Source organism: Pocillopora verrucosa, chromosome 4, assembly GCF_036669915.1.
Source record: "Pocillopora verrucosa isolate sample1 chromosome 4, ASM3666991v2, whole genome shotgun sequence".
NCBI classification, from domain to species: domain Eukaryota; kingdom Metazoa; phylum Cnidaria; class Anthozoa; order Scleractinia; family Pocilloporidae; genus Pocillopora; species Pocillopora verrucosa.
Window position 1 is genome coordinate 11,577,918 of NC_089315.1, and position 63,579 is coordinate 11,641,496.

The 63,579-nt window shown below is 39.6% G+C and overlaps 5 protein-coding genes and 1 pseudogene across 6 annotated transcripts in view; 2 read left to right on the forward strand and 4 right to left on the reverse strand.

Annotated features, from left to right (window-relative positions):
- LOC131788936 (trans-L-3-hydroxyproline dehydratase) overlaps positions 1-1,624 on the reverse strand; it is a 4,330-nt gene extending 2,706 nt beyond the window's left edge. Inside the window, exon 1 of the mRNA XM_059106028.2 lies at positions 773-1,624. Coding sequence (XP_058962011.2) covers positions 773-1,549 — 777 coding nt within the window. The 5' untranslated portion in view covers positions 1,550-1,624. The remainder of the gene's footprint in view (positions 1-772) is intronic.
- A 3,026-nt stretch (positions 1,625-4,650) lies between these two features.
- Positions 4,651-14,491, forward strand: LOC131773500 (ankyrin repeat domain-containing protein 50-like). Of its 2 annotated transcripts, XM_066166060.1 has the most exons (4): positions 4,651-4,742; positions 7,636-8,061; positions 8,500-8,631; positions 9,089-14,491. In XM_066166060.1, exons 2-4 carry the CDS (start codon positions 7,653-7,655, stop codon positions 13,945-13,947), a joined length of 5,400 nt encoding a protein of 1,799 aa, XP_066022157.1. In that variant the 5' UTR covers positions 4,651-4,742; positions 7,636-7,652; the 3' UTR covers positions 13,948-14,491. The 2 variants fall into 2 exon arrangements, with proteins under 2 accessions (XP_066022157.1, XP_066022156.1); XM_066166059.1 differs by having other exon boundaries at positions 7,636-8,631.
- A 5,930-nt stretch (positions 14,492-20,421) lies between these two features.
- LOC131792747 (uncharacterized) lies at positions 20,422-29,470 on the reverse strand. The gene is made up of 3 exons (XM_066166077.1): positions 29,339-29,470; positions 26,594-27,562; positions 20,422-26,283 (listed from the first exon to the last, which is right to left on the reverse strand). Exons 2-3 carry the CDS (start codon positions 27,552-27,554, stop codon positions 21,212-21,214), a joined length of 6,033 nt encoding a protein of 2,010 aa, XP_066022174.1. The 5' UTR covers positions 27,555-27,562; positions 29,339-29,470; the 3' UTR covers positions 20,422-21,211.
- A 988-nt stretch (positions 29,471-30,458) lies between these two features.
- On the reverse strand, positions 30,459-38,777 carry LOC131773472 (uncharacterized). The gene is made up of 9 exons (XM_066165568.1): positions 38,635-38,777; positions 36,083-37,224; positions 35,287-35,586; positions 34,422-34,709; positions 33,808-34,107; positions 33,196-33,507; positions 31,937-32,224; positions 30,747-31,034; positions 30,459-30,596 (listed from the first exon to the last, which is right to left on the reverse strand). Exons 2-9 carry the CDS (start codon positions 37,197-37,199, stop codon positions 30,517-30,519), a joined length of 2,973 nt encoding a protein of 990 aa, XP_066021665.1. The 5' UTR covers positions 37,200-37,224; positions 38,635-38,777; the 3' UTR covers positions 30,459-30,516.
- A 1,539-nt stretch (positions 38,778-40,316) lies between these two features.
- On the forward strand, positions 40,317-46,588 carry LOC131773503 (octopamine receptor beta-2R-like). Its single transcript, XM_059089466.2, has 2 exons — positions 40,317-40,435; positions 43,885-46,588. The coding sequence occupies exon 2, from the start codon at positions 43,905-43,907 to the stop codon at positions 44,979-44,981; it is 1,077 nt and encodes a 358-aa protein (XP_058945449.2). The 5' UTR covers positions 40,317-40,435; positions 43,885-43,904; the 3' UTR covers positions 44,982-46,588.
- On the reverse strand, positions 46,383-59,747 carry LOC131773502 (uncharacterized; annotated as a pseudogene).
- Positions 59,748-63,579: the final 3,832 nt, after the last annotated feature.

Genomic DNA, 63,579 nt, shown 5'->3' on the forward strand with positions numbered 1-63,579 from the left:
CTACGACTTGACTGGCTGAATAAGATAATGATTTCCTCCCAAGCAATTATTTCAATAAATAAAATCACCTGCCCGCAAAATGAATACATTATGCATTTCACTAAGCGATCTGGGAGTAACTTGCCATATGTAAATGAACCCTAAAATGGTTTTCACTGACGATGAGAATCTAAATTTTAAAACCGGTGACACCTGCCCTCAGAAGAAGCCATCAGAGATGATACAGATTTCGTTTGACAGCTTAAGTACTCGAATATATCGACCAGAGCAGAAAAACGATCAGGCGATTAGGATTCTTTAAGAAAATGAAACCATGTACTGCACTACACATACATATGTGTACCAAAGATTTTCAAAGTGAAGTTCGAACACACAAAGTACAGAAATTAATTTATAATTTATACTCTGATCACAAGTGTACTTTTCTGAAACCAATCTTTTTTTGCATGATCACTCTGAGCATTTGCCGTTGCAGACAAAGTAGATCTCGCTGCTCGCATTCCTTGCATTTATCTGTTTATTTATACTAATGATGTTTCGTGCGCGGGGAAATATTAGACAGAGAGGGATCGTGGGTTACTTCCTCGAGCTGAGAAAGCGCAAACAATTGCGCAAAAATTAATAATGCCAACTGAGGATATTCTTCGATCGCAAAGTCAGATACCAAATGAAAACAAAAATAATATATTTCCAAGTTCCCTAAACGATTGCCCCCACGCTGTTTACATCGAAAGAAATCTGTAAGAACGAAAAATATAGGAAATATTCTCACCTCACTGTCCGCAAAGACACATACATTCGCTGTTGCCTCTTTTGAGTCGCTATTAAACATATCTTTGCCATCGGTAATGATAGTACCATAAAGAAAAGCTAGTTCCTCACTGTCTGGGTGGTGCAGCTTTATTTGACTTTTCCCCGCGTTGGTAATCGCATTAGCAGCTTCCACGATATCAGCGAGTCGCGACGAACGCACATCAACACCCAAACGATGCGCGGGGACTATGGCGTAGAACGCTCCCCCAAATCCAATGTCAACTTTTACTTGGCCAAACTTCTCCGTGTTTATCTCCACATCAAGTCCAAAAGCAAAAGCTGGAACAGAAACAAAACGAACACGGCCCGATTTGCCTTCTTCTATATCGACCAGGGCTTTTACCACGCCGCAAGGACACTCGATGAAGACAGGTACTTCACCCACACTCGAGCGCGATACGTCCGTACTGAGGAGGCCCGAGTCGACAGCGTAGCGACCGAGTGCTATGACAGCGTGGCCACACATGGTGCTGTATCCTTCGTTATGCATGAAAATCACCCCCAAATCGGCCATTTCGCTGTGTGGTTGGACGATCACAGCGCCATACATGTCATAATGTCCGCGAGGTTCAAACATCAAGAGCTTGCGAAGATGATCAAGGTTTTCTCGAACGTACCGTCTTTTGTCTAGAATGGTGTCTCCTTTAATCTCAGGGAAACCAGAAGCGATTATTCTCAGTGGTTCCCCTCCAGTGTGCATCTCGATAGTTGAGATCTCTAAGCCGTTTTCTTCCATCGTGACAACCAGCAACGAAAGATTCGAGTATGTTTAAAGGTGTTCAGCTGAGTTGAAAACTGTTGTGTTTGACTTCCGCTGCGCTTCCCGCGCGCATGTCCCGCGGGTTAATTGAAGAGGCGGGAACTAATTAACTTCCATGGGTTTCAGGTCATAAACTCTTCACTCTTTTAAAAGCATTAACTCGCCGAAACGTGTAAGAAATCCTCAAATTTTCTTCCTACTCCTCTCCCTTGTTGTCAAATCGCTCTTAGCTCGTTCAAATTTGCTACCTTGTCGAGATATTTCAGCTGTATTGTGTGACATTTAGATAAGTGATTAGCGTTATGTGATCTCTTTTCTTGCGATTTCAATCTAGACAATAGAATCAATTAATCAGCTTATATATCGTCGTTGTCTGGGATTTAGGGTGTGTCGCACTTCAGTGATAAAAAAGAAAATCGGTACGTGATCAAAAAAACAGTGAATAAGGAAAATAAAAAACCGTGAAGTTTTCGAAGGACAGCCTGGTGTTTTTGGCATTCGCAACAACCTTACAAAAATTTATATCGAGAAAAAGCTAAGAAGCGACCCAGTCGCGGCCTTTTCCGCTGTTGCTGTCTCTTTCTTGGTCTTTCCTTTGTCATTTGCAGATTCTGCTGCAAGAAAACGGATGTTCGTCTCCATAAACGTAGGATTACAGCAGGTAGGTTTGCAGCACGCAGGAATATTCTCGGTATTGTACGGTGGCCCAAAGAGGACATGTCACATTTTTTTTTTATCGCGCGATAAATGGGAAACTTGTTGGGTCGCACTCGATCGGCTGTCACGCACTTTGTTTCCGTGGACGCGACGACAATGGTTGCAACAGTTGGAAAGTTCTTTCGCAGTCTAGAAATTTACAAACCTATAATGTAATCAGAGAGAATAGATGAGCCACACTTGTTCTCAGACACTTAGGGCCATCTCCGAAAGTGTCTCTTAAGATTACGCAAACCAAGGTTTACTGTACTGGTTCACAGAGCTATGTGTCGTAGAAGTATTGAAAAGTACTGCTCAAGGATCTTTTCACGAAAAAAAAGAACTATTTACCTCAAGACATTCCTCCTCAACTGGCAGCCATTGTAGTCCACGGAAACAACGTGCGTGACAGCTGATTACGTGAGACCTAACAAGTGTGTCATTTATCGCGCGATAATTTCCATTTATCGCGCGATATTTTGATTTTATCGCGCGATAAAAAAAATGTGGCAAGTCCTCTATGGGCCCCCGTAGTATTGAGAACACTATCTGAATCCAATTAAAGCAGAAGTCTGAAATTAAGTCTGGATTTTACATATCAGTGAAAAGTAACGCGCTAACCAAAGAAGACACCCTTTTAATGGCCTACAGTGGTCAGTGCTGGGCTATTGATAGATCTGTGTTCAAGACATGTACCTCTCTGAACCCATAACTGGGTTCACCGGTTCTACGAATTTTTTATGGGAAAAATTTCAGAAACTCCTGATTACCAAGAAATCACTATTGAAAAACCGATACACTGAACCAGCTAAGACTATCTTGATCAGGGGCGTGTTCTCTGCAGTAATTACCAATCATCACCTTGGGTGATCTTTGGCAAGAGATTTTTAACGAGTTAGTCTATTGGACTTAGCTATTAGGAATTACATCCCTACGACATTAATATATGCCAGAACTCCCGTGGTTGCACCATGTGAAACTGAGATTTTTGTAATTCGCAAATCAGCGAGGGTTTCACTCTTTCCTGGGGTATTCCTGAGGGTAGGTCCTGAGTTTTGGGAATCATGAAGTATTAGACGACTAAGATGGCTGACTATTTTAGAGACTTTTTATTCTGGAGGTATTCCTGATACCTTTTTAATGTGTTTTTGTATTTAGAAAAATGAGCAAGTCCTGGTAATGATTCATGGGATCCGCCATGTTCATAGTTAAGTACGATTGATCAAACATTTTCTCAAAAAAAGTTTACTATCATAGATTTAGATTAAATCATGACAGTGGCTCCAACTCCTTTTGAACAAAATTTTTTTTGCATAATTCAAATTCGAGCCATGATTAACGAGAGGGGCATTGGGATTTTCGGTTTTGCGGTTTTGGCCAATTTTTTAGATCGGTTTTTCTGTTTTTGTGCTAAAAAACTTCGGTTTTCCTGGTTTTGGTGTTCCTTGTGGTTTGCAGATTTTCCGTTTTTTAGCATCTGATTTTCTGTTTTCGCGAAAAATATTAACGGGTTTTCGGATTTGATGTCCAATACGGTTTTTGGTTTTCCTATTTGACCTATTTGGGTTTCGGTTTCTCTTCGATCTGAGTGGCAATTCCGCGCCTCCAATTATCTCGAATAGCAGCCAAACGCAAACGTTATCGAGACGAATGCGTGACAGACTAATTGAAATATCGCAGGGATCCCTAGGTAGACTACGTGTAGCCGTACCCTCCCCCGCTAAGGTGGGGGGTACGGCTAAGCTTAGGAACATTGCTAGGGTTTCTTTATCAACGCCACCTCGAAGTTGGTGACCAAGTTACAGGCCTCCAAATCTCCAAACGTTCGGGTCTTAGTTCGCAAATGGAAACGTTAGATTAGGGATTTTCGATGAAACTTTCCAGAGCTATAGCTTTTTGCGACTGCAAAATTACAATCTTTAATTTAACTAGGCTCCATTACCAGCTGCTGAGTCCGCAGAGATCACGCTCGAGGTCCTCGAGAGAGCAGCTGTTAATTTAAGCAGACACTAGAAGGTATGAACGCCAAGCCCATGGCATTCATAAATCCTGTAATGAAATTAGTGTAGTTTACTATGTATGCTCCGCTTGTCACCACTGTATCAGATCGATCGGGGTTTTAATAACTGGGATGTGAAAATATATCGGTTTTGAGAGTTTTTCATGCGGTTTTCGGTTTTGATCGATTTTTTTTCGATTTTTTGGTTTTGGATGATTTTTCCTACGGTTTTGCAGTTTCTTATAGGCCCCAGTGCCTCATTAACGACCAGCGCTGTCAAAATTAATTTTGCCTGACGGAGATCTGGGCACTAGAATATTCTCTCCCTGCCGGCAACGATGGCAGTCTGGTCCGAGATATTTACATATCACTTCCGTCTTCAGCCCGAGCAACAATCCGTAGCTGCTCTACTTTGACAAGGCTGCAATTTAGGGACGAGATCAAGCTCTTACGCAGTCGTTCTTGAGACTTGAGGTATCCTCTTTATATCTGAACTTAATTGAGAGGTTTTCTTTCGCCCTTCTTCGACACGGGGTACCGAAAGCAGTGTGGTTCAACCCGTTTGTGAGTGTTTGTTGCCACTAAAGGAATATTTGCAAATTTCTGCGACCTTAGATGTTCAATTCCTGAATATTTCAGAAATTTCCCGGAATCGCAGCTTCGCATGGTATATGGAAATACCGGGTGATATAACCACGGTAACGATATCTACAAAAGCGTGCATTTAGTCCACTACGAAGCCAGTTGTAATATGATTAGAGGTTATAATAGCAAATATAGCAGAGTGGGTAATTACATTGCAAACGCATAGAGCGAATCAAAAGCTAAACCAAGGCTGAAAACTGATGGCCAGTCCATCGGACTCTCTCTCTCTATCTAGGTTTTCTCGTCGAAACCTTCGTACTGAAAATGTCAATGTTCTGGAGTATTTTGAACGCCGATTAGATGATTACGCGTATATTATTACGTCCTTCGCATTGCAATGCGATGAAAACAACACCAGTGATATAGGTTTCCCCAGCATTTGGCATTATTTGAAGTACCTCGTTGACTACTTGGCAAAGCCGACCATTTGGAATGTCAGAATACGTAATTCTAGGTCCAGTTGTTTCATTTACTACCAAGGAATACTGGTGTCGCCTTCTCAAGACTGTTTCGTAAGACACACCAGCCTCCTTAGCTACTTCTTTCCAAACACCATGAATATCATGCAGTCCTCGAATAACTTCCTCAGGGATCTGAAATCCTGGCCTGCCAGGCCTTCGTGACCATTTAAACCACTGATATTTTCATGCAAAAGGTAACGCAACTGAAGAAGTCCTCACTGGTATTCAGGAGTGCTTCGCATTGCAATGTGAGGGACCTAATAACATACGCGTGATCATCTAATTGACGTTCAGAATACTCCAGAACATTAATGTTTTCAATGCGAAGGTTTCGACGAGCGTGATGATAGAGCGAGGGCCGGATCGAACGTTGCAAAGATCTCTCAAAATCATCAATCATACTAGTGACTAAATACAGGAATGGCTCCGACCTGTAATTAGATGATAAAAATAGTAAAAGTTAATAACTTATATCTTAACTCCTTGCTCGTGAGTAATGTTAACCGCGTGTCTCGAAGCGGAACAATGAAATATTAATGTGAAAACACCGATGAGTCAAATAAGAAATGGCTACTTACATAATGAAGAGAAAGTAGAGTCTAGCTTGTTCAGCGATGTCATTCAGCGATATTTCGGCGATGAAAAAGTCATCCGCTGACAAGCTCCGCCGACAAAACTCATTTAGTCAGTTTAGGCGGACGACCAGAGACTGGAGCCATTCGTGTATTTCACTGCAGACAGGAATGGCTCCAAATCATGCGTATATTAATTTTTTTTTCGTTTCGGCTAAATAATTTATGCACTGAGATAAAAACTGAAAGAGCGATTTATTAGGTTCTTATGTTGAAGTCTACAGTGCTTGCAAATGAAGCCCTCTTTTATTACTACAGGGCCATGTAGTTTCTAAGTTTTAAAATACTGCAGCAACTGCATCTCGCGTTTGGAAAATCACGCAATGTTGCGTGACGCTGCGACCAATGTTTTTAATTTACAGTATGCTCCGCTGGAGAAATATGGCTTGGCCACAATCGAGGGAGTTTTTTTTCGTGGAAAACTGATTTTCTAGGTTATTGTTCACAAGAAGGACAAATCCATTCAGCGGGCACTTCATCTGTTTTTGCACAACACCTAAAGGAAGAAAGTCGCGAATTAATTTTGCTTGGTAATTTCTAACAACTCCACTAGACCTAAAAAAGGAAGTAGACAAAACAAACCAAAAAAACGTCTTACTAGTCAAACCAGTAGCAGTAGCTCTCGCACTGAATCATATCGAAGTACCTTGACTGTTTGCAGTGATGGTACAACCAATCTTCGAACAGTTTTCAGCTATAACAAGAAAGAGTAAAATGATTTTATAAAATTTGTCCTAAAATTAATGAAGGCTGTTCATCACATGACGCTGTATTGGAACGAGTATATCTCGTTTGCTATTGTATCACACTACCGTTTTTGACAAGGTATTTATACCACCTAAATTTAAGAAAGAATGAGTAGAACATAAACCACATTTTCTGTAAAGTACACGAGCCATCCTAACCTAATTTGCCAACTGCTTTCCAGGCATCATCTATAAAAAACCGCTTCAATTTTTCAAATTTGAAAATTTTTAGCTAAAACCGTGGCTCCCAAAATATTTCTCACCTTTCCTAACAAATTTTCAAAAGAAATTTTCAAATTTTCACAACTTTGCCTATTTCTACTCGTAGGTCCAGCCAAGCCGTTATGGTCATTGGCCCCCGCAGTAGCCGTTAACAATGGCTTACAAATATAGGCGTTTAGTGTTAACTTGTAAAAATCCCTGAAGAAGCTTACGACAGTTAGACGAAACGCGTCAGAGAATAAAGAAGTTTTAAAACTAATGTTCGCATAGCGCTGCTCACCAGTTTAGTTTTAATTTTTTTTTTCAAAAACTGTTTAAAAAATTATTAAAAAATGATTGACAAAATTATCAAACGTTTGAGTCGGAGCTATTCCTGTTAGCGGTGAAAAACAGGAATGGCTTTAGTCTCTGGTCTGGTGCGAGTTCTCTGAAGTAGTTGACCTGTCACGCAACGATTCGGCCGACAGCTTAAAAGTTTCCTCGGGCTGTGTTGAGACCTACGCAAAGGATCTTTTAGCCCTTCTTTAAAATTAGAAGGAATCAATTGCAGAACTTAAGAATATATTTATAGATATGTGATCAATGGAAAAACTATTTATGTACGGAGCAGAGAAAAGGTCTCGTCCTGTCGTGACATTTGTTAACGTTCATCTTTCCGTAGTCCCAATACGTTGGAAAATGGCATCCTCGAGCACACCAGGAACAGCAGGACAACTCGTTAAACCAGAGTATAGAAACTGGCTCGCTCTTGGTCATGCCTTAACGACGGTTCTTTGCCAGGGACTTCGTCCGTTTATTACGCGAGAGATGGAGGCTTTCTATAGGACTTTAACGGCAACAATTGCTGGACCCTGTACGTGTGTCCATGTCCCGAGAAGAAGGCCAAATGAGTTCCATGATATGACTGCATGCCCATGGGCGAACAAACTTGAAGTCTATCACCATAGAAACAAACCAAACTGGAGGCAAAGTGATCCAGGCAAATGGATGGACCCAGTTCTTGGTCCATGGGAGATTGCGAAACTCTTCCTTCCTGATCTGGGTGGACATGCTGATATCAAGAGTGCAGACGACATGGACGTCACAGGTATCTTAAACCTAATGTACTGGTGCAGTCACTTTACCATTCCTCAGGCTTTGATTAAAGATGTCCGCGACATTCGAAACGACAAATGGGTGCATGTGCCGAGGCTTGAGTTACCCGATGCAGAGAAGACTGTCGCTTTTGACTCCATTGAAAACCTGCTGAGGAGTCCTCACCTAGCCATAGATCCAGACGCACAGAACGCGCTCAGAGAAATCGAAAATCTTAAGAATGTTTCAGACTTGCACATTTTCGAGGCCCAGGTAGTAGCAGAGCTTATTAAAGTGCTAAACAAGGAGATTTCACACGTGACGCAACAGTCCCAAACCAGCCAGGAGCAGTTGCACCAAATGAAACAACTAGTTTTGCTTTTAGAAATGAGATTGGAAAGCCTGGAGAAAAAGAACGACATGTCATCACTTTTTTGTTTCGTACTAAAAGGTTTGGAAAGCTTGCTCGGTACCCTCGCTAGAAATCTCAAACGGATCAGACAAGCCTTGGTAATATGGCTACTGATGGCTACCTGTTTCAGCCTCTTTGTAAAGCTGGATGATGACACTTTTATCCGAGACGGTTAGTATTGTAAATAAGTTTTACCAAGTAATTTTATTATTGATTTAGGCTGAGCGAGCTGGTTAAAGCTGCGGCACACCTTCTCCATCCTTAGTTTAGATTTGGATGCCAAAGATTCGGGTCAATACCTTGTGATACGTGTGCTGAACGTTAGTGCCAGACAAGTAGTAAGAAAGCCTCTCGGGTCTGATGGAGGGGATGAGGTCAGGACCCCCACTCCCTTCCCCTAGAACCACCACTGCCAAGTGATATTAGGAGCCCGTTTTTGTAACAGCGTAACCAGCCGTTTTTTTTCTTACTATTAATCGTCATAAACTGTCGCATACTTCAGAAAACTTTTGACTTTTTTCTGTGAACGTCAAAATTCAACTTCTATAGTTTCACCAATTTGAAGCCATTTCGAGAACTTAGGAACTTTCCTTTCTGGAAGATAAAAAATAAAAATATATTTTCGCAGGCTGCCCATCCGAAGAGTTTAGTGTCCTATTTGAAACTAGAGAGTTTGGTTGGTTTGACTACTTGAAAAGTGCAAAAGAGGGCTTCATCGGTCGTAGTTGGCTTTATCGAGAGCTGGAATCTGTTCTCAGTCGTCCGGTCCAAGAAAATGGTATAACTGGAGTTCTGATTATCGGAGATCCAGGAACTGGAAAGTCTGCCCTTTCTGCCCAGTTAGTTTGCTCCCGTACATCAAGTCGCACCATTCATGACCATATATTGGGATATCATCTGTGTAAGCATTCTGACAAGAATACACAAAGTGCAGGCAAGTTCGTTCGTAATTTAGCTGGGATGATAGCACGGAGAATCCCCGAATATGATTTCCTTGTCTCCAACAGCTCGTACATTCTGCGTTCACTACATACTGATTGTGTGAACAATCAAGATCCAATGGGTTGTTTTGAACAAGCAGTCTTGTCACCGTTGAAAAGCCTCACGAATGTACCTAGAGAAAATTGGTATTTAGTAATTGATGCTATAGATGAATGCCTCACACAAACAGAATTTAGACAAAGTATCGTATATTTGCTCAACAACAAACTTTCTCGTTTTCCATCTTGGCTAAAGCTTGTGATGACATCTCGTAATGAATCCACCATTTCCTTTAATGTAAGAAGTATCAAGAGGTTAATCATTGACCCTGAAGACTCTAGAAACACTGAAGATATCGAACTATTTTTGACTACTCGGTTTTATCAAAACGGTCCTTTGCTCAACAGCGTTAAAGCTCGGTTTGGAGATGCAAGCCTAGAAAACACAGACAGGTTGATTTCTATTTTGTTAAGCAAAAGCCAGGGAAATTTCCTGTTTGTTAAAGAAATGATCCGTCACTGGGAAGCTTCAAGAAATATAAAAAGTGATCCGTATGCATTGCCTGAAACGTTAGAAGAGTTGTATCATAATTACTTCCAAAGATTATACCATGGAGAGGAAAATTTCAAACCTGTGAGACAGATTTTAGAATTACTCGTGGCAACTTTTCAGCCACTTACGCCGAAAGAAATCTTTGACATTCTTAGAGTTCAGGAGGCAAACCTGGAACAAGAGTATGATTTTCAAAATAGAGTGAAGGAGCTTGGACATTTTCTGAGATACGGAAAGGATGATACAGTAACACTGTATCACTTGTCTTTAACCGAGTGGCTTACAAGCGACAATGCCAGAAATGGGAAATTTTACGTAAGTAGGAAAAAAGGACACAATGCACTTTGTGATTTTTACTTTAAATGTGTTACCGAGGGAGGAAAGCGTGCGTTATTAAAGTACAGTCTCCCTTTGGCGCAACACATCGCTTATGGCGGTTGGAAGGAGGCATACGTAGAAAAATTTCTCAGATTTCCTTCTCAGGTTGTCAATTCGTCGAATCCTGAAAGTAATAGGACGGTTTTGCACCTTGCAGCCACCATAAATAACACAGACGTGCTTGAGTTTCTGTTGCGCCACTTTAGTGACATCGATTCCGCTGACAATTTTGGAAAAACACCCGCATTTTTAGCGGCTGAGCATGGACTTGTCGACAATCTTGCGTTAATGGTAAAGAAAGGAGCCAATGTTAATATAAAAACAAAATCGCTTTCGTCGCTGGATTTCGAAAGTTACCGTAACATTCCCGATTTAGTTTTGGAATCGAAATTGAAGTTGAGGGGGGCGACTATGCTTCACGCTGCAGCTCATGCAGGCCATCTGAAGGTTGTAAATTTCCTTCTAGACAACGGAGCTTTTACTTCCGTAGTAAACGAAGTTAACCTAACGGCACTTCAGATAGCCGCTGAGAAAGGACATTTAGAAGTTGTGAAGGCATTACATAAAGCAGGTGAAGTTGCCGATCAAACCGCTCTGCATCATGCAGCACAAAACAACAAGTTAGGTGTGGTAAAATACCTTTTGGATATTGGTGTCAAAGACACATGCATGAGATGTGATGGCTCTTTTTATTGGTTGAAGTCGGAAAGGCACCGGTTACAGTCTAGAACTAAACATACAACTATTTTTCCCAATGTTTTTAATGATGTCCAAGAGTTCGCTATAGTCTCGTATGGTGAGTTATGGGATGATAAACATTTAGTCTATTGCGAAACTGCGCTCCACACGGCAATTTCTTCAGGTCATAATAAAGTAGCCAAGGAGCTTATATCTAAAGACAAAAGTGCGCTGGCGTGTCAGGATTATTCAGGAAGAACACCCTTACACGAAGCTGCTCGAAGAAACAACAGGGAAATAGTGATTACTCTGCTTGAGGAAGATCAGACAGAAATAGATTCAACATGCGGCTACGAGGATAATCAATTTGAAAGTTTTTATTTTCTTATTATGAGTCACAAAGAATTGATGGAATATAAAAAAGATAAATGTTCTCGTGGATACACACCTCTTCACTTGGCCGCAAGGTATGGACACTGGGAAATTGCAACCGATCTCCTACTAAACAGGGCAATGGTTGGGGCTAAAGACGGTCTGGGAGTGACTCCACTTCATATAGCCGCTTGTCATAATCACCAAAATATGGTGGAGGTCCTTCTTAAGTTCGGTGCTAACATCAGTAGCAAAACCTTGAACGGATCGACGCCTCTTCATAGCGCTGCAGCATGCAGAGCTTTGGAGGTAACTGACCAGTTAGTTTACCATGGAGCGATCCTTGATGCAGCTGATGACAACAACCTCACAGCATTGCATTATTGTATCCTTGACGTACATTCTAACCATTTCAGAGGTCATCCCAGGCTTGCAAAGTTTTACGATGATGATAAGAACTACGTAAGGAACACAAACTTTTTCCAGTGGCTGGATGTATTTATCAATTTGATGATACTCGGTTCCAATATAAATGCAGTCGATGTACATGGTCGGTCGGTGCTGCATATAGCTGCTAAAAATGGTTTGGCCGACGCTGTCAACGTCCTCATGCAAGGAAAGTCACAGTTTGACGTTTTTGATAAGTCTGGTGAAACACCATTGGCAGCAGCTATCAAGAACGTCGCAGTGGGACCAAAGCAATGGATGTTTGCGACTGGAGATACTATAGATCAGCTTCAAGAATATCTAAGTGATCACGAAATGGTGGTATATATTCTTCTCTCATCTGGAGCGTCATTAGCGAATTGTAATCATTCTAGGGTGAGCTTGCTAAACCATGCTATTATGAAAAATCGGCCGCTCATCGTTCAGCTTCTGCTACTTAAAGGAGTAAGTGTCAACTGTAAAGATAACCAAGGAAGGACGCCTCTCCTAACTTACCTTCAAGTTGGTGGTGACTGGGTAGACGTGGTCCTTAAACGGTTCAATGCTTCAGTCGATATAAGGTGTGGAGAGCCATTCAACACCTCTGAGTTACATCTGATTTGTTATACCCCTCCGAGCACGGTGAATGATAATTTTTTCCAACAAATCTCTTGTAACGATAACTCGTGCTCTTCTAAAACAGGACCTTTATTCACAGCAATTGAGAACCACCCTTTGAAGTACAAACTAATCGATTCCTGTCTAGATGCTGAAGGGTTTACACCTTTACACAGAGCAGCGCAAGGCGCAAACACGGTTGCCGTTTTCAACCTTATAGCGCTCGGTGCAAATCAGAGTTCCCTCAGCCCAGATGGGTACGATCCTTTGATACTAGCTCTTCTCCATGCTGGAAATACCTCATGGTGGATTTCCGAAGAATATGGTCTCTTGAAATTTTATAGAGCCTCTCTTGTGGCCCTGGACCTTCTTCGTCATAAAATGAAAACAACTGGCTTCCAAATCATATGTGACTCCAGTAAAGCTGAGCTGACTCTATACCACTTAGCAGCCTCTCGAGGCCTTCTACACTTTATTAAGGAGATCTTCGAAGAAAAAGACTTTCATCAGTTAGATGTTAATTGTCCTAACAGAGATGGAATAACACCAATGTACTTAGCGAGGTTATCTAGCGAACGCGAGGAGGGTACGTTTAAATATTTCAATCCGTGGGAAGGGATTGTGGAGTTTATTGAGAGTCTGGGAGGTAAGATACAATATCCAAGTAGACATGCCGAATACAATGTCATCTATTACAGGTTGTACGACTGGATTCCGAAGGAAAAAAAGATGAATTTAAGACCCGGTGTCCGTGATTTGTTGGCCGAATTTTTGTCTTCTCTTAGTCATGGGCATGTGTCTTCTATGAGTTGTTACTCTATAACTTCACACGAATTAGAGTTTCGTTTTCGAAATCTTAGGTTTGACACTTTTTCAGAATTAATCCAGCAAATTCGGATTTCAAAACGTCGAGGTTTTCCCCTAAGGATGCCAAACTCTGTCTGCGAAAATGAACTTAATAGGGTATTTTTGTGGCTCCTCAAATATTTTGCCTCTAGCCATGCATATGGTAAGTTAAAATCTTCCGAGTTAGAATTGAGACTTTTGTATTTAATTAGAACCTGGCATGAGGAAAGGTTTGTCTTGTTACCTTGTTACAAGAAGGCTTTTTCTAAATATCGACCATATTTCATGGATAAGAGAAAAATTCAAACACTTGTTAGGCAGTATGAAGATAACATGCTTCTATACTACTTAAGTCTGGTCTGTTATGAAGTCAAACCAAGCGAATTTTTCAGGACTTTTGACTCGGTTTTCTCTAATAAATATTATAGAGGTCAGATCAGCGACTGGTACTGTCCAGACTTCATAAGAAAGCGAATGGGATGGCAAACAAGTAGCCATTGGATAAATAGTTTTTTTGAATATTGGCCAGCCGAGTTCGTCATTAAATTTGCCTTAGGGATGTACAGTCAGTATGATTATCTTAAAATTCTTGACGTTGGATTGGAACCAGGGTCTCGTGTTTCAATTCATAATTGAACTTCAAGTAATGATGACAATCTCGAATCATGATTACGGTATAAGGTGAACAATATATAGTCCCATGCAACAGTTGATTAAATGAGCCGAATTTACATACTTTCTGAATTAATATGAAGGTTTCTTCGTGAAGGTCGTATTAAAATAACGATAAGTTTAGGGGAGAATGTTTTTTCGGTAAATTTAGAACTATCATGCTCAGTAACGAGGCTCAGCACAAAGCTTGTTAACATCACCAAGATAGTGACAAAGTAAATTCGGCCTAGAAGTGCAATGTGGTGGAAGAGCTTACCTCGCCACCTGCGTCGAGTGTCATCGCTAACACAGTTTAAAACTCTGAAAAACTGCCACAACTTCCAAAGTAAATGTATCATTATTTTTCAATCGCTTCATTTTTATGATATCCGTACCCCGCATCCTTGTAGATTAGGCTTTTTACTCAGTCATAATATCCTAATATTAGTATAGGTAGCCATACAACACTGTATTAGATAGACTTATAGTGTTAGGATAAACAGAGGCTAAATAAATGAATAAACTTCTTTACATGGTAGCGTTCGTAAAAGAGGAAATTAAGTCCTCCATTGGCCTGAGCACAACTTTAATAACAACGTCATTTAACCCTCAGGTAAACACAACATAATTCCAATCATTTTTCAATCCCGAAACAACTCTTGCAAAGATTCTCCCCCACCCCAATCCCCCTCTTCTCCCATCTAAAAATGAAGTCGACCCGCCGGGGCTATGCATGGAATTGCTTTTTACCTCTGAAGATGTCCCAAACGTTTAGGCCTGCATGGATATTTATTAAAAACACTTCGTATATATTTCAATATGTGTATGTGCGATGGTGATTGTAAAATGGATGGGAAATGGGGCTGCCATTGCCTAAATCAAGCCATGAATCATACGCTGTTTAGTTTGATTTGCCCCACGCCACGATTCGTCCTTGCTTTTTGTGACCCACTTCTTTTTATCCTCTCTATTTTCAGAATACGGGCAAGTATTAAAAATTTTGATTCACAGAAATTAGGCCTAGAAATCAAACTTTATTCGCTTCTATTTCTATCCGGTTAGATCGCTCCATGGTTAGATCGCTCCAAGTCAGATCGCTCCATACCGAAGTCAGATCGCTCCACTCGAAAGTTAGTTCGCTCCATCAAATAAGTTACTTCGCTCCATACATAAGTTACTTCGCTCCATGTAGAAACCTAATACACTAACTTACTTCTGATCTTTATAGTTTATAGTTGATGATGTGTATTGCGTCTTGCGATCGAGTTGCTGATCGACGTATTCGCTAACTTGAGGCCACCAAAGCGAATTACCGATGTTGGAACAAGTGTTTCAGTGTGTAATGAACGTAGAAAACTAATAAACTAACTTACTTCTGATCATTGTAGTTTATAGTTGATGATGTGTATTGCGTCTTGCGATCGAGTTGCTGATCGACGTATTCGCTAACTTGAGGCCACCAAAGCGAATTACCGATGTTGGAACAAGTGTTTCAGTGTGTAATGAACGTAGAAAACTAATAAACTAACTTACTTCTGATCATTGTAGTTTATAGTTGATGATGTTGCTTGCGATCAAGTTGCTGAAATATAAAGTGATCGACGATTCGTTCACTTGAACCCACCAAAGCGAATTACCAATGATGAAATAAGTGTTTCAGTGTGTAATAAATGATGAAATAAGTGTTTCAGTGTGTAATAAATGATAAAGTTATGGTCTAAATGTGTTAAAAAGATCATTCGAATAAAATACTGGCCCGTGTGTATCCGCCATCTTTAATAAGGTAGGTTACACTTTACGAGTTCCTTACAAGAGGTTTATTTCTTCGCTCTTAGGTTAAGCGCGCGTGCGTTCTTAATCGATTGTTAAGTAAGAAAAACACGTCATCGATTTAGATATTTTCTTGTCCCATGTTAATCATAAGTTAACAGTATCGCCTTCGCCACAAACATACTTGTTTTTAAACTTGTGACATTCTTATCAATAACAGCTAATTAGCGCACAGCGCGAGGTAGGTGTGATTTTTTTCCTTTTGTTATACTTGTGACTTTTTCTGAACAATAAAAGTTAATTGGTGCTACGCGCAAGGAAGGTGTGATTTTTTTTACTCATTGTTCTTGCTTGTAAGTGCTAAAAATGTTAACAAACATCATTAGCATTAAACAATGAGGTGATAGAATTTCGCGGTGCACTGATCCACGGTTGTGTATAAAAGGGGTACTTTATTGATAGCATTCATTCAGCATTTAGCTGCGATTACGATCACCATTCGAAAACGAGTTTAATCCACGATGTCTTCCAAGTGTATCTCTTGTAAGAAACTTGTCCGAGCGCGTCAACAAGGACTTCAATGCGACGGCTGCAACAGGTGGCAACATCGCGTCTGTGGAACTGGAATCAGCTTAGCTGATTATCGTGAAGCCGTCCAGACTGATTCACCTATCGACTGGCGCTGCGCAGAGTGTATGTCATTCTGTTTTATTGAAGGTGAACCCATGTAGAGCGGCTCTTATAGAGCGCGACGATGGCTCATTCCAGATCGAAGCACACGCACACAACCATCCCGCAGACGTCGGCGCAGCAGTCTCAGCCACTATCTCAGCCAAAGTCAAAGCGATCGCCGCCGAGAACATCTTCCGACCAGCGTCGAGTATCGTCCAGGAGATACTTCTACAAGAGCTGACTGATGCTCCCTGCCCGAGTCTACCCAAACCTGAATACATCGCCAGGACTGCCAACCGGTTCCGCCAACGCCTGAGGCCAAAAGACCCAACAGAGTTAGCCTTCGAGTTAGAGCACGACCACCTCCCGGCTGGCTTCTTCCGCGCCGATGTTCAAGTACATGGCCGTCGCCACTTGATGTTTGCCACAGGACAGCAACTACAGTACCTCGCCCTCGCCCGAGCGAAGAACAAGAAGGACTACCGAAAGGTCTTCAAACAGCTGCTCGAGATACTTCCAACAGCAACGACAGAGGCACTTACACTTACATCCGTAAGATGATGGCACTTCCGTTCCTGCCCGAGGGAGAGATCCTGACCGAGTTTCAGCGTCTTCAACGCCAGGCAGAGTCCCCGACCTTAGCAGAGTTCGCCGAGTATGTCAACAGTACCTGGATCAGCAACGCGACATGGAGCCCTGCCGACTGGACAGTCTTCAAACAAGCAGTACGAACGAACAACGACCTCGAGGGCTGGCACGTACGTCCTGATCAAGCTGCTACACCAGGAGGCCCAGCTAACAGCTATCCAGATACGTTTGGTATCAGAGAAAAAACTACGAAGGATCCAGCGCCGCAAATACAGAGACCTGCAGGCAAAAATCTTCGATCTCTGGGAGCAATATGACAACAACGAGAGGTTCTCCAGACAGCTACTGAAAGCCTGTTCTTTGTGCACTACTACCAGGTGAGTAAAAAGGGGACAGTGCACTACTACCAGGTGAGTAAAAAGGGGCCAGTGCACTACTAACAGGTGAGTCAAAAGGGGCCAGTGAACTACTAACAGGTGAGTAAAAAGGGGCCAGTGCACTACTAAAAGGTGAGTAAAAAGGGGCCACTGCACTACTAACAGGTGAGTAAAGAGGAGTCAGTGCTCTACTAAAAGGCGAGAAAAAGGGGCCAGTGCACTACTAACAAGTGAATAAAAAGGGGCTAGTGCACTACTAACAGGAGAGTAAAAAGGGGCCAGTGCATTACTAACAGGTGAGTAAAAAGGGGCCAGTGCACTACTAACAGGTGAGTAAAAAGGGGCCAGTGCACTACTAACAGGTGAGTAAAAAGGGGCCAGTGCACTACTAACAGGAGAATTAAAAGGGGCCAGTGAACTACTAACAGATGAGTAAAAAGAAGCTAGTGCACTACTAACAGGAGAGTAAAAAGGGGCCAGTGAACTACTAGCAGATGAGTAAAAAGGGGCTAGTGAACTACTAAAAGGTGAGTAAAAAGGGGCAAGTGCACTACTAGCTGGAGAGTAAAAAAGGGCCAGTGCACTAATTCTAATCTACCCATACCGCCTTTCAGTCTTGTCCCGTACCCTTGAAGCTTTGATCCGACAACGTAAATTGAAATAGCTGTATATGTGTGTATTATTACCAAAGTAATGCTCGAGCAAAGGCCACACTGCCTCTTGGATACAGGACGATTTATAGCCGAGAAAGAAAGAGCTTCGTTAAACATGGCAAGGTAATTATTGGATCAAATTCAAGCATATGCATGTTAAATTCAGTGAATCAGTAAGTTAACAGATTTCAATGACTTTTAAAATTATTCAAAGATGCGAGAAAATATCATCACTGTACAGTCAAATTCACCAATTCACTACTAAACTTTATTTTCGAATGTTTGTTTTTCATACAGACCTACCCAGTACGTCGCCAAATACTAACAAAAGAAAACCTTACTGGATCTGGTTTGATGGCCAAGTTACAATCCACAATTTTTTTTTTTTGAAATCAAGTTTCTTAATGTATTTACTGGAGGGCATAAACTGATTAGTATTGCAAACACACCGTTAAAGGCGTAGATTATGTAAAAACTCTTACTGCACATTTCAATTAGTTTCAAAAGACGTATTAGGACACTTCCCTGAAGCATGAACTGGGCTGCTAGTTAGTCGGAGGTTTTTTAAAGGCGGTTTCGCGAGGATTAAATTTTAAAAAATTCACTGACATGTGTTTTGATCTTTCTAAGACTTTGGATGGATTTTCTTCAAACCCGCTAGAGACGTAGAACAACTTGATTTTAGCCAATTAATTTTCTCTCGGATTAAGATAAGGGACCACCAATCAAGGTAGAGGTCAAACACTACTTACCTTCCACAGGTAATTACAACTTGGTTTCAGAACTTGCGCGTATCATTTCTGTGCACTTTTGCCTTCCATCATCGATATCATTGCTAAGAATTCCCGCTTAAATCCCCACAATGATTCAATAATCCCCTTCTCGGCATTTAAATTTTGATCGAAAATTGTCACTGTTTCGTAGCTTTGATGAAAAGTATACCTGAAAAGTGAATTTGAAGCTCTTGATGGAATGATACTTACTCGCTATTTGCCATTCATCTGAATATTTCATTTCAGTAATATTTTCGTTCATGAGGTCATGAAAACCTTTCTCCATTCATGAGATTAAGGATGATGCTGACAATCAATGTATTACATTTGCCTACATACAAATTCGGGTCAAAATTTTGCTAACCTGGTTCATTTGTTTTAAAAATTGATCAATCACTTCTCTTCCGTGGTATTCATTACTTTTGAATGGCTAACATCGTAATCACGTATGATCAGAAAGATACCCGGTTCATGTACTGCAAGAAACCAATCTTCCTATCATGATAGTAGTGTTAGCATGTAACTCCTTGCCTTGAGTTTTCCTTTTAACTTTGCGTCCAAGCTGTGAGATGACAGCCGCGTTTCCTGTGAATGATTTGGCAAACTGCGAACACTTATCATTTTTCCCAAGAGCTTGAATTCTTTGTTTGGCTGTCGTATCTGGATTGTTTTGTAATAAATTTGGGTGTTTTTCATTCCCAAATTTACATGAAATTGGAATTGACGCGTTTTTAGCGTTTTTAAGTCAAGTTTCCAGTGGTCTCTTACTAAGGTTTGAATATGTTTAGTTTTGTTTTGTTTCTGCTTTAATCTAAGTTAGATTACTTCAGTTCATTTTTTGGTAGTGTCACAGACCAAATAGACGACTTATTGATTTAATTTGCATCGGTATTCGAGTAAATCTGATTTAAACTTAAATGGACTTCGTTGTGATATTTTCAACTGTTTTTGCTGTTAACAGTACATTTCCCTTCACGTTCAGGAAAAGTCGTAAATTAAAACATGTCCTGATGAGAAGAAAATCAGAAAAGGCTTGAATTAGTGATGTAATGTAAAGAAGAACGAGGGATCAGTGGGGATGAAAATGAATATGAGGGATTTGCAAATAAATGTAGCTTCGGAAATCTAGCCTTCAGTTTTATTGCTTTCAGAACTAAAACTTTCCACCTTAAACTTTCTGTTTTATACATTTGGGCCTGCACATTTAAAGCTTATTTGGGAGTAGTGCGGATTTTCAGAGCTGAATGATAGAAGATTCATTTGAAGCGCTAGCATTCTGTGGTGTTTATGATGTTATATACAAAATAGGGAAACCTGGAACATAATCGAGGACTAAACAGGATTGTGCTGTAAGACTTTTTTTACTAGGGTATAAGACTCGCATCTATAACAATTTGAAACGATGGTAAAACAGAACAAGTTCTTGAAAAGGAAACGGTGAGTGTATTGTCAGTCGTTGGCCAGTTAATTTTAAATTTTTTACACGACGACTGGAGAAACCGAAAAATATGATATTTTCGCGGAGTCGAACTGAAAACTGAAACTTGAATGGACACTTGATCTGATGAAAGTACTTTAATTTCAAAATAGACTACAGTTAAATTTATCATAATGATTATTATGCATCTACCAAGAACAATTATCTGATTCGAAATTTGCTTTAACAGCTTACTGATAGGCCTAATTCAATCAAAAGGCAGTAATGCTAAGGCATTGAGAATTTTCGATATTCTGGCTACGTGAAACAAAAAAATTAAGATTTGGACTTGTGACATTTCAAAACCCATTTTAGCGATTTGAATTGGAAATGAAATGAAAGTCTTACTAAAGGAGAATTTTAGGCCATGAATGATCCACACACAACAGTGTTTTGTATAAAGATTTAACTACGTAAAACGTATTTCTTGGATTCAGTCAAGTTTATCCATCTTTCAAGCGTCATTTCAAAAGATTCAGTCCCTAATACTGATATATCTAATTGCAAAATACAAGTACTATAACAGAATTTCTCCCTTTATTCTTTAAGTTAAGAGGTGTGAGTCAAATGGAGCAAATAATCCAAATGTGTTTAATACTCCTGCGCAATCGGTTCTGCCCCATTTCGGTTGGTTGTAGAAGAGACGTTCCACCACTTGCCTTACACAGATTAAATCTTGAAATTTCAATTCGACACGACTTTTTTTTTTTACCTTGAACCGGCAACAAGAAGGAATATCCATTTACAATACAATTTAATACATATTTAGCCGAACACGTGGATTGAATACGCATTTAAATGAACACGCTGTGGTACAGCGTTCTTCTTGGTTAGAATATCATTTACTCATTAATGCGAAACGATGGAGTTCTAAACAATCTAGTGTTCGTTAGCAGCCTAAGTTGATGCTGAGGTAATCATCTAGAAGGAATTTGAAAGTCACCTGTACCAACCCCATAATTCAAAGGTACCTTTCCAAAGAGGCGGCTTTCTAAATTTTAAATTTGTGAGGTAATAAAGGTCATCAAATACTTTTGAAGACTTCTCCGACGCAAGTTTTAAAGCAAGCTCCAGTGTTTCCGGAGATGAATGAATGAATATTTCCCTCATACGTATTGAAGCAAAGTCTGTAATACTTACAACCCTGGTATGCTCATTTACATGTAAAGTGCCGAGCTTTGAGTTCTGAATTTGGAAGTTTAATGTCGTATACTTCCTAGCAATTGCTTGCCAGTCGCATGCCATAGTAGTATCAAGTTTGAGCAACGCGCGATTTATCTTTCGAAGAAAACCCGGAGGCTTCTTCCCCAGGAATGAGATAGATGATCTCGCCTGTTCAGAAAGCTTTTGCACCTGATCAAAGCTTGTTTTAAAATCTCTATAAGATATTCGAAGAGCCCGGTCTATGTTCATGCACTCCCATCCGTCGACGTCATCATCATCATTGTTGTCGCCATCGTTGTTGTCATTGTTATCTTCATTATCTTCATGTCCACGATCAGCAATGCCCATTTTGCCTTGAGTTTTTCGTCTCTTTTCGTTTTGTTTTCCATCCAATCCGCGAGACGCCCTTTCATGTGGTTGAGTAACGACCAGCAAAAGCATTTGCATTCGCAAAGTTTCCTCCTCTAGAAAACTGACAAAACCACTTCTGATAGGAGCGTGTCGCTGTTGGAAGCGGTGTAGTTTGTGTAAAACCAACTTGAGGGATTCTAGTTGGGACAAATGCCGATTGATCTCTGGTAAACATTCATCACTGCCACTTGAACACTTTTTCATCTTTCTATCGAAGTCATAGTAAAGTTCATTTAGTTTCCCAGACGTTTCTGACAGGTAAGTATTCAATTCATATCCCTTGCACTCTTGATGTTCAGTGCTGGCTTGAAGTGCAATAATTTCGTTTTCTACTAACTCCGAGTACGTTTGACCTGGACTCATTCCGAAAAAGAGATCAAATATAAGAAAGTATTCAGCCTGAAGTGTAGGATATTGAAGTATTCCGCCGTGCAGGCTGATTATTTCCATAACCTTGCACCAAGGGCTTCGCCACTCAATGCAATTCCGGCCACCAACGAGCGCTGCGAGATACATTGGAGTAATGCCATCTTTATTAGGGCAGTTCACATCGATTCCTTTGACACGCTTCTCTGTAAGTAAGTGAGCTATAAACCGCCACATTCCTCGAATAGCTGCGATATGGTATATGGTTAAATTGAGTTGACTTCCGCCGCAGCCGATATCCATCGTGTCAGTTTGAAGGGCATGGTCTAAAATGATCAACGCAGAAATTGATGCGAGATCCACTTCTAAGTCCACCAAGACACTTTTCCGATGCAAATTTAAAAATGGTGTGTATTTAACCGAATAAAACACTGCAAGCCATAGCGGGGAATATCCGTCTGAGTTCTTTAGGGTGGGATCAGCTCCCCATGAGAGGAATTTCACGATAGCAAACGCGTTTGCACCCTGTGCTGCTCTGTGTAAGGCATTATAACCTTCAGCATCAAAGCATTCATTTAGAATTTTAGTTCCGCGGGGATGCGACTTCATAGCACGGGTTAAGGGTCCATCCCCAGTGTGAATTGTCTCTGTGTGTCCTTCTATCCGTCCCTCTTCCTTTAAAAAGTAGTCAAAAAAAAGACGTTCATTTGATAAGGATTCAAACCACATGTCATCTCCACGCAAGAACTGAGGAAGATAGTGCAAATAATATAACTTGTGGTAAGATATCAAATGCAGGGAAGATTTTTCAAATGGTTCTTCGCACGAGATATCTACACTCACTCCATGTTTTACCAGGACTTTCGACATGTGACGGCCGCCAATGTGTAAATACGATAAAAGTGGAGTTTTGTCATACTGATCTTGGCAGTTAACATCCGCGCCTGCTTGTAAAACAGTGTTCACTGTGCGAACCATATTTTCCCTCACTGCACTAGTAAGAAGCGTGCAGTTACGTAAGTTCGGATAAAATATTGTGAACGTATGCGATATTGCTCTTGTCAACTGTTCTGGAAGAACACTTGGCTCATATGGTCTGTTTAGAGTAAAAAGGTTACTCTCTAGGAAAGCCTGGAGAGTTACGTCGAAGAAATAAGCGATTGGAGTTGACATAGTCACTAGAGCACTTTGATCGAAACCATCACTCCCAGTTAAGAAAGAAGAAGCGTTTGCTTTTTTCCAAATTTCGAGAAAGACAGACAAATATAAGTTATATATTGAATTTTCATGGTATGGAAGTTTCTTGTGGACGAGATTGGCAACGAAATTCTTGCTCATTTTAATCATTACATTTAGCCAAAAGCGTTGATATTCGCCTCTCTCCCATGGCTCTTTATCTTTCGGTCCAACTTCAATCCAATCTTTTGGCCTTACAACATACAAGTCAACAAAGTACTCTCTACCGACAACTTCCACGTCTTTTACAACATAATGTAATGCCGTCATGTCTCTACTATCCTTCGCGAAGAAATCACTACCAAGGTCCAGCAAAAGCCAAAAAGCATTTGTCGCAAAGCATGTAGCAGCGCTATGAAAGGGAGTTGATCCATTAAAGCTTCTTCTGTTGATATTTCCTCCACTTTTAACGAGAAGGGTAATAATTGACACCATTCCATGACAGGAAGCAATATGAAGCGGGGTCGAACCATTACAATCTTCTACATGCAAGTCTGCTTTCTCTGTAATTAGTAGTTGAACAGCACTGTAATAACCATATTTGGCTGCAATGTGAAGCGGGGTAAATTCGCAAGAGCAGCACTTCTGTTTTAAGCATAACTTTCGGGGGCGTAAGTCACAACGTACGGATGTATTCACTCCCGCAGCTAGCATCGCCTGCAGTGCGTTATAATTGTTATAGTAAACCGCTTCGTGTAAGGGCCGTCTTCCCGCCGCATTCGAGCAATTGATGGCACTCTCCTCACGATAAACTAGCAGAGTTTTGATAACAGATGGGTGATTATTCTTGGCTGCAACATGAAGCGCGGTCTCGCCTAATTTCAAGTGTTCGTTGTCATACACATGAGCCTTGATATCTTTAATATTCGTTGCTGGGCAGAGCTCGATGAAAGGACTTAAATCTATGCAGACATCCCTAACGCCTTCTTTTAATAAATATTCCACGACGTAATGGTGATCTCTAGCAGCGGCATGATGTAGGGAAATTCCATCTAAAACAGCGCCAGCCTTTTTAAGAGCTAAAACGACCTTGAGATGCCCATTTGCGGCTGCCAACTGGACAGCCGTGTTATTGCAGCCTGTTGTTTTCCATGCACTCACGTGATGGACGATTAGGAAGTCAACAACATCAACATTTCCTTCCTGAGCAGCTATGTGCATCAATGAATATTCGCACGTTCTTCTTTTACATTCTCGCAAAGCTTTTTGCACTTTCATTGGCACCTCAAAATCTGGACAAGAGACGGTATGATCAATGTCTGCCCCTTTTGTATAAAGAAAGATAAGATTTTTACGGTTTCCGCCAGTTGCAGCAATGAAGGCGGGTGTACGGTGGTTATTATCCAAACAATCGATATCATCGAAATGTGTCACTAAAAGTTTAGTAATATCTGGATTTACCAAACGTGAACTTAAGTGTAATGAAGTGGTTTTTACTTCATCTGATCCGTTGACGAGATTTGAAGGCAGTGACCGAAATTCATTCACTTGATTCCTGTTTGAACCTGCTTCTATGATGTGGCGGGCTAAATAAAAGGCTTCCACCGGTGTCAAGGCTCTCAATGTCCTCTTTAACTGTTGAAGGTAATATTCTGCAAGACGTCTATGCCCTTTCTGTTTCTTGACGTAAAAAAGGTTTCCCTTATTGGATTCACTGGTCAGCCACTCTGACAAGGCAGAGTGATAAATGCGAACAAGTCCCTTTTCTGATCTATCCCAAAGAAACAATGACACTTCTTTAAGTTTTGGCATTAAATCGTACTCATAGTCAAGGTCAGGATGGTCAAGTTTTAAGACATAGTATATGTCTTCAGCGGATAGTGGTGTATAGGCGGCAACCAGGATTTCAAAAATCTCTCGTGAGGAGCGAAATGATTCGCGTGAGCTAAACTTACGTTCAAAATTCAGTTGGAAAATGTTATCAAGTGTTTTTGGAAAGCCCTGGTCAGTCCAACTGACTCTTTCCGGTGTTTCAAGAAGGCAATCTAAAAGGACCTTTGCAAATAAGAAATTACCTTGAACTCTTTCCTTAAGACTAGTAACGATTTGTTGATTAAGGGAATTGTTGTTCTTGATTGAAAAGTAAGCCTTTAAACCATGTAAGAGAGAAGATTTCAAAGTGTATATCTTAAGGGATGAATAAGTATCAATATCTTCTAAGTTTCTGTGGTCTTTTGATTTCAATTCCAGTATTTTCATACCATCCAGGTACGAAGTGATGAAACTTGTATTACGTGATGTAGTAATCAGTTTTAACCACTTAGGGAAGCGTCGCAATTTGGACTTCAGCATCTTTAAAATTTCTCCTTGGCCATCGACTGAACACTCATCTAAGGCATCAATAACAATATACCACGTCTCTTTCGGTGGGTGCGGCAGGTTTTTCAGAGGTGTAAGAACACCTTCTTGAAAACACCAATCTGGGGCTTGGGCACAATTCTTTTGTAACACTCGACGAACAAGGGAATTTCTCAAAATGATTTCGCCGTATTCTGCGAAGTTTGAGGCAATCATGTTTGCCAGATTTTCCACAAATTTGGCCCCATTTTGAGTTCCTTTGTCCGAATACATACAAAAGTGATAACCAGCTACTCTATCATGAATGAGTGGGCTTGCACTTCTGGAACAAAGTAAATTTGAGACAAAAGCTGTCTTACCAGAACCAGGGTTTCCAACAAGCAATACGCCACGGTAACTTGAATTTTCCATTAAATCTTCCATATCACGATATAACCACTTTCTTCCGATAAAATCTGATCTAGATGTAGAAGCAAAGTCATCAAAGTCGAAATGCTTCAGGCTCCACCGATCGTCGTATCGTTTAATAGAACATCCTAGGTAAATTGAAATGATACCGGTAAGAGACAAGCTGTGGACTGTTTTCATTCTTAAAATATAATCTAACGAGAGGCGTGGAGAGGAGTAAAAATCTATTTTTCGCCTATTTCCCAACACGTTTACCTTACATCATGGTTCTGATGTTTGAATCAAAAAAACTAACTGCTTTTACTGTTCCCACATCTCAGCCATGCATTGGAATAAGGTTCCCAAGGCTCAACAAATGGCTTCTTCATTAGGTCAAGAATTCTATGAAAGCATTAAAATATAAACTACGGCTAATGCAATACATAATTTTAAACGTACCATCTTTTATCAGTGTGTCATAATCCAGAACAACACAGAACACTGAAAATAGGAATATGAATAGAATTTCTGTCCGGAAACCTTTTAAGAGCGCAAAGAGGACTCCGAAAGTGTACATCATAAGGTCCAAGACCCACTCTGTTAGTCTCACTCTCCAAGGCTTGCTTTCTTGCTCCAGATCCCCCACAGCCATCTCCAAAATTTCCTGCCTTTCTTGTAGCTCTGTAACCAACTCTTGGTTTCTTTCAGACTCCTCGGTCAAGCTCAACATCCTTTCATGTATATCTTCTTTTAAGTCGGCCAAAACCTGAGCCTCTCGACTATGTAAGTCTGTAATGCTTTTGAGACTAATAACCTCTCTGAGAGCTTTCTTTGCGTCTTCATCTGCAGCCAGTTGAGGGTCCTTTAGCAAGTTTTCAATAGCATCAAAAGCGGCAGTCTTATCAGCATCTGATAACTCAAGCTTCGGCACGTGAACACATCTGTCGTTTCTTATATCTCGAACGGCGTCGATCAGGGATTGAGGAATGGTGAAGTGATTGCACCAGTACATTAAGTTCAAGATACCACTGATATCCATGTCGTCTGCACTCCTTATATTAGCATGTCCACCCAGAGCAGGAAGGAAGAGTTTCGCAATCTCCCACGGACCAAGGACTGGGTCCATCCATTTGGCTGGATCACTTTGTTTCCAGTTTGGTTTGCCTCTGTAATGACAAGAGGCCAAGACTTGTGCCCCTATACATTTACTCATGTCGTGGTACACAATTGGCCTCCTACATGTGCAAGGTGTGGGTACTCTTACCGTTACGTACCTATACAAGGCCTCCACCTCTTGCTTGACAAATGGACGAAGTCCCTGGCACAGGACCGTTGTCAAGGCATGACCGAGTGCCAGCCAGTTTCTGTACTCTGGTTTAGCCATTTGACCCAATGTACCTGAAGTGCTGGTGGATGCCATATCTTTATCTGGGGAAAATAGAGGGCTATTATTTAAAACATCTGTTGTCATTTAATTCACTTTTACTTTACATTATCGGAAAAAGCCACTCAAAAGCTTACGTGCTGGACGCTACTAGAATTTATTTTAATTTCAATTCGTCTTTCTTAATAGTAGAACAGAACTGGTTTATTCGCTTGGGATCCGAGACAAATTGCCTTTGACACATTCTGGTATTTTGGTATGAACTGCACTGAAAATTATTGAAACTTTGCTTAACTGAAGCATATTAGTTTTTGAAAGGTACTGCCATTCCGGTTGACGGCAACAAAAGAAATGACGATTATGGTCATAAACTTGATTTAATGGTTTGATCGAAATTGTTTTTAGCTTCCTCGTTTAGCAAGGTTCACATGCATTTTGGTTTACAACGGGAATATCGCTCTTCTCGATTATCAGAAAACTTAAACTAAGGCTTAGACACTTCTAATCGCAATAACAAATTTACTACCGCTTGAATTTATCCACTTTTACAACTTTTTACAAAACTTTTTCCTTTCTTTATATTTTCTGTATATTATCGAAAAGTGTAAATGTGTGTCAGCATCCCAGCCATTTTCCCCTCTATTGTTTATCTTGGAAAAAAATTGGGGACACGAAGTATATGCATATAAAAATTAAGTCTAAAATTAAGTTCACCGATGTACTCAAAAATTGCCTTAGAAAGCCGAGGGGGTCTCAAAGCTATGAATATCCAAAGCTCGACAAAACTAGATGGTTTGTTTATTCCTGTGAGAGCTATGAAAAACCTTTCAAGATTGGTAACAAACTTTGCATCACGTCATCTTCAAAAACACTCCAGACGGGAAACCCCCGACACATGTCCTGACAGATTATAGAATAATCTTTGCAAATTAAAATAAATCAACCGTCCAAATTCACATCGTAAACCATTAACGTAATAATACCTGGGCAACTTCTTCAACGACACCGGCCGACGGAGTGAAAGTTTCGTTAATCTTTAGTGTAGGATTCAAATTTTAAATGACTGCCTCATCTACCGCAATCGAACCACGGTTTGTTTCATAGATTCACCCATAAGTGTGCACGGTAATCACGCAATCACCAAACCATAAATCAACAACTCAGCTAAATATGTGATGGATTCAGCGCCAAACCAGAGTCCGCACAGGATATTAATTGGCTAATTATACTATGTTATCCCGTTAAGTCTTTATAAGCGAATGTATTTTTGATGCACGCCGTGGGTAAATTATGGGACATTATTTTCTCTTGTACGCGCATCATGGTAAATACCAAAGGTCAAATGATGTTGAGAAGCAACGCTAAGTTATTTCAGTTATGAAACGATAAGATATACTAAGGCAGACCTCTATATATTAGGTATATCATTATATTCAAATTTTAAACCTTATTCATTCAGGCGACCACCTCTCCTCTCTAGACTTTGATGCATTTTAAGAGTTATTGATTGTAATCTAAAGTATTCAAATGATGACCTCTCATGGTAAAACTGTTTATAATTTCTCAGTTGACTACACGATTTCGTTTTTATCATTCGCTTTATCGCGAGTTTATCCAGACATTCTCAAATATACTTCGTCGTAATGTTTGCAAAGCATATGATTTTTTTTTTCGAGCAGATATGAGGCCAACGGAAATGATTTTCAGAGGAAATGCGTCTGCAAAAAATAGTTCACGGCGATTTGAAAGCTCGATTCATCACCGTCTGGCGAAATAAAGGATTGCACGTATTATACGGTTGAAAGTTTGATATTTCTCACCTTTAATTGTTTGTTCCCGCTGATCACTAACCCAGCTCAAAGGGGTCTATCTTTCTTTTATGGAAATTGATGAGGAAATTGGAAATAACTGAGGAAACTTTGAAGTAAATTCAATAACGCACAACAAATTTACGCTCGTAAACAGGAATCAAGGAATGTAAACTGCAAATGCAATTCGAATGAAGAGGTCTGGGTAAGAAATTGAATTTCCCACAGGACCCTCGTGAAGGAGGGACTAGGGAGACACTAATCGAGTCACTCGGTCTGAGTAGAAAATGATTTAAGTCCACTATATCAAGATTAAAAACTGAATACTTTGCTGAAATACTTTTCTGTGAAAACTATGCGCAGCCTTTTTTCTGTGTCATAGTAATGATTACAGTCAAAAAATTCAAGGAGCAAAGATCGTCAGAAAAGGGATCGGCACCGTGCCTAAGTAAGTAAATATAAATTTTTTTTTTCTTCCTTGCAGCAACCCAAGCATCGAATTTAAGAGAACTACACAATGAATACTTTTCAATGATATAAAATTGAAAGATATTGATTTTTCTGCAAAGGTCATGGGTCTGATTTTATTTAAGGAATTAGTATTGTTTGTTTATTTTCATCTTTCCTCACTTTTTTGGTTTTTCAGCGAGAGTTCAGACATACTTCAAAACTTTCAAACAGTTCTTCATCTTCGTGAACACGTTTCATCTCCATATTGCCACGAAAAGCAGCGGACCGGGCCGTAACGCACCGTAAGTTTCGAGAGGAATTTAGTCTCCAGTCCGCCGCCGCGCGCAGTTCACTGTCGCCTTACGCGTTGAAAAACGGTGTACATATTCGCAGGTTACGCACTGTTCTATCTATTTTTCTCTCCTTCAATAATTATCTGAATAGACTTGAACCCTTTGTCCCTTGGCGAGAGGAACATATCGTTATACGCCTGCAAACTCGGTTGATATGGAAACAGGTAGCAACGAGAGTGTGTCTTTCTTTTATGCAAGGCCGAAGCAATACCTGTAATCTACCGAGATCCTTGTGTGCGATGCGTACGGTACATAAATCATAGAATCTAAAAGTAATCATTCTTTGTCATCCCTTTTAAAAAAAAATTCTTTAATGACTGAAGGCTTGAAAAATGATCCGGTTTTAAAACTTGAAGATTGAATTTTTGATCTTGAGACTGTTCATGCTCAGGTCCGTTCTTCCAGAGGTTGAACCATGTGACTTGAACAATTATCATGACCTCCAACTCTTTTATTATCTAAATGGACTAAAAACAAAAGAAATTGTTATACTATTAGCAAGTAACGTTAGAGGTCATCAGGAGGAGAATCTCAAAGTTTGAAGACATCTGAGAGCGAACTATCAGTCAGGTTTCGAACAAGTTGCTTAAGTCTTATGATTCTACGCAAAAAGGTACCTCTTAATATATAGGCATTATTAGCCCATGGTCCACCTTCACCGTCGGCCATACAATTCGTAGATTTTCCATATTTGTCAAAGGTTTGTTGCGCAGTAGAGCTTGCTGCACACCTGCCACCATTCTGAATTACAAACATACTGTAACCCTTTCTCATTGCAGCGACGGCACACTTTGCAATGGGGTTTGCACGAGAATTGTACGCGTCATCTAAGACGGAATCTTTTCCTTCTAATGTTTCGATGGCACGATCTTGTTTGTCTTTGTAACAACCAACGTCTTCGTACTCTAAAGATAAAAATAGAAACTCACAATCACGATAAAAGTAATTTAGATGGAACTCATCGTGGTAACTTTTACTCCATTCATGTGGTCGACAATGACAACGTTCTATAAGAGCGAAAGGCTTTATGACCTGAATATCGGGTAAGAAAGAAATACATAAAATGACTCCCTGTAAATTAGTTTTACATTGACAAGTCTCTATAGCATTTTTGCAGAAAGGACCGGGGAAAAGGTAAAATGAAATTTAAATCATTCAGCTCGCTAAATACATTGAAGGCTAATTTAAGGTAGTCCTAGAATGTTTATGTGTGAAATCACAATCAGTAATCATTGAATCTGCCTTGAACAGGGGAATATAGAGCTCTTTAGCGCTTAACGCATAGATGAGAGAAAACGGCAACTTGGAGGATTTTAGGGAATCTGAGATCTCCCCTTCACAGTTTGGAAAGCATTATCAAGATTGGCGTTAACTGATTTCGGAGGGCAGATCGTAATTGCGGTGTGTTGAGGCCGACCAACGGCCGAATGAACGATTGGATAGTGATTAGGTCACACATGGCTTTTGTCCTACAAGCAGTTTCGTCTCGGGGACCGTAATTGCTATGTTTGTTTGTTACATTTGTTGTACTTTTCCCATCGATTATCGCACAGAATATTTAAGTATCAGATTTCAATTTTCTTTTACCCCGATGTGTTTTTGATTTAGGTTCTCTTTGTTCAGTTTTTACCGTAGGTATAAATCAATTCGAGACAACACAAAATAATGGAAATGTCTGTAATTTGAAATTTGTACGCAATCTCTAGCTGACCCGGATAAAAGCGTTGTGTTCTACAACTACGCGTCAAAAAAGCTCTCTGCGAATCGTCCCCAACACCAGGTATCCTTTAGAGTTGTTACAACTTACCTTTTATCAAATATACGTTAATAGCCTCGGGTCCTCCAGTACCATCAACCTCACAATTCGTGGATTTTCCATATTTGTCGAACACCTGTGGCGCAGTAACACTTGCAGCACAAAGGCCGCCATCCTGAACTGCAAACATACTGTACCCTTTTCTCATGGATGCTACGGCGCACTTTGCGATAGGATTTTCACGAGAATTGTAAGAGTCGTTCAGGATGGAATCCTTTCCTTCTAATGAGTCAATTTCTCGATCTTGTTTCTCTCTGTAACAACCAACGGCAACGTAACCTGGAGATCACAAAAAGGACACTGCAATCGTGGACACTATTTGTATATTTGTCACTATTTATCACCTGGGGGGAGGGGGTGGGGGGTTGGAGTTCAAAGGATATTGTTTGTATCATAATAAAAACCTGATACCCTTTAAATTCTCCGCAGTATTCTAATAACCTCTACCCCCCCCATTGGCAGTCAATTTTCTACCGTGCCCCCTCCCTTTAAAATTCCGTTAGAGACGATTGATCCCTCCTCCATTTCCCATGAAAATCATGTGATCCCAAGAAATCCTCCGACCCCACCCTCGAAGATAAGTAATGATTGATCCCTTAGAAGGGACATGTTATGATCACCTTCACCCTGCTCATGGCTTCGACAAAGATAACGTTCTGGCTGAGCCAACGTCACGTGACCTAAATATCGGGAGACAGGCGAAAACATTTGTATGCCGACAACATACGTCACCTATTATGATTCAATTTCGTTGCTGCTTCAGTCCTACACAACCGACTCCTTGTACATTAGTAGCAATTGTTTACGACAAAAGCTTTCATGGCACAAAATTACCACCAAAGCATTATGCAAGGTAACACTATCCACAAATAAAATAATTTTTACTACGAGATAAGGTTCGTTATAAAATTATAGCTGGAAGTATGCGCAAGAGGGTTATATGAATTGAACTCATTTACCACTTGTAATACATCGAGGTACAGTCCTAAATGTTTTAAATTGGTATCAAAATCAATAAGACACTAATGATAATAATAATAACATTATTTCTGTATCATTGAAACTTTTTTGTACAGCTGAGCTTTTTATTCTTCTTACGAATGCATTGAGGAAAAGCGTCTTGGGAGATCTTAGGAGTCTGCATGGGATGAGCCTTTTCATTCAATTTCCATAAAACGCACAGCTTACAAAGAATCAGCAAGAGTGGCGTTTATTGTCCGCCCCTGATTTTTATAGTAGTTCATAATTACCTTTCAGTAAATATATGTTATAAGCCGCAGGTCCTCCGCTCCCATTAGCTTCACAATCCGTAGATTCTCCATATTTGTCAAATGACTTTAAAGCGGCGCCACTTGCTGCACACCAGCCGCCATTCTGAACTGCAAACATACTGTAACCGTTTCTCATAGCAGCCACGGCACAATTTGCGATGGGATTTGCACGAGAATCGTAAGCATCGTCTAGGCTAGAATCCTTTCCCTCTAACGTTTCGATTCCACTACTTGCCATATCCGGCAGAGAGTCATTTGAGTTGTTTTTGTAACAACCAACGGCCTTATAACCTTAAGAATTACCAAAAAAAATAAAATCATAACCCTTATCACTATAATTTTAATGGTTATACGGTGATAGCTTTTGCTCCATTTTTAAGATCGACAACGCTGTTCATATACAACGACGACAACAAAATAACAGTCGACAGTACGGTGTGATCGTCCGAATGAGATAGCCTAGAAAAATTTTTTTTTCAGGTGTCCAATGAGGACTACTGCCCAGGTTTCAGAACTACCTCTACCCGATGAGCTCACCATACGATCGACTATTACTTCAGGTTCAGACCGTGTACTATGTTATGCACTGACCTTTTATGTAATAAACTTGATTGGCCCATGGTCCACCCTCACCATCTGACTTACAAGCTGACGATTTACCATATCTGTTGAATGTCTTGGCAGCCGAAGCGCTTGTTGCACACCATCCACCATCTTGAATTGCAAATATACGAAATCCTCGCTTCTTAGCTGCTTGAAAGCATTTGCTGATGGGATCAAGTCGTGTTTTGTAGTCTCTATCCAAAATAGGATCTTGTCCCTCCAATGTCGGTATGGCTCGGTCATCATGATCCTGAAAACATCCGATCGTTTCGTAGGGTAAAACGAGCGCTGAAATTTGAATATTTTATAAATCAAATGATGGTCAGACTTCAGTGGAAAACAAAAAGCAGCAGCTGGCATTGAGAGAGGTGCGGCCGCTGTGTGTAGGTTTCGTGGCTCAGTAGGCGCAAATTAGAAAGATAACATCCGGTAAGTGTGACTTCAGTCATACGCCAGCCGTGATTAGCTTATGTTACTTGTACTGTGGCGTTTGTCAACATCGCTCATATTCTGCACAACCTCTGCAGGCGAACTGTTTTCGAATTTTACTGAATACTTCTCGAGCAAATGATCCCAAAAGTGTAGTCTTTATTTGCACTTACGATTGACGACATAGACATTATTAGCCCAGGGTCCACCTTTGCCATCACCCTTACAAGCGGTGGATTTTCCATATTTGTCAAACGTCTGTGGCGCAGTAGAACTTGCTGCACACCAGCCGCCATCCTGAACTGCAAACATATTGTAACCCTTTCGCATTGCAGCCACCGCGCACTTTGCAATGGGATTTACACGTGAACTGTAGGCGCCGTCTAAGATGGAATCTTTTCCTTCTAGAGTCTCCACTGCGCGATTTGAAGTATCTGTATAACATCCTACGGCTTGATAACCTAAGAGAAGGAAATTTGGTGGAAGCAAACTCAGTTCATTCTTTTCAAACCCTCTAAACTAGGGAGTGTCCTAATACCACAGCTACTGGTACTGTTCAGTATTGTAAACTGCTTTGTTTCTTATCTCAACACAATACCAAAGTGACTCGCCTAGGATACATATAAGAAATTCAAACTGGCAAAACGAAATCAGGATATCTTAGATTGTGCTCAAAGGGAAACATTTCAAAAGTAAAAATCGATGTTTCCACTATAGCGAAAGCAGTATCACGAGACACAAGAACTAGCACGACGAACAAAACGACAGCGCCTTTTTAGAAGATTAAAAATGATTGCTGAAACAAAAACAAAAAAAAATTAACTATTCCTGAAAGGGCTTCAGTGACAAACAACTGTAAAACGACCACTCACGACCGACTTACGCTACAGCCAATAAAATAACGGCTAAACTGAGCGATCAGTTTACACGAACCACAACTTCTCACGTCGAAACGTCTGTCAATACTACCGATAACAGTCTTGCGATCAGACCACACGAACACATGTAAAACGATCGAAAGTATGTTAATGTACTAACCTTTGATATAATAAACTTGATTGGCCCATGGTCCACCTTCGCCGTCTGACTTACAAGCTGACGATTTTCCATATCTGCTGAACGTCCCAATGGCGAAAGCACTTGAGGCGCACCATCCCCCATTTTGAACTGCAAACACTTGGAATCCTCGCTTCTTCGCTGCTCCATAGCATTTCTCGATAGAGTTACTCCGTGCATTGTACTTGCCATCTAGGATCGAATCTTGCCCTTCCAAAGTTGGTATGGCTCGGTCATTAAAATCTTTGTAACATCCAATTGATTGGTATGGACCTACAGACCCTACGAAAAAGGAAAAAAAAAAAAAAAAAAGAGGCAGCGGAAAATAAATTATGCATGATGAGATGCTGAAATCAGCTTGGATCACAACCTTCCTATGTGTTTGATCTGCCGTGACTTGAAAATAGTCCAGCTATTTTCATACAAAAAGACTAATCTTTTCGTTTTTTCTGTCTTTTTGGCGTCTTCTTTTATTCGGTTAGCTAGCTACTTAATTAATCAATAGTTCACCAGTTAAAGTTATTCACTCAGTCAGTCATTCTATCTGTCAGTTTGTCAGTAGGTATCTAGCTACTACTAAATTGTTGGTTTGTTGGCTCGTTTACTTTGTTATGTTTTTAGCAGTTTAGTTATTTGGTTGTCTGGTTGTTTGGTGGTTTGGCTGTCTGGTTGTTTAGTTTTTTGGTTGTTTGGTTGTTTGGCTGTTTGGTTGATTAGTTGTTTGGTTGTTAGTTGTTAATCAAGACTAGGCAAACTACTAGTATCTTGCTTTACCTACCATACTCGAATGATCTGGGATCTAGACTCGTGAAGCAATTGCACAAAAAAAGGATAATAAGCCAAGGAACAAACAATCTTGCTCTTAATCCCTCGGAACACATGATAAAGCAATACCCGAAAAACAACATGCCATTTTGGACAAGCTTTGTGAGAGCAACTCTTTCCTGTATCCCTCTGTTTACGTTTTCCAAAGCCTTCTCCGTGTTACGAAGACGTCTGAACTGCATTCGAAGCCTTTTATTGTGTTTTGACTCCCTTTCCTGCATCCTTCTGTCTACGTTTTCTAAAGCCATCCTCATGTTACGAAGACGTCCTTCCAACTCTCCTCGAAACCTTTTATTGTGTTTTGACTGATCCCTTTTTAGAATTTTCAGCTCGTTCTTCATGTTTGAAACATCTTTTTCAGTCACATTTCGGTGCTGGATTAATACTTGGTGCTCGAATGTTTGTAAGTCGAATGTTTGTAAGTCGCATTTCAACTGTAATATTTCATCTCGGGCCTTTTTAGCGGCAGAGTCATCGGCCAATGCGGAATCTTCGAGCAGTTTTTCAACAGCATCAAGGACAGCCTTTCTTTCTTCATCTGTTAGTTCTAGCTTCGGCACGTGAGCCCACTTTGTATTACGTGCTTTTCGAGTTTCTTCGACTCGAGTCTGTAAAATTTTAAATTTGTTGCACCAGTACATGAGGTTCAAAATACCAGTAATATCCATGTCGTCCGCGCCATTAATAATGGAGCCTGGACTCAATTCAGGTATATACAGCTTAGCTATTTCCCAAGGACCAAGATCTGGATCCGCCCACTTGCTGGGATCACTTTGTTTCCAGTGTGGTTTGTTTCGATGGTGAAAAAACTGAAGTTCACATGCCCATGCACATTTCTCCATTTTATGAGTTCTTGTTTTACATTGGCAGGGTCCCGCATCGGGAAGATCCGCAACTCTGTTTTTTATGCACTTATACAGACAATCCATCTCTCGTGTAACATAAGGCCGCAGACCCTTACAAAGTACGTTTACTAAGGCATGACCCACAGCGAGCCAGTTACTGTACTTTGGTATGCTTATTTCACTTGCGGGACCAGCTGGTGCAGAGGAATGCGACGTAGATGCCATGGCATTAACTTTAGTTTCTCCGGCCCTGAAAAAAAAAAAGCTTTCAGATACATCATAATTCTTGCAAAAAATTTATTCATAACGCTTCCCTCGTTTAGCATTTATAGGCAACTTAACAACCCAATCATCAGTAAAGGAATTTCCTCATTTAATTTAAATGCCAGCGGTAATACGGTAGTTCTAATTAAAAACTTTGGAGTTTTTAGAAGGTCAGCCAATAACAGTTAAATTTTGCTAATTAATTTGGACATGACTCCGATAAGTCTTGAGTCAACCGATTCAACATAGGTTTTATTTTCAAAAGCCAGATACGACGCGAATCCGCTCTGTGATGCAAGTTAAACTTGAAATCGACCCTTCATTAACCCTTTACACCTTTACATCAGTATGCATATTCTCCATACTGTTCTCTATACATTTACAAAGGAGCTTACAAGGAGAATTCAACCAACAATGAAGAGTTTCTTTAGTTGGTGATCATTTCCTTGATTCTTGTGACCTTAATGCTTGATTCAGGGGTGATATTGTAAGGAGAAATTAGATGCTATTCACTCTTAGGGGTTAAAGGGTTAAACGGGCCAGGCTATCGATGATTTATCGAGGTAAGAGTGATCATTATATTCAATCAATAACCAGAATCAAACGTTTTGAAATCATTGTTATCGTAATGGAAAAAAAAAAAAAAAGGCGAGTGAAATGGAAGTGAGTTGGGTGGTCCCGATTGGCACGAAGCAATGAAAATAACCGTACCACGAACACGAATTTCCGTCACGTTATTGTATTAAATTCATGAACACCACCGGAGATACGGCAAATTTACTATGATTTAGTATTCACCATGAAATATCAGTGTTATCTTTCGTTAGAAAAATCGTTTAAGATGAATTGGCTTTAACTTAAAGCCAATTCATCTTAAATACTATTGTCTGAAATGAATGCGCTGTTATCAATATGCGAACAATTGAGCTCAGTTACTCGGGTAAATCGCAGATGAAGTCTTAATTTCGTTGCTTTTCTTAAAACCTTTCATGTGGTTCGGGTGATGACCGCGATGAGGTTACAGGTTTCACAGGAAACATTTAAACGCAACCGTCAGTGCACATGTATACCATATACAAATCTTAACTCAGTTCCAGCCGCTCGTGACGCTTATTAGACAGAAACGGACGCCCCGCTTGCGTGACATAAAACGCACAGTCGAAAAAAAGTAGAACACTGGCATCGAAAAGTTAATTTCCCATTTTCAAAAGCGAAACCGTGACCAGGATCTAATATTTCATATTTAGAGCCTGGCGGCATACATGGTCTACACTTGCGGTGTGTAAAAATTATCTTTATTTTCTTTCTTCTGGCTCTGCAGAATTCAAACTACTTGCATTGAACTCATGTTTCATGCGTTCTTCCAGAGGTCAGACAGTGTTAAGCAAAAACCCACCTTGAACACGTTATTTACACTGGTTTCAGCGACTCCTTCGATGATACACACCACAATCCACCACCAGATCTTCAGGAATAGCCAAAAAAGCTGTTCACTTCTGATGAATTATTAAAATTTCGACTCCACAAGCGCTTGAAGCCACGAACTGCGGAAGTGAAATGCAAATCATGACCAGAGTCTGTGGGACACTGGTAACGAGACTAGATGAAAAACTTACAGCGATCTCGTTTCTTATTCGTTTGGTTTTCTTTAAGTTGTTTACAATGGCAATAGTAATGGTTATAATAACTTTAATTTGATAATACTACTTATAATAAATAGAGGTTGAGTTGATGATGTGAATTGGCTATCGTAGAGACTATCTTGCCTTTTTCCTTTATTTTGTTACTAAAAAATGTCTTAGCGTAGACATATGTAATCCAAGACCACTACCTATGCGGAAATAGATGAAAAGAGTACCTTTCTGTCAAAAGCAGATGTATAAGTTTAAAAGAGTAGCCCTATTTGGTAATAAGGACGGAGAACCCCGCATCAAAGCCATTTTGAGTGTGCTTCCCCAACACTTTGGTCATTTTCATTCTTCTCTCCCCTCCCTTATTTCCCTGACCTTTCCGACTCAGTTTTAAAATATTTATAAAGCGTGAGGTCACGTTTTACTACATCGGCGGTTCCATCTATTTTTCAATATCAAAGAGAAGAACCTCTCACAGCTGCCAAATTTGATGGCAATTGCTTAGCCATCGGACTCCTTAACTTTTCGTGAAAATTCGTTCTGAACGATATGCAAAAAATTCTCAGGCTTGCAGAACAGAACCAATCAGCAAAGAGGAAAAAACTAAGGTAGAGAATTTTTTTTCCTCTTGATTTTTTAGTAAAAAAAAAAAAGAAAGAAATGACATCCGAATTTATGACGACAAAACGATAAGGCTTTGTACCAAGTAAACTACTCGAGAGAGGGCTTCAGAAGTCAGTTATGTTTTGCCAGCATCAGTACCGCCTTATCTCGAAAAACCAGACTTCCACGATTTGTATCTAAAGCGTTTTTGGATGTTTTGACTAAATTCTTTTCCCATATCTGAAAATAATAAAAACAAGTTAATTACATTTATTTGTTTTTCACCGGTTTGACCATAAGGTCCAAAAGTTCACACTCCTAAAGATTTGATTCCTAATGCCTCCCTAAAACTGCCACACCATATTGTTGATGAATTAGAAGTTCTATGTGGTATATCAAATTATAATTCCCCTTTTGGTGAGTAAGACATCTCTCCCAACTGTATACCAGTGTTGTCAGCTACTAAAAATAGTATTTCCCTCTCTTATAATTTATCTCGCACGTTTTTATGAATAATTCAAACAAATTAGGAAATAATTACAGGTGTTGGTTTCAAATGTATTCAATCTCAATGTTGTGTATAAATTTTAAATTTTGCGGTTTCGAGCGAAGATCACGAATGAAAAAATTATTCACTGCACGACACCGTAAAATTGAACGTTTTAAAGATAAAGGGAGAAAACATTTTTTTTTCCGCAGGTGAAAGCACTAAGTTAATTTTAAGAGAGTTGTAAGAATAAACGACCTGTCTCTCGGTGAGTGAAAAGACACATCAAGTGAGTGCGCTGATAAGCGGGAAATCTGTTATTACAGATCACGTGACAGCTCCGGCCAATTGGATTTCCTGCCATCTAATTTCAATATGCCACACGGATAACCCAAAGTTATAACAATTCGTGTCAAGTACGGAGTGTTTTTGTGTACCGCAAATAATGGTTTTGGGAGCGCTTCCTCGATAAAAAGGTGGGTATATTTCTTTTGCCTTTTTGTGCATAAGAAATATTTTTTTTTAAGCCGGCATTTTCGCGTATTATCGTTTTTCACAGAGGGCATTTTGCGTCATAATTTTGTCGTCGTAGGGAAACTCGTGTCACAAAATACATGTTACCGACGTCTGATAAAAATGTTAGCTAAATTCGTTTCCCTAAATTTTCTTTTCGGCGTCAATTTTAAAATATCTTTATTTCATCCTTACTTGTTCGTTCTAACGGCTACTCCTGGCCAAATATTTGTCGTTGCAGACGCATCAAATAAATTATGAGCTCTGGAATAAAAGTCGGCTATAGGTAGAAACTTAACACTTATGATAATTTGTAGGTGAACATTCTGTCCAAAGCTTTCTGTTGCCGTGGGACGGGATATGTTGGTTAAGAAGCAATCAGGAATGATGATAGCTTTCAAATCTTGAACTCCTACATTTGATTTACGGCAAGGACTTTTGCTTTGTTTGCCTTTTTTCGTTAATGAATTACTCCCTACGTAAGTTTTTTGAGGACGAAAATTCAAGCCTGAGAGTAATACGTTTTGCCATGGCTTAAAAATCTGAAACTATAACATGCACAAAACAAACCCTGAGAGGTGAATCTTGAGGTTGTAGTTTGTGTTTCTACTTTTTTTTAGTGAGTCACGTACGGCCAACAAATAATTCAGATTTGAAAGACATTTTGAATTTTTAATTATTTTCATTCTACTCGCCGACAGCTACACTTAAACATTCTGCTGAATTATCGACTTTTAAAGCCCTTTCACCGCATCTTAAAAAGAGATGACTCATATGTTATCAATAATTGATCACATACAATTAACGACCACTGCTGGAGTTAAATCTAAATGCGTTCCTGTTGTCTTTGAAAAAACGAACAATCATGAAATTGCATTTTCGGGGTACAGGTAAAAGCTTATTGCAAATAAGTCATGTTCACCATGTGAAATCTTGCGGCGTTATTCTTAATCTACATTCTGTCTCTTTGCGACGTTTCCCAAGCAGCGCAATAGAATGACAGCCGGTGTTATAAGCCGCACGCGGTATAACTAACTGACATTATCCCAGAAATCTATTCACGCAGACTGATATCGATAATGTTTTTTACCTCTTTTCCTTTTTTTCAAGACTAGATCCTATTAATTGCCGTAAAAAAGAAAGTCGATAACTTGCGTTCGTTACAGTCACTTTTACTGTTCTAAACTTTTAGTCAGTTTGAAAGCAATAAACACATCTTAAATTCAACAAATGGCTGTAACATCTTGTAATTAGGTCTCCAATTCTTTTTTTGGTTGCAAACATGATCCTGGATAATTCTTCCCGCAAGCTGCAATGTTTGGGTTTCTCAACAATTATTTACAATTTTCCTTAATTTCCGTTTTCTTTCTTTTGCCCTTTAAGGTAAATTTGCCAAGTGATACATCCTATTTTCAGAATCTAGATATATCAATCATTTTTTTTTCAGAATGATGATGGTGAATTTATTATAATAATACAATTGCATATTTGTAGCTTAAGTTGAAAGAATGAGTCAGAGTATCAAAAGCTTAAGGATAAGCTTTTAAGCTGAAGGGAGATTTGGCGCCAATTGAGACGAAAAACAAAATGCATTCGCATATGGCAAGGTTCTTTAACTGAGTAGAGTTCTCTTAGAGTCCATAGAAATAACAAATCAAGAAAGGGGGCAAGTTTTTAAAGAAAATGTATTGCTACGTCGATAAGATATACTACAACATAATTCGCTTATATCATTAACTGGGTTGATACAACTGTAAAATAGCCTCAAAAAGCCATAGAAATAAGGCTGATGATTCTGACGATAAAACTGAGAAAAAAAATTACGAAGCTCAAAGAACAAATTGGAAGAGGCGGTGCCGTAGTACCGCGCGAGTGGTCGATGGTTGGAGCTCTGAATTGGATCAACACTTGTAATCTTGAATAACTGGGAATTTTTAGTCCTCACAAGGACATATGAAAGTGGTTTTACGCCTCCTGGTCAAGAACTTAAACTTTTAGGCGCACGTTTTTGCCCTTAACGTAGAAGACGTGAAAGAACCCACCCACTGTTCGCGCCGAGTTCCAGAAAGTTTTCAGGGAGATTAAAGAAAAAGAGGCCGATTGCGCCAACCGGAATTTCTCTCATATGCTGTCATTCGATCTTAAACAAAATATATCGACAAGGATGGTAAGACATCTTTATCAAATCGCTTTAATTGGACTATGATAATGATTGCTGACGTTTAAAAGTATTGTAAAAGGAACTCGAGAATAGCAAGGACATGACTCAAAAGCTTAGAATGATTATGAAACTGGCTCTGTATCAAAAAAATTTGCTTTGCTTATTTGAACGAAACCTGATGAGCGGGTTTACTTTTAGAAATGTATGTCCATTAGAGTCGACACACCCTCCAGGTGTAAGCTAGAAGTTATTAAAACAAAAAATTAAAATTAAATGTCAAAGATATGAACCCAGTAGCAATCAAAAATTTTTGAGACAAAACGGTGTATTGTGGAAATAACTGATAAAGGATTTTTATCATAATTAATTTTATCTTTCCGTTCTACTGACAAACATCTCATCGTTTTTTGCTATTTGCATACGTTCAACACGGCAGCACAATTGATAATAAGAACATTCGCGAAACAGAATTCTGTCCCCAAGGTAAGCAAACATTTATCATCTTCCGCTTAGAAAAACCGGCACCAAAAAAAATTAAAATGGTGCTGAAATCTAAGTTACGGCTATTTTGATGCATGTTTCTTATATTTTTTCCTTCAATTTTCCCCCAGTAACTTGGTCTATTTAGAAAATAAAACTAAAGAAAAAGATGTTTAGTGTACGGGGAAAATTTTCTTGCAGGGCTGAAAGTAGGCACGTATCTCTAACAGGTGTCTTAAACGTCTCTAATTTCGTATCGGGAGTCTTTGTCTCCAATTCCAATGCGTGTCATATCTGCTCACCAAACTAGTAAACAACGAATAAAAGGGGTAATTTTCTAAAGAAACTGTAGTGTTTTGTCTGTGGGGGATATTGCAAGGTAATTTGGTTTTACCAACTGAGTAGACAATTTGAATAGGTTAAAAAATCAATTGCGGTGGCCAGTCTAAATGATCAGCTCAGTTCTTAGACATGACGTTTTCTGCCCAAAATTCTGCTTGCTTTAGAAACAGAATTATGCTCTGGGAAACAGGTGGAGGTCACTGTGTTATTGCGTGCTTTTCGTTCCGAAAAAATGTATAGAAAATAAAAGGGTTTCGTTCGTCCCTAGTTACCTTCTATTATCAGCTTGGCACGTTCTAAACACCAGCGCTCTCAACATTGCATTAATTTCAGCCTCAAATTTTATCATAAAAAGGTTCTTTAAAAAAAGAGTTCAGGTAATGCGCTGATCTTATGATCTTATGCGCTGATCTCTGTTTCTTGCTTCAGAACTTGGATCAATCATTTTAATGGCAACTGGTTCAAACACTTCAGTTGCCGCGGGGCCTTCTACAGAACGTCTTCATTCGTTCAATCCTGCGAAAAGCCGCTTGTACTGGACTATACGAGTGTTTCTCGCACTTTTCACGATTCTCGGAAATACCCCACTGATATTTCTCCTCGTAACAAGACGGAGGCTGCGACGCAACCTGTCAAACAAGTTTGTCCTGTCCTTAAACTTGGCGGACTTGTGCGTGGGATTGTTTGTAACCCCACCTGAGTTACTATGCACCTACTGGACAACATGCTCCAGAGAGATCCAGCTGGCGATGTACGAATTTTTCGTCTACACCTCACTGTTGAGCTTATGTCTGGTGACTTGGGATCGTTACAAGTCTGTCACTCGTCCTTTAACGTACCCCGTCGTAATTGAAGTCAGTCAGTACTTGATCCCTATCTTGTTATGTTGGTTCGTTCCTTTATTCGTGACCCTCCTTCACTTCACCTACCTACTGAAGAGTCCTGAGGAACAGGGAACGGGGATGAAAGCGTTTGCCATCACCGAAACACTCCTGTTTGTGGGACTTCCTTGCATTGCGCTACCTCTGGCGTACTTGCGAATCGTGTGCATCATACAGAGACATAAGAAACAGGAGAAGCGCCTCAAAGATCAAGTGGACTTCAACTACTCCGTTACTATGTCTGCAGAAGATGTGCTGAAAGAAACAGAATTCACTGCACCGAATCTGACCGTGGTCAGTGCAAGGAGTAGAGCACAGAGCGAATTGTCAAGTGCTGGAATGGAATCTGATGTGGAACGCTCTACAGATGGTAAAACTGCACCTCTCAAGGCAAAACCAAGACATCCAAATCACGATCGATCTATCACGGTACTTGGCATCGTGATCTTGGTGTTCGTTGGTTGCTGGCTCTTTGCAGCCTATCTTCATTTTAAACAATCTTTCAGCAACACAGAAGCTCCGACTCACTCGCCTCACACCACTATGAATATATCGTGGTTGTTCCTTCTGGCTCACTCTGCCATGAATCCCTTTTTTTACGGGCTGATTAAGAGGGACATAAAGAAGGAAATCAAAAATGTATAACATGCCGCGGATAGATGAGGGACTCAGCAGGAACGCAAGATGTTTCTTCAGCTATCTTGGCCAAACGCGGGGTTTGGTTTACCAATAGGGAGGGTGAAACAGTTTTGCATGGTAATGTGCTCGCAACCACGCCTGTAGATTACAGCTGTCACGCTACGTCTCTCCAGATGTGGAGGCCACAAAATCCATTTCCATACAGCGAAAGAAAACTAGACGTAAGCATTTCCCATGGAAATAAATTGGAAATGACTGATGTAACACTAGATTGTTAAATAAGTGAAAGCTCCAATTTGGCTAAGTTGCTAGTGAAATCACCCATGTTTAGATCCAGAAGTCATTCAGAAGTTTTGATAAATTTGCAGTTCGGTCAAAAAAGACCTACTCATTCACAACGCAGTCCATCAGCCAGGTGTGTTTTATTCATGCCTATTTTTCTTTTTGGAACGCTAATTTTATCATGATATGTCGCGTAATGTAATTTGTAAAAGAGGGGGGGGTGTGTTTATTTGAACGGACAAGACTTCGTCCATACCGCTTTATAGAGCGCATAGAGAATTGCTTCAGCGATCGATACAGTTTTCAATTGAGTGACGAAAGTCATCCGGGAAGTGACCTGTGATTGGTGCAGAAAACTCCAACCAATAAGATTCAAGATTAGAAAACCAATCGCGACTTGGTCATCCACGTTTTCCCGCGCCTCTAACACTCATTTTTCCTTTGAGTGCTCATTGGCTCTGTAGAGCATTTTGTCCCTTGTGATTTCTTTAGTTTTGGCAGTAAAGACGCTCAATCAAAAATTCTGCATGAATTCAAGTTTCTCGTTTTAGTCTGACGTCATGCGCCGAAGATAAAAGTTTCTCCCATTCGTTTGTTGCATGAACCGAGCTTTTACCGATACATGTGCGTTTATGTCAAGAGAAAATATCATGAATACTTAAAAACAATGCTTATTGTATAAACAATAATAGATATTAAAAAATAGGCCAGAGACTTCTTCTAGAGCGGAGCCTTTCGAACAAAAATGAACGGAGCGACAAAAGCTTACGGGAAGAAACATCGAACAAATACTGTGAATACGGACGAAAGAGTCCGATAACAGACTCAAGGGTCCGACAATGAATGGAACCATCCGAAAATTTAGGCAAGCGTCCGAAATCAAACAGCAATTTCCGAGAACGGTCAAAATTGTCAAAAATTGAATGGAGGAAAAGGGAATAGACTTTGGACATGCGACTTAGCTCCGTTTTTAACAGCGCTGAAAATAGACGAAAAACGGGAATGGAAAAAAAATTTCATTTCCCCACAATATTAAAAAACAGTCGGCACAGAGGAATGAAAACGTATCTCTAGCAAAAAACATATTTCACTACTTAAAGCCACGCGAAAGGATAACCTCTGATCTCACATTACCAACTTTTATTAGCCTTTTCCACTGGTAAACAACATACAAATTTATTGTACAATAAAATATACTATAACAACGCGTTTACAATCGTTTGGTGTCTTTTATTTCCGCGCTAGAATCATGATAATCAAGACGCAACCTACTCGTTCCTTTACGACAGTTTGGCTTCCATTTGATTTAATTCACACCTTCCCGAGTCTCTCCTCCCAAGGAAAAATGAAAGCCATGCGACGAAAACAAAACGACAAGTTGCCCAATTATGGTGTACTGCACACTTGCGCACCTGCGGCGCTAAATAAATTTTGGGGCCAAAATTGTCACGACCTACTTTTAATATTTCTAATGAGTACTAATATTATACATAATTCTTTTTAATAGCAGTAATTAATAGGCTGAGTAATGCCTTCAAATCGCCACTCTTAGAATTACAAACCCTCCCACATAGTCCATCACTACAGATCAGAGCGGAATAATAATTTATCGCCACTGAAATATTTCGTTAAATATCAAAATCTCAAACCCTCATGAGTATTAACACGCATTTGAACCCGAATTCAAAAGTTAATCTTTTAAGAACATGAACGAAAGTTTAAAGCTAGTTGGTTGCTTTTTTCGTGAAGATTTGATTAATTCATAAACTTAAATTGTTTCCTAGCAAACTTTAGAAAGCACTCACGCTAAAAAAAGGGCAGATTGTATCTAAATTCAACGGACAAAACTCCCCCAGCTTCAACCCAAACTACGCAATATAAATATACGGTTAAGAAACACAAAACACATTTCCTTATTACCGATTTTTAACAATTCACGACATGTATATGTATATATAATAGCAATAACAAATTAAAAAATTGACAATGCCAAAAATTGGACAACCATTGAGCAAATGTTTGAAAAAAGTAACATACAGAAGATATAGCAATACTAAATCACTAAAATCAAATAAACAAGACAAACGTATCACTGACCTAGCCAAAAATATAACTTCACAATACTAATTTACAGTTTCTTTTCGTTAATACTAACTCTATCTGAAATGACGAAATACATCCATTGTTTTACACGACACCATAAATTGTCAGCAAGTCAAATCACATTATTATTTTTTTTTCTCACGATACATATTTATCAATGGACACTACGTTTGTCAAGAGTTAATCAAACGATTCTTGAAAGAATAAACGAATGCCTTCGGTCAGTTAAAGAGCTAATATAATACGATTTCGCCTCTCAAATCTCTTACTGCCACCTGGGCCAAATACACAAAGACATGCTTATCACTAATTTACTAGACGAGAGTCCAGTTTAATTCTTCAACGACAACGAACGTCGCTGTCCTTCAAAAGAGTAAAAAGCATTCGTCTACACAAATCATCCTTGAACTCTCTTGCACTTTTTCTTTTCGCAATGTTTTTCCAGAATGGAGAGGAAAGCTGTGCTTCCCTCAAGCCTTCGAGATTCAAGCAGATAACAGGGATTGATATTTCAACTTGAACACTAATCATGCTCTCTTCACAATAGATTTACATCAAAACAAATTAACCATTTTGATTGAAACGATTTCCTACTTGTTTATATAAATTTGGAGTTTACCCTTTGATGTCAATCGCATTTGTTTAAGTGCAGTCTCATCACGCGATAATCATCTGCTCTGAAGCATTTTCCTTGTGAACAGCTCATGCATCACAGCTTCCTCGCTTTAGGCTTAACCTCGTTCGCAGCTTTTCCCTTCCAACCAACAGATTGAAAGAGTCTGGGAAAGAGTTGACGTCTGACTGTCTATTCAAACCCGCTAGTATCAAAAGTCAACACAAAAATTCGAAATCGGTAATTTCTAAAACTAATTGCTGCACTATCATTACGCTTACAGAATCCAAAATTCTGTAAAAATACAACGAGTTTCCTACGAACCATTGATAAACATTTCACTGAAAACCTTGACTACTGACCGGCACTTTAAAAGTGCTTTCAATTTAACAATGATTAGTTAAAGACAAGACGAAATATCCAGTTAAACTGGGAGATAATCAAGCTAAACACACCGTAAAAAGGGAACATTCCATAAAACACCTAGAATAAGAAACTGTCAAGCGATTCGACCCGGGTGCGATTCTTTGCATAATCGTCAACACTCTTAAAAGTTATTATTCAAGCTAACACTTTGTACAATGACGATTCCTATTTAACATTGACAACATTTCACTCTTGCACGCGGATATCTCCGTTACAGCCTGACGTCACCTTTGACGCATCCATGACATCATCACTACTGGTCCAAGAGGATGCACAGGAGCTACGGTAGCTGCTCAACCCACGGAAAGGGTCATGCTCCCCTGGAATATCACTCCCCTTACCACTGAAGCCAAGCCCCATGGGGGCCCCGCGGGAGATCACGTTGGCAAAAGAAGGCTTCACGATACAGCGAGGATCTGGTACTATGCCGGCTTGCTGAGCATCTCGAAGAGCCAATTCTTCCGCAAGTTTGCGGTCGTCACGTTCCTGCTTTTCTCGCTCTTGTTGTTGGAGAAGTTGTCGGCGTTCCTGTAGCAGGCGCCTGTGTTCTTCGTGCTTTCTCCGCTTCATTTCGGCCTCGGTCTCCAAGTTATCAATAGTCAAGCCGCGGTCAGGAACATCCTGGAAGGGAAAGTGAGGGTCAGATTACGCGGAGAAATCACTATGTGCTGAAGAAAATTCTGGTAGAGAAGGTAAAATAACACCTCGAAGAAACCTTGCGTTTGGTGAAGACCTTAAAAATACTACTAACAACCAAAATTTGAATTTACTGAAATCACGTTATGTAAGATAAACGAGCAGTCGTTAATGCACCCCCCCTGACCTTCTCACTCACTTGTGGGTCACGGCCCTGCGATGGCAGCTCGCTTCCTCTTGTTTCCGGAGGGGTTGTTGTTTCACCTTGCTTCAGCTGTTCCTGAAGAGCACGTGCATACTGTTCATCTTTCTTGATCTGCTCATCTTGGCTGGTAAATAAGAACATTAAAAAACCACTAGAATCTTTCGCTTTTATCACGTAAAACAATTTCAACGCTGCGTAACAATTAACATCTGCAGGCTGGTTGCAAGATAAGCTACCATGGTCTACCTTTCCTGGGTTTGAATATCACGCAGAAAAAAATCCAAACAACCTTTCAAACTATTTACACGCGGTTATTTTGTGTCTTAAATGGTTTAACGCTTCCTTAGCTAACAGCAGGTTCAAAGAGTACACAATCTTCCACTCCCCAATCCGTTTCCCTTCCCTCCTTTTAATAAGTTAAAACCAAAACAGAATCCTTTATGCCTACCTCGACCATTCGTCATTCAAGTCATAAAGTGGATGCCATAACTTGCGCACCTGAGAATGCTAAAAATAAATTGAGCTAAGATTAGTTTGAGATAGCCACACAAAGGCTACAAGTCAAAAGATCAATTCTTTGGCAAAGAGCTCAATTATAGTTCAAAGATTCAATGTGTTTAAGAATACCTCATTTCCACGAGGTGGACTCCAAATTTGCGTCGAGTCAGTGATGGTTAAAGATGACGGGAAACCATTGTTGTCTTCATTTATGTTTCTCCAAATGTCAGTAGCATCATTACCATGTTGCCACCCTACAGGGGACTGTTGCCTTGGTGACAAGCTGGAGTTTGACGATTGACTGGCTGCAGGAGAGTGGCTCAGAGGGGAACCACAGCTGACACCACTGTCATTGTCCTTCCTCCAAACCTCAGACGGATCAAAGTCAAGGGTCGCATCGCTTTTCCGCTGGGATAATATGTCATTCTGGAAAAATTTCACACAAAAATAGCATCATTTACGGGTGCAAGTGTTGACAAGTGATTCTATATTGATTCAGGTGAGGATAAAAGATACTGATGACAAAAAAAAAAAAATTAAAAAAAACTGGAAAGCACCGCCGAGAAGTGCACTAGTATCATTTAAAACTGGTTTTTCGTGATTCCAGTGCATGGAGAATCAGATTACAGAGTGAACAGAGAAAACATGTACAGATGAACAAACCTTATCATCACCAACATCCGATGGAATGTAAGGACTCCTTCCCTGTGGCAGTAGAATCCCCCTATGCATGATAGTTTCAGGGTAGTCAATTATCCTTGAGTGAGGGTAGTAATCACCGCGCTGCGTATATGGGTACCCCATCACACCATGAACTTGTTCATACGACGACAACTGCCTCCCACTGTAATGCGAGTTGTAGTAATCTGGTGGAGCACTGTTCACAAAGGTAATGAAATACAACAGAAGATTACATAAGAATGTGCCTGAGAGAAAGGATTACAGCAAAATACTGGTCTGCAAACTCCTATCGCCTAAGAGTTGCAGATAAAACGCATAAATCTATTGAATACAGGACACTTGTTGTCCAGGCCCCAGTCGTTCAAAGGTTGGATAAATCCCTATTCGGTGGGCAGCGTAGTAGGTTTTGCAATCACTTATCCGCTGAAGAGCCATTTATCCGTTGGATAACGTCATTCGACTTTTATACAACTAAGGCCTAGAAACTAAACCTTCTCGTTAGCGTGTTAATCTACTTGTAAGTTGAGTTTTGATTTTGTTGCAATATTCAGAAGTTTCGGGACATCTTCAATAAACTCAAAAGACTTTACAATATCTCCAACAACTGGCTAACTAGACCACTCTATTTACAGAATTTCACAACTGTCCAGCCAAATCAGTCAGTTCCTTGAACTGTATTCTTCACTGCTTTGGGAATCAAAACCAAATCTGGAAAAGGTCACGTTATTCTACAATAAAACAGACGGTCAGTCCCAGACAGGGTAAACACCATGAGACAACTCCTTGCCATTCAATCCTCAGATCTCTTATTCAATAAATCGTCTTTAGTGGATGACAAAACTGCAAAGCACATGCACATTTCAAAGTTAAACTTTAAATACTGCTATGTCTTGGACAAGCAGTACATATTGTGGCAGCAGCAGCAATCTACCTGTAATAAGTTGGGTCTGAAGGAAAGCCACCATATGAATGATCATAGGTGTGGTAACTTCCGGGCTGTGGCTGCAAGGGTCGAGGTCTGTGTCTACCATTGTACAGAGAAGGGTGATCAACCCTACCCACATGATGGTCAATATGGCCATTTGATATGCCATTCGATAAGCCATTTGGCATGCCATTAGTCATTCCATTTGCCAAGCCATTTGCCATTCCGTTCACCATGCCATTCAGTCCAGATCCTTCATCTTGGACAGTCAAAGGAGAACTTCGTGGTGGAGTCATAACTCCTGTGAAAATGGGTGAAAAAGAACAAAAGAAAACAAAAAAAACAGCTTTAGCCCTCTACACCCTATCAACATAATTTATATGTATTCTCCCTACTGTTTTACCTTAATTTTACCATGGTATTGTGTGACCAAGACAGAGTTTCTCCTTACAATATCAATACAATATCAACCAGATAAGTGTTGAGAATAAAGAAAAATATCAATTTGGGGATAACTAGTTGATCCAACACTAAATTATCTGAACTGATATGATAAGAATTGTATGGTTGACAGAAAGGAGAATTTAAAATTTTATCTGGGAGTTAAAGTGTTAAGTTGACAATCATTTCTTTTATTCTCATGACCTTAATGTTGGACTCAAAGCTGATCCTAAGGTGAAATTTGATGTTAGGTGCTCTTAGAGGTTAAAGGGTTCAAGATTGTTTTGTTGACAATGAGAGTGACACCCAGCTCTGAGAAGTTCCTGTAAACAGTTATTCTTTCCAAATCGAGACCTTATCCCTGTTTCGGTTACATGTACTGCATAAATCAAGCCAATAGTGTAATGCAAAACATTTAAGAACAATGTAGTGTTCTCATTTCTCACAAGATGAAGTCACTTCTGATGCAGATTACAAGGTTATGAATTTCTACTGCTAGTCTTCTCCATGCAATAATGTCCACTAGTTTCATGAGGAATATAACTATTTCTTACCGACTGGAACATCCTTTCCCCTGGAAACCACACTGGAATATGAACCTCCAGGGTGACCAGCTGAAGGAGTGTAGTATGGGAAAAACTGCTGCCTCTCCCTTCCAGGTGAAGATACATAATGATCATAAGCTGGACGCTGTCCACAAAAGCCATTTGGATACTGAGATTCATTTGGGTGCAAGGATACTTGCTTCATTCTATGTGCCAGTATCTGTTCCTGGCTGTCTCGGCGACCCATTTGAGCCTGAGGTACATAACAATTAGTGGACTGTGGGACATCACCTGAAGAACAAACCAGTGTTATCTCAGTGACAGTTCACAGAGCCAAATGGAAGGGGTGTGTAGAATAAAGCCTTATGTGACTTTGGGGGAGATACATGTATCTGTACATACTTTAAGTGAACCGGCCATGAGAAAAAAGGGAGCAAGACACAATCAGTGACTACAATGTAATAAACTCACAATAATTCTTACCAGGAGAAATGTAAAGTGGAGATGACCTTGCAGAGCCATTAACACCATTTGTAGGAGCCTGGGTAGCTGTGGACTGCCATCACAACCATTTTCAAGGGGTGAAAACTGATCTGGTGCTACAGATGGTCCTGGTCCTCTAGCAATGGGTGAGGGCCGAGGCCTTGGAGCTCTTCTTCTACCAAATCTGGGATTAAAAGTGACACAAATTAAAGAAGAACATGGATTACTGCTCAAACCCTGGTTGTTGAAAAAAATAATGTGTTTTGACATGTTTAGATCAGCTTTTATTTTAATTTTTCTAAGACACAATATACAATCCATGATCATAGGAAGAACTTGAATTTGTGATGTGGCTGATATTACTCATCTATAAGAGGTCTACTGTGATTCATGTCCAAATGTTTATTGTAGGCTTAGGAAATAAGACTTTAGGATAATGCAACCCAAAAAAAAACACAATAATATTTGGACCTAACAATAGCTCAGCATGAAAATTAATTGTTAAACTTTAAAGCAAAGAATCAGATCAACACCCACTTCTCTAACTCCTCCTCTGAGTGTGCAAATGTGCAGTGGGGACCTCTAGGGCATCCTCCTCTTGTGTGATCCCTGCACATACTGGTTTTGAACTTGTTGTTGTGTGACTAAAAAAAGAGGAGGAAAAAAATTGCTATTATCCTGAAAAGAACCAATGTAAATACTACACTTATTACTTTGCTTTTAGGGATAATCTAGACCCAGTTTACTAGTACACCTGCCTGGATTGATGCACAAATAAGACTACAGTGAGTAAGACTAAATCAAGATCACTGGAAATTAAAGAAACTTACAACAAAAACAAAAAACTTCAAATTGTACTTACTTGTGGTGGATCACCAGATCCTTTCATTCCTCTGCCATGTGACTAATAATATTCAAAATAAAGGAAAAGCATAAGCTATGCTTTGTACTACTCAGTACTTTTATGATTACTAAAACTGTCAGCAATGGTTATGATCTACTTATATAAAGAGACCCTTATATACTCAATGGTTGTTCTTGCTGCTTCTGTATGCATCTAGTGCTTTTTTCAAATCTGTTCTTTTGTAATGATGGGCCTGCAGATGTTTCAAATTAGCCTTTGCCAAAAGCAACCTTAATCACAATGGTCATCCTCCCTCTGCCAAAAGAGCTCTCATGTAGTTTTCATGTAATCAAAAGAGAGTCAAATCAAGGAATGAGTGGCTTTTATTTTGAAAGAAAAAAACACCATCACTCACTTTTGAAAAATCAACAAGTCCATGGACCACAGAATGCACAGAAACCATGGCTTGTTCTAGTTCATCCCAGGCTGGACATGATGCCTCTGCAGGGAAAATTAAAGACACACGTTATCTTAACTGGTAATGCAATATTGTTTTTGGCCTTGAAGTACATGTACTTGTAATTGTGTAACTTGGGTCTCTTCATGTGTATGATCCTCCAGTTATAAAGAAAAACTTAAACAAAACAGGCCACTAATGTCAAGAACTTATTTAAGCTTCAGTCAATGAAAATTCATGTGCTTCTGTATGTGATAACTTGCCATGCTTGCAAAAGAGAGTGCCACACAAACCTGGAGAAGCATCAATTTGGGACAGTAATTCAAACTGATCTCTCATTTGACAGAGATTCCCAGGATCACCAGATCTCTGTAGGGCAATGATCAGCTCTTGGATACTCTGGGAGAATGAGGCAGGTGTTTGGAGCTAAAAACAAAATAAAATAAATTAGTCTTAACAGTACTGCTACCATTTCTAGTGATAAAATTGTGATGCACACCACTCCTTTGAAAAATTGACAGGTCTTTTATGATAGAAATACAATGATGGCACTGCTGCTTTTGAATCTTGAACAATAATGTCAAAAATATTTCCAACAAGCTTAGTTCCATTGTATTACATGTAGGGTTTTTACAACATTAAAGCTGAAACCATAACTCCGCACCATACCTTGTCAATGATAGACTGCATGTGAGACTTGTGATCCATGTCCCATAGAGCAGTGAGGACCACTGGTCTGGGAGAATGCGCCAGCCCTGCTTCTGTTGCAATTTGCACAATCTGTGCATCATGTTCTTTCCGCAGTGCATCATAGGTACGGTACTGATGGCACAAAAAAAAAAAAAGAATGAAATAGTGATTTTAAGTCTAACAAGCACAACCCCTACAAATGTGTATTCACTTGAAAAAATTAACCAACCTGGAAATGAATGGTAGATACATCTTAAAACACTTATGAACTATTTCACTGAAACTGTACCTGTTCTTTGAGCTGCATCAGAGATGATTCATTGTTCTTTTCTCACCTGAATGAAAAAATTGAGTCAACATTCGCAGTTCAACACTTGTAAAATGCAATTTTAGTAATACATACACAGTGCATCACACAGAAACCTCTTAATTACATTTATAATCTACTACAGGCATGGAACACTTGATTACCTATTGTACATAAAAAACAAAGTCCTCTGTGTAGACTGCACTTTTTAGTCTATTTTTAACAGACATCCACTGACATCCTCCCTAATGGAGCATAAACTCACCTTAAAACAGGATGCTCTGTAAAGCAACTGCACTACATGGCCAATACTTGTTTGGGACGCCTGCGGAAACTGAGGATTCCAGCTTCTGGACCACAAAAAGAACCAAAACCTTTCTGGACAAAGCCTCACCACCCTCAAGAGCCAAAAAATCAGTTTCAAAGCTTCTTCCTGCATGGCTGGTCCTAAAAACTGACAACCACGATTCCGTACGGCAGCCCATAAATTAGCTGAGAGCTGTTGCTGATGTTCATGTAACAAAATGAGCTCTGTAACTGTCCTTTCTCCCAAGCTTCTGGCCGCACGCATGGCTCTAGTTCGGCCATCACCCTCAGCCAATTGACAGTTAACTATGTCACAAGCTTACGCTGCATGGGTCTTGTAAGGATGTTATTCCCATTGCTGTTGACAGAACCATTACAGGTGCTGCCATTGACGTTTCCATTCACTGTACCCATTAACAGTACCATTGACAGGTTTCAAGAACAGGGCAAGCTTTTCAATACAGCTTATCGATTTTTTAAAATAAGTGGCATTTTCTTTAACACTGTCAATTGGGGGAAGCCCATTGTCTGGTATTTCCACTCCAACTAATTGAAGCAATGCATAGTTGTATGGAAGTTTGGTTATGTCTGTCTCTACAGAAGCCTGATCAAAAGGGCACTGTGTTTTAGACAGTTTTGACAAGCAGGAAACACATAATGTGTGTCCACATCCCAAGCTGATTGGCTGCCTGTCATGATTGTCAAATTCATTGTAACATATTGGACACTGAAGAAATTCTGTCCATTGAGGTGTTTGAATCGGCATGATTGATACCACTAATGCACACACTGCAGTTTTACAGAAATTAATTGATGCTAAATACCATGGGTATCCTGCAATGAAATGATGAACAATTAGAATGAAGTTGTTTTCAAATACAAATGGATACAATGTCATACAAAGGAAGCCACAAATTATAACCAACACCAATATCAAGACATCTAACAAAGCAGAAACACACCACTGACATTCCAATAAATGTGCTGTCAGTATAAAAATATCTGTATCCAATAGTTCAACCATAAACATAATAATAATATATGTATTTTAAAATGACTGTTAGCCTCATTTTTGCATCTTAACTACCAAGTGTTATTCAGAATAAATGTTAAGGTAGTTTCTGAGTCAAACATCAATGTCTCCTCTAAGTATATCTACCCCTGGGGTGAGTTAATATGTAAAATATGAACAAGGAACTATAAAAACATATTTTAAAAATACATTTCTTGCTGTTCTTCAGGTATGAATACACTTCTGCCATATTCAAACTAAATTCAAACAAAAATGAACCATGACAAATCCACTTTCAAATGTTTCCTTTTAAGGAAATAAGTTGTAGCACATGCTTAACCTTTTCCCATATGATAAGGAAGTAAACTTGTCACAAGTAGTTACAAACACAATAGGAATCCATCAAATTAAAAAAAAAAACAAGTTATAGATAAAATGGGAAAAACAGAAAGTGGAAGACAAAGGCAGACCACTGATCCTTGCTGCATTTTGGTTGTTACCACCATAAATTTCCTTAACTTCCAATCCATAGATTTGTACAAAGTTTAAAGAAACATTTAACTCACAACCAAAACATTAATGATTCATCATGGCTTAGAGCCAGTAAATTGAAATATGCTGAATCATACAGTCATGTGACAGAAGTAAAACCACTTTCTATAATGCTGATAAAACAGGTTTCTAAGAAAGGAAATATTTAGCATGTGTACATGTCATGTAAAATTACCACCATCAGATAATCTATTTCCTTACTTAAAAATGGAGAAATTTAAATGCTTCAGTCTGTGGACCATACTTAATTTAGTACACATGTATAACAAAGTCAGCATTACATCCCTTAATTGCTAAACAAGGAGTCAAACAAAATTATCCTCACCTTCAAACAAGTACAATAAGATTTTTAAAGACAATTTAAAAGACAATTTCTCTGCCTCTTTCCAATTCAAGCTCTACATGTTCAAAATGCTTAAGCCCACGAGTTGCACTAAATTTAACCTAACTTTCACATCTCTAGAAATAGAACTGAATTCTAGTGACCTTTTCACATGACTTGAAAAGTAAATAAGACAAATCTTTTGTACAAGTAATCAAGGCCCACGTGTTTCATTTCATGTATAAAACTTCAAACAGTAACAGGCACACATACGGATAATTCGCAAAATACCTATACTATGGTACTACGGCTTAGGAATAAAATGAGAGGCTGTAAATTAATCATTAGAAAGAAGAAAGAGCTTCCTGTTTACACATATTTCAGTCAGCCTTGCATGAAAGAATTTTGCACCATAATACACCCTTTCTTCTAGAAACACTTACCAACAGCTTGGCAATCAGAAAACTAAAAAACAAACTGAAAGCACATAACTCATCAAAAACTCAAGTCATACCACAAAACTTCTATTTTTGTTGATGCAGTTTCATTTCCGAGAAAACAAATCAAAATTGTACTCTTTCCTCATTCACAAAGAGACCAAAATCCCCTTGTATCGCTTAACGACTCCTTATTGGACTAACTCTGATTTGAAAGTGCGAGGTCAAGAGAAACGAAATTCTAAAGCAACGAGTCATATATTAAGTCTGTTGATACTTTCATACCAAGCCTTTAAAAATCATAGCAACGATATGTCCCTCTTCACATTGCACAAGATATTCTAAATTTAACTATAAAAATCGTTCTTCCAGTACATGTTGTTTGAAGTAAAAATTTAATTCCTGAAAATTTTAGTGGTATTAAAAGAAGTAAAGCAGAATCATGTCTTAAACAATCATGCAATTATTACTCATAATTAAGTATACACACCCTGGCCCTATGTTGTGCCAAGACACGATGCTCGTACATGATATATGTACGGACGAGAAAATAGCTGCGTTGTGTATGTTACTAAAAATGGCTGCAAATGAGTTTTTTTTTTTTTCGTTGATTACGTTGGAACATGTTCCCAGCAATCTTGTTTCCTTTCACAAAGTAAACTATCTTCAGGTCATCAAAAAGCTCTGAATACCGCGAAAAACTTGAGAAACATTTCCAAAATATTACCACCGCATCGAACTGGCGACTGTTACGTAGATGTTAATTTAGGTTTATAACGAGATTATATAGCTGGGATTGAAAACTGAATACCTATAAAAGTTGATCAAAGCCCTTATCCACAACTTTGAAATGTTTGATTAAACGTGCTTTGAGAGATTACAAAACACGAGCTCTCTTGAACTTTCGAATTCCCGAGCAAGAAGTTTCGTGACCAAAGCGAGATATGCATTCATAAGCAAAAAATAAACTCCGAGACTTCCTGTTGAAGTGCAGTCACAAACAAGGACATTGTGTCTTATTGAACATTTCGTGGACTTTGGATGGCCTCAGTACAACTTAAATGAGACTTTTCGGTCACTATAATACTAAAATTTACGACTTCATCCACTCAACATCATACATAAAGAAGAAAGTGTCAAAATGCCGAGCTGTGAAATAAATTCTTTAGAGACTGCCTTGAGGTCATGTGAATTTGACGAATGCATAACAAAGCTCAATATGATCTATTCGCACTGAGAAAGTACAGTTTAAACCGAAATTTAAATCTTAAATGACAACAAAATAAGCACTTTGGAAACATCATTATAATAGACACGACTCGCTTTGCTTTTACAAAAGCGATCTTGCTGTAGCAGCATATTTTCTATTGAAATTTCTGAACAGTTGACAAGCCCGAACAAAGGACCACAACATTACGACAAAGCGCCCGATTTAGAAGCGCTTCATCGTATTTTAAATTCACCGATTTTCTCTCTCGAAAGAAATCGCTGTAACAGTTTTGGGACTCGAGAGTACTGATAAAACCTGGGGAAACTACACGAGATAGATCGATACCCCCTACACGTAGCACAGTGCAAAGTTACATGTTTCTGCCCGTTCCCAAGACTGCAAAATCGATCTTCAGCGTTTCACGCCTCATTCACTCACCTTAAACATATACAAAATCGCTATCCAACACTGGAAAACACTTGCACGCACAAACATGCCTTGAAGTATCCAAAGGGCTTTTCAAGAAAGCCGGAACTCAACGATGAATTGCAGCAAAATCGCACTTATTTGGATCTCTCCCCGCAAGGAAGTCGAGTTTCGTTTCCCAAAGAGGAATTTTAAGAATACAGACACACACAAGATGTCGTTATTGAGTCGTTGAACACTCCCAAAGGAAGTATGGTGAAATTTTCAACTCTGGCGACTAAGGTGAACCTCGCATTTGAAAATCTCTATTCGAGTCGACGGATTTTAGCTTGCGCTGTTCGAGCGCTTCGTCAGTTCCATGACCGATGATATACGCCAGTGACCGGATAAAGCAACTGACGGTATCTCCCCCGGGGTTAACGTCATCCCTTAGTAGCTACTGCGCCTGCTCCATAGGCTCATCACCCGTCGTTCTCGAATTTCATTGTCTGGTTTGACAACAAAGAACCGATACAGCCCCAGTGGAGAGGGGCGAGGTAGAGAGGTGCTTTGTTTCTAGAATATTTTTTCACGCAACACCCAATCAGCTGTGATCACACTGAAACTAATTTAGGCATTACACTTTTCCAGGCGGTCCCTTCAGCAAGATCGCTTTTTCAACAGATCATCGTGATATTCACCCCTCTTTTGGACTCGTTCTTTGGAATTTGGATTAGAAAAAAATCGTTGTAAAAGCTTCGATTTTAATTTTGTTAATGCGAATGGATATGACTAGTCTGAGGTACAGGCCCAAACAGATCCATTTGTTTTCCGGCAGCGAATGATCAAAACATTTGACAAGTCCAACAAACGATCTTAACTGTAAATTGACACCTTCTGTCGCCATGTCAATATAAAATTTTGTGGAGCCAAGCAAGAGCGGAGAGTCTGGCATACATATGTAAAACAGTACGCTTATCGCACATTATATTTATAGCCTCGGAGTTTTTAGCCCTGAAACGTTTCCACCTGTTGTGGCCGTGTTTGTTTAATCGTTGTTTACGGCAACAGTTTTAGCTGCTAGTGTTAGATACATGTACACAAAAATGCAAAATCCTTCGGCTTAGCTAGAGCTAAACTGCAAGTATGAACATTAAATTTGAATCGGACAATTGAGTGTTTAAAAATTATACTATTCACTGAAACTCATGTCAACTTTTGTTCTATATTAAAATTACTCAAAATTTTCTTCACAATTTCTTTTTCAACGCCCCTCCCCCCCACCCCCTCTCGCTATTATAACAATACCCCTCCGCACAAAGTGTTTTTACACGTGGGTGTCAATGCGCTCTGTTAAGACATTTAAGGGAAACTTTTTAAGTTCCGCTTAAATCAGAATAGCTTTATTTCTCGTGCAATGTGTAAGAAAATGTCACGAGTTACTTGATTTCGTAAAACCGGAAATGGGTTGGTAGCAGGGCGGAAATCGAGAGGTGAAGACATCGTTCATCAATCGCTGTTCACGATTTGTTTTTTTGTTTTGTTGTTTTTTCATATTTGCTTCACAAGAACTGACAAGCACTAAATCAATATGAATAATTATTCCAGTGTGAACCAAACTGATCAAGAGTGTAAGATTCTTGTCTGTATTTGAGCAGTGGCAGGTTAAACGGGGGAATTAGAAGATTCTTTGAGAACAAAAAGCCCACGCAGTTTGAAGTATGAGAAAGAAATTTCGATTGAATCTGACTTCCGGTGGTGTTAAGGGGTGGAAATTCAGAAAACCGTTCCATTGACAGCGATCGGCTGTTTGATGCGACGATTAGATACTAAAAATAAAAGTTTGTAGAACCGTTTACTGTTTTTGCAGAGGAAGCTGTGACTATTTTGCCGAAGCCGTAACAGGTCTTTTAACAGGTGCGACGATGTGCAGCCGGCGGCCGAAAATGCCTTTGTTATTCTCAAATCTTGTCGTACTTTTCGATTTACTCAAGAACAACCTTTAAACACTTGTCTTTAGTATTGTATAAACTTGAAATTGCATCGATGGGGACTTTTATTTCGACTTATTTCTGTTCCTGAAAAATACATGTATACGGAGCCGAACCTATGAGCGCACGTGGCTAATGAAATAATTTAGAACGAAATGCAACAGGTGATTGATGAAGTGGTTCCAAAGGCTGCAGGAGGCCCGAAAATACTCCGCTCCTTTTATCATCGAAATTAATCTACCCTGGATGATATAATGATCGCTATTGATTTAACACAAACCAATGAAATAAAGAGATTGGTAAATCGATGAGGATCTAGGAAGTAAAGAAGAGTTTGCTGATGCTTCCGTTTCGAAAGCAAACGTATTACGTGTGGGAAATAACACATTTAAATGATGAAGGCTAGGCTTATATAATGTTACATGTTCTATTTCACAGGCCAAATTTTAGCTGCGTTATACCGTAGTTACACCAAAGAGAATTAGACTAATCACTGAAAATTTATGTAAGATAATAGTTGCAAGACTGTAAACTTTAACTGACCTTGCACCTATCTGGACTTAAGTCCATGCAGAGGGGGAAATTTCCCGTTTAATTCCAAATCCGGCTGCACTTCCTCACTATCACTATCCACTTTACCAATAACCGCTTTGCTCGAACTCGGTGTGGCCTTATAAGTCTCCAACGCCCTATTCGTTGCTGAGAAAAACAAAAAATTTTATAAAAAAGAAGTAACTGCCCATAGAACTTGATGGCAGACTATTCACCGGTTTTCTGCCTCGCACCAAATGCTTCAGATTATAGTGTGGTCTTTTGTTTACCCGCGGTCATGTCACGGCAAAAATATAGGCTATTTTTGAGGCCGAAGGATTATTTTGGTTCTACTACACCGCCAACAGATTGCGCAATCAGAAATTGTTTATGAAGAAGTAAACATGTCAAACAAATGCAGTCGAGGCATTATGCGGTTCAAGATTCGAGGGGACATAGGCTGGCTTTCCTCACTTCTCCGTTGCACCCCATAAACCAAAAGGCCGGAATGGTTATAGCTCTGACCACACTGGAAATTCCAATGATCGACAGGTTTTGGAACAACGTGACAGAAAATCCTCTGGATGACAAAACCGCAGACGCTGGGAGCGCGGAGATAACCGTGCCAAGTATGCAAAATACCAACGGTTACAAGCCTTGACGGCTTCCAAACAGGTGTTGCACTGACACTGGAAAACATGATATTTGAGCGCAAATACTTCGTGTAGAATACACATGGATTTAGCACAAATTTCTTTAAGACCAACATCCTTGTGTTCACTATTATATTATTTAATTATTATCCTTTTTTGGTTTAGAAACTGATCTGACAACTACAGTAACTTTTCGAAACCACAAAATGATAGGATTTTTAGCTTCAATAATTGTAATAACAATTCCAATTAACGTGATCGTAAACAACTGGTAAAGGCCTATAATCCTTTTTTGCCATCTACACAACTAAAGCAATCTGTTTTTTCGCTTTGACGCGGGTTGTTTATTGATAAAGTCTATTCGTTTAATTTACCGTCAGTTCCAATGCACCAGACGTTTATTGTCTAAAGGGTTTTTAAATTTTTGTAATGCTTCAACGGCGACAAATTTGCTTTTTTTGTACTTGGAATTAGTTCCCTCGCTATCTCTATCAAAGTTTTCGGCCAGTACTAAGGCAAAGTAACATAGCAGCGATGGAAAAGAAAATCTTATACATTGTCTATGCATTTAGCAACATAACAAATAGTTGGGGCGTTTCGATCGCCTTTTTCTTCTGAGTCTAAATAATGACAGAACTCGCATGAAATAGCATATGTCCTGGTTGCCTCTGACCTTTTATTCTCCCATAAACATGCCCCAACTTTTCTCTTTATTTTTTTAGGAGAATTTGATGCTGCGGGCCATTACTTTACTGACTGTGACTGATGATGATTTCGATCCCTGTTTTTCTGTTGTCGTCCCCGAAGATCGCTTCAGAATGTATTTCGGATATTTAGGGCAAGTTCTAATTTTTTTCGTATTTAGGCGTTAAAAACTGATTTGGCTAGTTCGTAATTAGCAATTTTTACGAGGTGAAGGCCAACAATATGTCGGGCGCGCGTTGGACGGCCAGGACTAAGATTCTACAATAAATTCCTTTTCTCTCACTTATTCGAGTCAGAACAGAAAGTCACAAATTCATCGAAGAACACTACTTCTTTCCTCCGTT

Excerpts from the sequence above, each read along its gene's own strand:
- LOC131773500 (XM_066166059.1), top strand. The coding sequence starts at position 7,653 with ATGGCATCCTCGAGCACACCAGGAACAGCAGGACAACTCGTTAAACCA. Across the intron at positions 8,632-9,088 it reads TGACACTTTTATCCGAGACG|GCTGCCCATCCGAAGAGTTT; the intron begins GTTAGTATTGTA and ends ATATTTTCGCAG.
- LOC131792747 (XM_066166077.1), bottom strand. The coding sequence starts at position 27,554 with ATGGCATCCACCAGCACTTCAGGTACATTGGGTCAAATGGCTAAACCA. Across the intron at positions 26,284-26,593 it reads TGACACACTGATAAAAGATG|GATGTTCTATTAAACGATAC; the intron begins GTACGTTTAAAA and ends CAATTTACCTAG.
- LOC131773472 (XM_066165568.1), bottom strand. The coding sequence starts at position 37,199 with ATGGCATCTACGTCGCATTCCTCTGCACCAGCTGGTCCCGCAAGTGAA. Across the intron at positions 34,108-34,421 it reads TAATGTCTATGTCGTCAATC|CGCTCGTTTTACCCTACGAA; the intron begins GTAAGTGCAAAT and ends TTCAAATTTCAG. Across the intron at positions 33,508-33,807 it reads TCAAGTTTATTACATAAAAG|GTTATAAGGCCGTTGGTTGT; the intron begins GTCAGTGCATAA and ends GTAATTCTTAAG.
- LOC131773503 (XM_059089466.2), top strand. The coding sequence starts at position 43,905 with ATGGCAACTGGTTCAAACACTTCAGTTGCCGCGGGGCCTTCTACAGAA.